This window comes from Ailuropoda melanoleuca, chromosome 1 (assembly GCF_002007445.2).
Source record: "Ailuropoda melanoleuca isolate Jingjing chromosome 1, ASM200744v2, whole genome shotgun sequence".
Taxonomy (NCBI): Eukaryota; Metazoa; Chordata; class Mammalia; order Carnivora; family Ursidae; genus Ailuropoda; species Ailuropoda melanoleuca.
The window spans coordinates 126,487,458-126,559,546 of NC_048218.1; the positions used below are offsets into that span (position 1 = coordinate 126,487,458).

Sequence of the window (72,089 nt, forward strand, 5' to 3'; positions counted from 1 at the left end):
CTTGGGGATGCCTTGACAATTGAGGGATCTGTCAAAAAGCATCCAGTACACTCATACCCAAAAGGGGACGGATAGACAGTGATTTTGTTCAAAAATCGTTAGGCAAGTAGCCAACAGTCTGTATATATTAACTTAGCAACTCCTTTTGTGTGTGTGTGTTGTTTTTTTTAAAGATTTTGTTTATCTGACAGAGCGCTAGTAGGGGGAGCAGCAGGCAGAGGGGGAGGGAGAAGCAGACTCCCCGCTGAGCAGGGGAACCTGACCTATGCGGGGCTGGATCCCAGGACCCTGGGATCATGACCTGAGCTGAAGGCAGAGGCTTAACTGACTGAGCTCCCCGGGGGCCCCCAACAACTTTTGCACATAACTTTTGGTAGAGGCTAGGGCGATACAAGTATTAATAAAACATAGCTTTTGCCCCCAAGTAGGAGACAGAAATTACAATCCAGCTAGTCTGTTGACTGTTTGCTCCTGACTCAGGTCCTTTACTCGTGTTGGTCCCACTGCCTGGAACTCTCCCCACACACATCTTTTTGTGTCTAGTTCTTCCATCAAGTCGTGGTTCAAAAGACACCTCCTTAAAGATGGTTCACTAAAGAGCACCTCCTTTCTCTCCTTCCCTTTAGTCTGCTTTATCTGTAGCTATTATGTGTGCATGTTCCTGAGATTATTATTTTATTCAATGATATATCCTTAAATAAATGTAAAATTAGTGAGGGCAAGAAATTGTCTGTTTTTCCTCAGTGCCTAGAGTAGTGCCAGACTCATAAGGGGTGCACAAATATTTGTGGAATTAATGAATCTAATGGACTTAATAATTTTGCATATTAGAGTGTTATGTGTGCTCTGCCCTGAGCAAAGGGCTGTTTATTGTGAGCTAGAGGGATTATTGATAGTTTGCAGAGGATGGATGCATTTAAAAAGTGGATGTTGTATTCCGAACGTAGGTAGGATTAAGACAACTATGGCTTTTTTAAAATGTTCCTTTTGCAGGAAATAATGTTAAGGGACTATCAGTGTTGTATTACAATTTTGAGAATGCAAACTTTTTTTGTTGTGTATGTAAAGAAAGCCTATTGGTGAATCTAATATCTTAATGAAGAAGCCTTTAAAATATTGTTAAAATTGTAATTGTCCTAATCTCATTTGGGTCATTTGAAGTAAAAAAGAGACAAAACCCCAGTATCTTAGTACTCCCTTCAAAAAATTGTGTAGGACTTTGAAGTTCATCAGAAAGGATCAGTAGATTTCTTTCTCTTCTCGGTGGTAGAATCAAGCTTCTGGTCTATATTACTTGACTGTCATTAGTATTCTGGATTACGTATTTGTGCAGCATAACATTTTTAAAAACATTTTTAAAAATAACATTAAAAAAACTCATGAAGCTGTACCCTCCACCCTTCCTCCCCTTTTTAAAAAGCCAGCCATTTTTTTTTTACAGCTGTGAGGTACAACACTTGAATATGTATATTTGGATTTTCCTGAATGCAAAACTGATTTCCTTAGGAAAATCATACTGGGGCAGTCAGGGTGGTTTTATCTTTCTGATTGAATTCTTCCCAGCCTCTTCCATATTCACGGGATCTGCTCCCTCCCTCTGCCCATTTAAAAATTACATTGCATTTTAGTCTTCCCTTCTATATAGTTCTTGCTTATGAAAATGTTACTAATTTGAGTTCTCTTTCTCCTAGTCCAGAAGTTTGCACACTGTTCTAGTTAAATATGTTTTCGTCTTCTAGGCCCACTGAAAGAACTTAGCAAAATATATATTAACAGATTTATAATCATTGGTGCTATGTATACTTTAATAATTAATGTCTGTGATAGGGCCATTGGCTAAAACAAATGAAAACTATAATTTAATTTGAAACACAATAGTGAGATTAGTTAATGAGCTTGTCTTTACAGTTGAATATAACAAGAAAAAGAGATTAGGCAAGTGTCCACAAGTATCAAGAAAAAGACTGCCAAAAAATATTAAAAGCCTGTTTATTTGGTGCTGTTGGCAGTGCTGTGAGGGTCTCTTAAAATTAAATGGTATTTGAAGGAGGAGACCATGTTTAATCATTAGCCCAGAGAACAAAAGAAGCATGAGAAGCTTTGTTTTTTCCCCAGACTCAGCAATACAGTTCTGCTGTGTAAACCATCCATTATAAATATTAATGACCAACAGTTGAATAGGAACAGCTATTACAGACCTCTGAGCAAGTCATCATTTTTCAGCTTTACAGAGAAAGAAACCTCAGCCTAGAGAGGACAAGTGATCCACATAGTAAACGGCAGAACCTAGATTGGGTTGAAACCAGCGGGTGATACTTCATATGCATGATCTGCCTATATTCTCATTCCAGGGATGGTAGGCATAACAATGCTATTCTAAACCTCACAGAATTGTATTCATGAAATCACTGACGTGGGCAGAGGGGAGAGCAAGGAGTTGGGGTGATGACCATATTCTGACTTAGGTGACAGCATCCCCTGAGATAAGAGGCACAGTTTAAACATGCACAAAAGATGTGTGTTGGTGGTGCGAAACGCAGGGATCAATTTAGGCCATGTTGAATTTGACCATTTGGTTCAGCTCTTCCGAGCTGGGTAAGGTGGAGCCAGATGCGTTATTTCGGGGGATGCTCATGACCCCCCTGAGCCATAGGGCCGAGGAGAGGCTTGAATGAGCTCATGTGCGCACTCCGCACTCCGCAGGTGCTTAGCTGTCATCATTGTTGCTTTGCACCCCCAAGCAAAGCAAGAAGTTGGAGATGGGTCTTGGCCTGAAAAATTGGAGAGTGAGCAGGGAACAAGACTCGGGTAGGAAGCTAGAGATGCCCACATTTAAGTGGCAGCAGAGAAGGAGGGGAAAAGAGCACCTTGAGAGGCAGGAGAAAGGTGAGGAGTAGAAGCAGACTTTCAAGGAAGTGAAGCGGTGAACCATGTCCAGTTGGGAAAAGATGTCAGTTAGAGCAAGGATGGAGTGGCTGTGGTTTGGGCACAAGGAAGCCATCACTGAACTTTAAAGAAGCAATTTGAGTGGTGTGTTGGAGGCAGAGGCTAGATCTTCCCCCCGAACGCTATTTCCACACGGTAGGGCATGAGTTGATTTGTTACAACGTCTTTCACGTGCCTGGAAGAATGCCTGGTGCAGGGTGCGGGGTGAGTGAGTGTTGAGGGGGATGAAGTGCGTGTTCAAATGACTACGGACTTCTTTTAAGAGGGTTGCCATCTTTAGGGAAATGGTTATGATAAGTGGTCTTGTGAAGATGCTGGAAAGAGGTGTGTTTGTCAGAGGATCCCCGTTTTCTTCGTGAATGGCCAGCAGGACTTGGAGAAGCCAGTCCTGACCAGGGATGGCTGTCGTAAGAGAGGAACTCTCCTGACCGGGTGTGGTTTTCTCCAGGAGCAACCAGGAGCACAGATGTGGACAGTAGGGTTGGTACTTGTTTGGGGTCTAGCAAGGATCATGGAGCAGGACCAGTGAGCAAGAGTGTTGAGTGGTGGCTCACAGATACTGAGGTTTGGGGCACTTGAAGAAGTGAGGGTGGAAGAGACGGTTTCTTGGGGCCTGTTTGAAGAATAGGTGATGGGAGAGGGCAGAACAGAAGAATGGAAAAAATCAGTGGTTTGATTGGAACAGAATAGTTTGTGTATCTTTATACTTTGTAGGTTTGAAAATTTTTATAATAAAAATAAAAACTCAGAGTGGATGTGATGTTCCCATCACTCAGTTTTTGGTAATTACCTACCTGGTTTCAAATTTATACCTGCTCCATTTCCATCCACCACTGGTAAATTATTCTAAAGCAAATTCCAGGCTTCATAATTTTCAACCATAAATATTTCAGTTTGTATCTCTAGAACATAAGGATTATATTTTTAAATGTAACCACAGTAACATAATCGCACCTTAAAAAGTTGACAGTACTGGGGTGCCTGGGTGGCGCAGTCTGTGAAGTGTCCAACTCTTCTCCGACTCTTGATTTCGGCTCAGGTCATGATTTCAGGGTGGTGGAATGGAGCCCTGTGTTGGGCTCCCAGGGCTCCAGCTGGGTGAGAGCCTGCTTGAGATTCTGTCTCTCCCTCTTCCTCTGCACACTCTTGCACGCTCCTGCTCTCCCTCTTAAAAAGAAAATTGACAATAATACCTTAATGTTATCATATATCCCCAGTATTTCTGTATCTCCGATTGTCCCAAACACTTTTTTAAATAGTTGACTTGTTTAAAGAAGGATCCACTCATTGCATTCTTTATAAGTTTACCTGTAAGATCCCCTCCCTCTTTTTCCCTTGTCGTTTATTAGTGAAGGAACTCTTTGTCCTTGTAGAGTTTCCCACATTCAGAATTTTGCTGGTTCCTTCCCTGTGATGGTGTTTAAAGCCTTCTGTCCCTGTATTCCATCTGACCTACCAATTAGGCATCGCCTTCCAGTCAGTAAGAATACTTCACAGAGGGGCACCTGGGTGGCTCAGTCATTAAGCATCTGCTTTCGGCTCAGGTTGTGATCTCAGGGTCCTGGGATTGAGCCCCGGGGCGGGCTCCCTGCTCAGCGGGGAGCCTGCTTCTCCCTCTCCCACTTCCCCAGCTTGTGTTCCCTCTCTGGGTGTTTCTGTCAAATAAATAAGTAAGATTAAAAAAAAAAAAAAGGAGTGCTTCACAGATAATAACATGTGCTTTCAGGGGCATGCAATGTGTCTGGTTGTCTATTTGTTGTGATGTTAGTGGCCATTCATGGTGGTTGGTTGTCCGGGTCCACTGTTTCCTTAGAGATTTATTGTTTAGTGTGTCTTTGATCTCTGTAGGTGGGGAACAGTTTCAGCACCAGCTCGAAGAAGTCTACAAAATATCCAGAGAGGGCTCATGAGCAGTCAGGCAGGAAACAGGCACCCACTGGGGCAGGGCCTGAGTTGTTGGAGGCGTGTGGGAGATCATGGTACGGGTTTCTAGATGATGGGCAGTGCCAATGCAGGACAGTGCGGACATTCTGCAGAGGAAATAATTGATGTTCCCGCCAAGGCTTATGACCATCAGTTGTGGAGAAGGAGCTTAATGAATCCTCTGCATTCTGGGAAGGAGGGAGACATCCTGTTGACCATAAAATCCCTGAGCCAGCCTGCTGATGTGGCTGTTACTGGCTGTGCTTCCTCCCCGCTGAGAGCTCTGGGCTGGGAGGTATGGGGATGTCCTGGTGGATCCTGGCATGCTAGCTAGGAACCTTTTATCGTCACTGGGAAGCCATTGCAGGTTGGGGTAAGAGTATGGGTAACGCACTGTAGCGCCTGGCTTCGGGATGTTCCAAGGTACCTGTGACACCACACGGCCGTAGGTGGGCTTGTCTTCTCCCACCACCTGCTTCTCTGCCTGGGGTTTCCGTGCCAGGAAGAGCTCCCCTGCCCTCCCAGGTCCCCAAGGCAGAAAACCTGAGTCATCTTGGAGTGTTTCTTCTTTCTGCCCACATTTGTCACCCAGTCCTGTTCCTATCACCTCCTAAATGTCCCTGAATCCAAACTTCCTTTCTTTCGCCCTTGCCTCAGCTTTAGATCATATTGTACTCATTTCTTGGCTCAATTTTGGCTGTACCCTCTTTTTTTTTAAAGTTTTATTTATTTAGTTTTTTTTTAGTAATCCGTACACCCAACATGAGGCTCATACTCACAAGCCGGAGATCAAGAGTCGCACTCTCTTCTGACTGAGCCAGCTAGGCGCCCTGCAAATGTGGATTCTTAAACTTTAGTTCATTGTTATTATTAATCTGCTGTAGATGCTTCTGTAGTTGGGTTTCTTGTTAACTAGGCCTTGGAGAACCTTAGAATATTAATTTTCTGCTCATTTATGTTCATTTTGAGTTTGTTTACGAAGTTCGTAGCATGTTAATTGTATCATCTCTCTATATAATTAACATAGGAAAACTTCTTCCATATTTCACCAAGAGCACCAAGTAAGATCAATTTAGATAAATGTATGTATTTTGATTGCCACATGTTATCCCTCTGGCAAGCTGCTCAGTACCGGGAAGTCTGTATGGCTTCTTAGACTTTCCCTCATTACATTGTGTGTGGGCTGGTTAAATGATAAACTGTGTTATTTAAATAGTGGCAAAATACAGAGAACATGTAACATCTTATTCATGTTTTTTTTTGGTAAGATTTTATTTATTTAATTGAGAGAGAGAGCATAAGCAGGGGGAGGGCAGAGGGAGAAGTAGACTCCTCCCTGAGCAGGGAGCCCAGCGCAGAGCTTGATCCCAGGACCCTGGGATCATGACCTGAGCCAAAGGCAGACGCTTAACTGACTGAGCCACCCAGGCACCCCCATCGTATCCATTTTTAAGCATACAATTGAGTAGTGTTACGTACATTCACAGTGTTGGGCAACCAGTATGCAGAACTCTTCCTAATCTTGCAGAACTGAAACTCTATACCCATTAAAGAACTCTGCATCCCCCTTGCCTTTTTAATATGGTATGAGTATGCGTTCATGTCAGTAAGTGTATTTATGCACTATTTTTATTTGATCGGTTTTTCGAAAGGATGGTAATTTTCGTGAAACAAAGTTCAAGTGACCTGACTATTGTATTCAGTAAAAACAGCAAGTCTCCCTATTGTGCCCAGCCTACCCATACCCTGTCCTAGAAGTAACCACCTTTCCCAGTTTCTATTCACATTGTTTCTACATATTGTTTAGTTTACATTCCCTGGCATTGTTGTTCTTAGTTTTTTGCTAATATAAAAGCACCGAGATGAGTATCCTTACAGCTAAAACTTGAAGCACTTAATAAAAAATTTAAGCATTTTAATTATTTTAAGATACTCCCTGCAAGTAGTATTTCTGGGTCAAAGGACATAATTTTTTTAAGGTTTTTGATGCACACTCTCACATTCTGTGCAGAAGTGTTGTGCTGTTTTTCTGTGCCACCAAAGGTATATGCCAGCATCAGGAAGGATTGTTTTAATAAATGAATTTTAGGACCCTAGGAACAAAGTTAACTGCCTCTTTGCTGTAACCCACCTCTTAACCGAAGTAATTGTTACTTCCTTCTCTTTCTTCCTAAAAGGTTCTCTTAAATGTTTTCTTGGAACCTTAAAAATGGAGATGACAGAAGTGACTGGTGTGTCGCTGAAACGTGGGTCTCATGCTGTCGAAGATAATGACAGTGTGGCCCCAGCTGAGGAGGCAAAAAGACAGAAGGTCTTGGACCACTGTCTGACCGCAGGTCAGGACGGGCTGGAGCACGTCTCTCCGCCTGGTGGCATGCACGTGCCTGGGCCACCCGCAGCTGTAAGCACCGGAGAGGGTGGAAAGAATTCTGATGTGCAGTTGGAAGAAGAGGAAGAGGAGGAAGAAGATGGCCTTTCTGAGGAGGGTGAGGAAGGGGAGGAAACTGAGAGTTTTGCAGACATGATGAAGCACGGCCTCACTGAACTTGACGTTGGTATCACCAAGTTTGTAAGTTCCCATCAGGGATTCTCAGGCATTTTGAAAGAAAGGTATGTTTCATTTACATGTCACATTATTTTCATTCTATTTGTTCTTTTCTCTAGAAAGAAATCAGCAATAGGTCTTCTAGTTAGCTTTCTGTTCCCAAAGATTGTTTACTGATGGTCACAAAGGACTAGGATGGAGGAGAGCTGCCTGAATAGGCACATGAAGCCATTTAAAGATAAAATGAGTAAATAAGAATAATTTTAGTGGCATGCCTTGCTCACATGTGAATGAGTGCTCTTCACTTCTTTAAATTATTTTAAATGGTTTTAAGTTTTCTCTTCAATTGGTCTTCAAATCTTAAACTCAACTCCTTCACCTAAATGTGCCACATCTACAGTAGAAAGCAGGTAGTCTTTGGAGCCAGACGGATCTGGGTGTGAATGTCACTGCATTTACTTAACTCAGAGCCTCAGTAGCCTTGTCCAAAAAACGGGCCCTAACGCCACCTTGGGGTTCTTGAGAGGATGTTAAATAATGTGTGTAGAATATTTAGCATAAAGGTAAGCTTCAGGTTGGTTCATGGTAGATTTATTGGGTTCTGATTTAATTAACCATGCCATAGTTTATGATTCACTTTAGTATGGACTGTCTCTGTAACGTTACTAAGCTTTAGTTTATGCATTTCTCTGAAAGAGTATTCTAGAAGTTCAGAGGGTCTTTTCTTTACATTCTAATACAAAGCCAACTGTGGCTTAGAATTCAATAAGAAATCGGAAGAAATAACTCCATATGAACTTTGTACTGAAGATTCTTTTTTTATTTTTTAATTTATTTAATTTTTTAAGATTTAAAAAAAAAAATCCCTGCTTTGTACAATAAGCAAGGCTTAATGTTGATAAACTTTCTCCTAAAATTAATAGGAAGCAAACTGTTAACACTTTGAAAGTTTGTACATTTTCTTTTCATCAGATACTCCGACTTCGTTGTTCATGAAATAGGGAAAGATGGAAAGATCAGCCATTTGGATGACTTGTCTGTCTCAGTGGATGAGGAGGTAAGAACAACTCTCCAGCAAAAGTCGCTTTCTGTATAAAATAGCATTTCCTAGAGATCCTAGAAATAGAGATCTCTGACAGCTTTGAATTCTTTATGTGACTCACTGGGAGTCTCATCATTATTTTCAAGGATCCTTCAGAAGACGTATTTACAGTTTTGACAGCCGAAGAAAAGCAGCGTTTAGAAGAGCTCCAGCTTTTTAAAAATAAGGAAACCAGTGTTGCCATTGAGGTAAATAGCACAAAAATATATGGAAAGGTTTTTTAGGGTTTTGATTGCTTCTTTTTGGGTGAACATATCTAAGGGTTTATTAGAAAAATTACAGTTGTTAACAAAAGGATGACCTTGCTCTATTTGATCTAAAAGAGCATGACACTGGGGCGCCTGGGTGGCACAGCGGTTAGGCGTCTGCCTTCAGCTCAGGGCGTGATCCCGGCGTTGTGGGATCGAGCCCCACATCAGGCTCTTCTGCTATGAGCCTGCTTCTTCCTCTCCCACTCCCCCTGCTTGTGTTCCCTCTCTCGCTGGCTGTCTCTATCTCTGTCGAATAAATAAATAAAATTAAAAATAAATAAATAAAATAAAAGAGCATGACACTAAAAATGTTTTTTTGGGGTGCCTGGGTGGCTCCGTTGGTTAAGCGTCTGCCTTGGGCTCAGGTCATGATTCCAGTGACCTGGTATCAAGCCCCTTATCAGGCTTCTTGCTCACCGGGGAGTCGCTTCTCACTCTCCCTCTGCCATTCCCCTCCTTGTGCTCTTTGGCGCTCTCTGTCAAATAAATAAATAAAATCTTTAAAAAAAAAAATAAAAATGTTTTTATCAGTGGCAGATAACCAGTATCTAGATAAACTATAGCCAAAAAAAGAAGCTATGTTTTTATTTTAAGAAAATTTTATATATGACCACAAATCAACAAAGAAATGTGTTGTTTGGGACCACAGAGTCACCTTTCTGTCACATGGTGTCTGTAGCCAGAGGGCTGGGACAGCCTGACAAGGAGATGTGTGGCCTGATAGGGAGACCGTGGCTCTGGCTGGGCCTCCTGCAGCCTCTGGCTCTCAGGTGGGTCTTTGAAGGGAGAGGAGTTGGGGAAAGAGAGAAGGGAAATTTTTTGCTCAACTTGAGTCTGCTTCTGCTGTTGAGGAAAAGGAGAGCTCAGCTACCAAATGGAATAGTGGGTACCTTTTCAAAAGCTTTCTTTACGAAAATTTTATTCTTCTCACTGCTGTCCAGTGGAATTATAATGTGAGCCATGTTTTTAATTTTAAACCTTCTAAGAACTTAAGAGACAGGTGAAATTAATTTTAACAGTGTGTTTTATTTACCCTAGTACATTTAAAATATCATTTCAGGACACCTATGTGGCTTAGTCAGTTAAGCATCCGACTCATGATTTCGGCTCAGGTCACGGTCTCAGGGTTGTTAGATCCAGCCCCAGACTGGGCTATGCACTCAACTGGGTGTCTGCTTGAGATTCTCCCTCTCCCTGTGCCCTTCCCCCGACACTTGGTCTCTCGCTCGCTGTCACACTTCCTCTGGAATAAATAAATCTTTAAAAAAATAAAAAAATATCATTTCAATTGGTAATATTTTTTTACAATTACAAATCAGATGTTTTACTTTTTTTTTTTCCCTACTTAATGGTCAGGATCCAGTGTTCTTTTATGCTGGTAACATAGCTCAGCACAGACTAGCCACATTTCAGGTGCTCGGTTGCCTCTGTGGCTCATGGCTGCCGTATGGGACAGAGCAGCTCTAGGTGATAAGATTTTAAGAATCTTGTAGCACAAGATTTTTAGAATGTTAAGTTTATGTTAAATTCATTTTGTACCATAGTTTAATGACCTACTTGATTTGGGGTTTTCTAAAATTCCCCCTTCCATCACTCCCAGTTAACCAGAGTTTACCATAACTTTTCAGAATCCATTATCTGCACCCAATCCTCATCTCTTCCTCTGCACCGAAGTGTCCCAAAAGTATGTTGTAATTTTGGGGTTCATCAATTGCTGAATTTACCTATGGACAAAATCTTCAGCAGTGCCAAAGGGAAAACTAAGAATTGTTCTCGAGAGCAGTCCGGGAGGATGCTTCCGGTTTCTCTCGCTTACGCAATGCAGTGGTAGATCTTAACCTCATAATGTGCGTTTTCCTGTGTGGATGACAAAATTTACAGTCATCTACTGAAAGTTTTTACCTTTAAAGATAAACCCTGGGCAAATTTCCTTGTTTGTAAAATGAGGATGGACTTGCCAATTTTTGAAGTCTAAATACGTATTCGGTCATATGCACAGTTTGATTCCAACTCAGTGTTCTCAGTAAATGCCAGATCTAGATTCACGTTTTGATATGAAAATGTCACGTGTCTGTAATTATAATGTAGTTTGTTTTCTTTTACGTTTTTAACTTTACAAAATATTATTAAGTTTAGCAAATAGTTTCGTGTATCTTGTGTTTTTCAGCTTGCAGGTTGCAGTCCTTAGTGGATCATGGAATCAATTTAGTACATCATAACCAATATTTGTGTAAATGCAGTACAATAAAATAGAAAATAACTGCATTGTACACATTAAGGATAAATACTGTTTTGTCAGATTTTTTTTAGATTTTTAGTAAGGCATATATACATACATATTTCTGGCTGGCGAATCCAGGTCCAAAGTGTACTTCTTAGTGTGAGACACATTCAGAAATTGAACAACAGTTTCGTTTCTTTTCTTTTCTTTTCTTTTCTTTTCTTTTCTTTTCTTTTCTTTTCGAGAGAGAATATGGGTGCAGCCGGTGGGGGTGGGGGATGGCAGAGGGAGAGAGAGAATCCTAAGCAGACTCCACCCTCAGTGCAGAGCTGGAGCCCAACGTGGGGCTCAGTCCCACAACCCTGAGATCATGATCTGAGCCGAAATCAAGAGTCAAGGTGTGTAACCGACTGAGCCATCTAGGCGCCCCTGAACAATAGTTCTGTAACTAATAAGTTTACATTTTCTAGATGTTGATTTTGTTTTGTATTGTGAACAAATGTGCTAGAACGTCATCAGTATAAAATAGGATTCATTGTGGGGCAGCTGTAGATTGGACTGTTCAAGGGAGTGGAGTTTCTGATCTCCCAAAAGGCCCAGCTTGCCGACATTGCTGTCTGTGAGCCCCGAGTCCCTGAGCAGGAGTGTCTGCGATGGGTGCCTCCGGAGTCACACCAGCCTGGATTTCACATGTGGCACCGCTGTCCTCCAGCTGTGTGACCTGGGACATGTTCCTTTACTTCTCTCAGCCTTGTTTTCCTTCTCTCCAAGTAGGTATAGGGGTGGCATGGTAAGGAGATGGTGGGGATTAAATAAGCCTAAGCCGATGACTGTGAAGTTCTAGGTACAGCACCTGGCAGATGGTCCTGCTCAGTAAATAGGCTCTGAAGATGTGTAGCATTGCGAAGCTCTGAAAGATCCTGAAATCCTACGTGTGGACTTCTGTTACTTTGCACAGTTGATCACATGACTCGTGTTTTTACTGACTCATTAGTATTATTTCCCGGTTTGATGTTTGTTAAATCAGTAGTCACATTATTTCTGCTTTTAATAGGTTATTGAGGACACCAAAGAGAAAAGAACCGTCATCCATCAAGCAATTAAATCTCTGTTTCCAGGATTAGAGACAAAAACGGAGGACAGGGAGGGGAAGAAATATATTGTAGCCTACCATGCAGCTGGGAAAAAGGCTCTGGCAAGTAAGTGTGCGAGTGACCTGGCACTACTTCTGTCCGGTGGTCATGGGTGGCATCCCACTCCTCCTGCTCTGTGCCCGTTCATGGCTAAGGGCTTCTTGGCTGTTAGGCAGGAAAGGATATTGATCGTGTCACTCCTTCAGAGAAGGTGGATAATAGCTTTCCCATTCACAGAGCAATCCTGCAGACTGCTTCTGGCAGGGGGCCCTAGGTCTCTTATGGGAGTCAAGATTTGCTGTAGTTACAGTGGTGCCTGGGAGGCAGTCCTAGGAATTTGGTATGTTCCCTGAAGAGCAGAATGGGCTCAGCGGCAATTCAAGAAGAAAATGGAAGGATATTGCTCATTCTGTGTCTTAATGGAGGAAAGAAAGCTTTCAGATGAACCCAAAATCCCAGTGGCATATTTTCTGCAAATTCCCTGTATTGGAAGAGCTGCAGTTTTCCAACCGTGAGTTTTTTCACTCATGCATTGAAAACATGGAATATACAGGAAAGCACCCTTTCGCCCATGTTCATCTTTCGTTGTATATCATTCATTTGAAATGAGTGTGTCGTCAGTGAATCTCTTTGATATTTATGCTCTAATATGTTTTCTACAGCCATGAAAATTTCTACTTGCATATAACCTTAAGAAAAATTATGTAATTTTTCTTCTTTTATCTGCCAAATCAGCAGGCAAAATTCTAATGAAAATGACAGTGGGAAAAAGATACTTCCTCACCCTCGTCCCCTACCCTTGATAGCTTTTATTAGGGAAGAGTTATTTCTAGATATATTTGTCAGAGCAAAACGCCCAAAACTGTGTAACAAAAGAACAATTCACGCTCTTCGTGCTTTGTCAGTATTCTCTTAGGTCATCCATTCTCTGTGAATGGATGAAAACTTAATTGTTTGTAACTATGATTCTAGTGAAATAAGGGCAGTATAAGAAAAATGGGAGCAGAAATAAGGTTTAGTGATGCCTGAAAAAAATAATATTGTCAGTTTAGTAAGTCTTCATAGTGACACAGAAATCTGAAATTTTGAGCAGGTGAGGAGGATAAGGTGGACATCGGAGGCCACTTCTCCGTGGATACTGCAAGGAAAATGAGATGATGTGTTCTGGAATGACTGAGGGCATGAGTTGTTAATTACTCCTCAAACCACACACTAATGGTTTGGTTGTTGTACATTTCTCTGATGTCTGAGTCACAGTATAAAATAGTACTCCTGCCGGGGTTGTTCAGGAGCAGTAATCCCAGTGGAAAGTGATTTGAGTGATTTTTTTTGCCTTCTCCCAAGATTGGCAGTTGGCTAGTAACTATCCGAGGTATAGAGAGGGTGTAGTGGTGCATTCAGTCTCAAGTCTCTCAAGGAGCCCAGGCTGAGGACGGCTGCTAGCAAGCTGTTCCTTATAGAGAGGCAGTCCACGATGGTCAGCCACCCTCTTTCAAGGGCAAGGTCTTAATTCTGCTGAGTGTGGCCATGAGGAAGCAGATTGGCAAAACCTGTATTGTTTGGACTGGCTGCAGCTTGGAGATGATCTTTCTTTCTTAGAGGATGCCAGCTTTTGTGATCTGCAGGGTCTTAGGGCATTTATTTGCACATCACGGTGGCCCTTAGAGTTTTCCCACACTTTCACCTTTTCCCGCCCTTTCACCTTTAAGCGAGTGGTACCAGATCTCTCACGTTCTGTCTTTATCCACATTTTCTATGCTTAAGCCTTACCCACCTTCCTTTTTTTCGAAATAAAAAATTTCTTTACGATTTTTCGGGTGAGATGCTGAGCTCTGTAGGACATGAACCACCCTCCCTGTTTCCCTTGCACAACTTCAGTAAAAGAGGAATTTCTCACTTTAGCAGGAAGCATGAGGGCAGGTCACATTGGATCGTTACTTGCATAGAGTTCTAAACCTCTTGGGCTTGAGGTGTTTTGGCATTTGGTCAAAGTGGACTAGAGGTCTGAGCCATTCTCTCCCACCTCCTCATAGACCCAGACAGACACTGGAGAGCCCGTGTTCATCTCTTGCAGATCCACTCCCACCACTGAGAGTGCCTTAGTTAAACGCCATTGGAAAAGCCGGGAGAGCCGGAATCCAGAGACTATTCTTCATGCCTGTGCACATAGAATCCAGTACCAATGACAGCTTATCCTTTTGGGCTACCTTGACTAGCATATGAATAAATTAGCTTTTAAAGCTTCATTACAAAACTAAGTTTATAGTGTTTTTAGAGCTACTTTCCTGCCATACCCTGATATAAATTGTTACATGGGTGATCTAGGAGACTTGCAATATTCTCACCTAAACTTTTCTCAGCTAGAGCCATGCATCCTAAAACACAGGCATGGTGGATTCTAAATCATGGTGCCCAAACACCACAAATTACCAGCTGTTTTAACTCCAATATTATGTTGTTAATCCAGTCTGATAGACAGGGCACCTTGATTGACCTACCAAACCATACTTAACGGTATTTTAATGAAAACAGCATATAATTATTCTAAGCCATGTAATCAGATAAACTAATTTATATTTTCAGATAGATAGTGTATATTCCAAATGCCTCTAAAAATACTTTTTAAAAAGACTTAAGTAAAAAAAAAAAATTTGACATGTAGAGGTTCCTCCATACTTTTTTTTTTTTTTTTAAATATGGAATGCTTCACGAATTTGCGTGTCATCCTTGCGCAGGGGCCATGCTAATCTTCTCTGTATCGTTCCAATTTTAGTGTATGTGCTGCCGAAGCGAGCACCCTCCATACTTTCTGAAATGAGTGGGTCCCAGCAGGGATACACAGATCAAGGAATCCACAGACTCCAGAGGAAGGGCCAGATAGATAAAAAGGAAACTCCCCAGGACAGACTGGTGTTGTGGAATCCACAGGAAGAGGGAATGCCGATAATCAAAGTGATTAGCGTGGAAAATATTATAGATGGGTCCAGCAAGATAAGAACTCTGAAATATACCCATCAGTTTTTAGCCACATAGATATCATTGGTGTGTTTGCCATAGCAGCTGTAGTGGAATAGGGTTTGAAACCACTTTACACCATAGGCTGAGAGGGAAGGCACTAATTACGGAATGCTATTCGAAGAAGGTGTAAAGGGGGGCGCCTGGCTGGCTCAGCCAGAGGAGCATGCGGCTCTTGGTCTCAGGGTTGTGAGTTTGAGCCCCACGTTGGGTGTAGAGATTACTTAAATAAATAAAGAAGCTTAAAAGAATTAAGCTGTAAAGAGAGTGAGAAAGGAAAGCAACATGGTTGAGAGGGATGCGTAAGTTTGACTTTTGAAGTGGAAGAGCCCCGGGCATATTGATACCCTAAAGGGAAGGAGCCAGAAGTTCTGGGAAGAGAATGATAGTGTATGCAGCAGGATCCCGAGGAAGCTGAAAGGTCGGTGTGCAGGGATGCAATCCTGGAAATGGCCTTGAATAAGAAGGAAAGAATGTTCTGCATGCTACCCCATCGTGTCCTCTTTCTTGGGCTACATTTTTCCTTCCTTATTCTTGACGATCTCTGTGCTCAGTACCTGAACCTTCCTGAATGTGGTTTCTTTTTCTCTCTGGTTTCTATTTCTACTGGACTGGTGCTGCCATATCAGACCATCAGAAGGTTGCTTCCTGTGATCTCAGCCTGAGAATTCTTTGCATTTGCATTTTAAATCAGTGTCTCAAAAAAGTCTGAAAGTTATTTTAAATTCTCTTAAATTATAAAGCTACATACATGCTATTTAGCATTTCAAGGATTTGGAGTTTTGGAAAGTCAAATCACCCAGAAGAAGTTGAGACTCGTTGATTTTCCGTTATTCAAAATATTCCCCGTTAACTAATGCAGATGCTTACTATTTTGTATACTTAGTGCACTTAGAAAAAGAATCCTCGTATCTGTTATTGACAGAGGAGATAATTGTATGCATGCTCAGTGCTTGGATTTGCTAATAAAAGATGCATGCCTGTGAGCCAAAACTCATACTCGGTTGTCATGGTTTCTCTTAAGGTATAATAGCATTTAGTTTCTTAGCACTGAGGCTTCATTTATTTCTCGCCATTATAGTTGATTGGGAATGTTCCTGAGGGGGGTCATTAAGGACAGATAAAGTTCCACTTCATCAATTCTGATCACAAGTTTTTTTAACTTTTCATTATGGACATTTTCAAACAGGCGCACAGAGTGTTAAGTATATATTGAACCACTGTGTACCCACCAACTACCTTCAAAATTATTAACATTCTGTTGTTTTTGTTTGATCTTTTCTACCCACTAATTTTTCTTGTGGAGTGTTTTAAAGAAAATTCTGCACAGCACTTCATTTCACTCATGAATACTTCAGTATGTATTTAGCAGCTAAGGGCTAAAACCCCAAACCATTATCACATCCTACATGACGAACAATAATTTCTTAATATCTAATACCCAGTGCACATTCAGTTTTTCCCTAGTTGTCTCAAAAATGTCTTTTACAATAGGTGACTTGTCAATGATACAAAAAAGGTCTGAACATTGCGTTAAATAGATAAGTTTCTTAAATCGCCTCAAATCCCTTGTAGTTTATCAGTTCAAGAACTGTTTTCTGTAATGATTTTTCAAATTTTTATTGAATAAAAAAATCTTTATAACTCAATTCAGGAAACTCACAAAATGTAGAAAAACACGAAACAAAACAATAATTACATGCAGTGTCACCACCAAAAGATAATCATAAGTAGCACTTTGTGAAAACAAATCTCCAGATGGGGAAGCATTTTTGTATTAGGTCTTTTTTTTTTTTTAAGCTTTTATTTAGATTCCTGTTAACATGCAGTGTAATATTAGTGTCAGGTAGACAGCATACTGTATTCAATCGTAAACCCTGTGCTGCGTCCCGTGGGTACGGACAGTGCGGCTTTGAGGATGAACTGACATGCCCTTGTGAGGGAGACAGGGAGGCTGGTACCTGTAGGTGAGTTCTCTCCTCATTCACTGTTTGCCTCTGCGACATTCCATTGTTAATGTCTGAATGGCTGTTAACCCACCACATGACTACCAGGTGCTGTAACAGTCCTTGGTAGAAACTTTCCATGCACTCATTTGCATGTTCACCTCTAAAGCACTTTAATATTATTATCAATTAAACATTGCTCTCTTGTGCTCTTTATGCTGTGCATTTGGACAGAGGTCAGAACTGCAGCAGGTAAGAGCGGTTGGTGTTTCATGTAGAGAAAATGAAATGCCAATGATTGTTCTCCCAAGTGCTAAGTAGAAGACGATTTTGCTTAACTGTGGTGAGCTGGAAGGAAAGCCAAAAATAATCCTCTTATTCACAATTTTCTGAGGATGCATTGCGAGGAATTCACACGAAGAGCCAAAGAAATCCTCGTAATATGTTTGTTCTCCAGGACAGAAGAGAGTCACATTCATATTTATCAGGAAGGAGAAGCAGCCAGCTGAGCATACATGCTATGGCAGTTTTCCAAGATGATTTACTGATTCATTTGTTCTTTACGTTGTAGCGTCAATCACTAACCTATCAAGAGTGCTTTTGTTTTGACAAAGCCAAGTGTACCAGCAGCTTCAGTACCGGACATTTCTTAATGTCTGAAGAGGACGGATTCATGAGTTCATGCTAAAGGATTATTTTTAGGGACAAAGACAAAGGAACATTTTTAAAAGAAGACGACTCTAAGAATTGTATGAAATCTTTTTTCACAGTTTTCCTTTGATGGAGTTACAGAAATCAAGTGAATTAGGTGTGTTCAGATAACAGTTGCAGCTGGAATATTATTGTACAGTGTCTGAAAATGGGGTTGTGGCTTACATATTTTTCCCAAAATATGTTGATTTTTCAAAATCAAAGTTTAAATCCTAATTTTTTTTTAAATATGTCTCTAGATGATAGTACAATTTAAATTTTCATTTAAGAGAACACTTTTAAAGGTTCTCCAAAGCCTGGACATGTTGGTCAGTTTTCAAAAAGTTAAACAGTCAAAGTAACTTGCAGGTCAGAAGTTCATGTTGAAAGTTAACATTTAACCTGGCTTAATTTTTAGAGTTTCTTTTTCCCCAAGGATAATGACCATTGCATTTTGAAAGCCAGCCGCTCTGTCAGGTAAACATTTGTAAACCACCTAGGATTAACTCAACTTTTGTGAAGGAAGCGGCCTTTGGAAAACTTGAACCTGTCACCGAGGCAACTCCTCACAAGCTTTATCCCCATCCTTTCTGAGGCATCCAGCCTGCATATGTGAACTCCCGGCTTGGGGTTGAGGCAAGGCTTATAGATGCCAACTGGAGTGCTCTTTCCCTTTGGACCGCGTGTGTTCTAGAAAGCCAGTACCCACCTAGAAGACACGTGCTTGTGAAGTCACCGCCACTGGAGAGCAGTGGACCCCTCTGTGTGAGGGTTGCTCTGTGTGAGGATTGCTGGTTAGTCTTACTCATTTGTCACACAGCCTGCCTTTCAGCTTTTGATTGTGACTATGGACAGATCATGTTGAGTCTCCAATCACAGGAAGTGTAATACCTGTAGCCCATACAGCTATAACCAGTTAACCTGTGTTTCTTGTCAGACTAGATCGGATTGCTCACTCAGAGGTTCTCTAGCAAAAAACGAGCTTGTAGGTTTCGTAAGCAAAAGCTTAGATCACTTTTGTTATGGTCTATATAACATTTAATTTTCTTGTTTTTAAGATCCAAGAAAGCATTCTTGGCCAAAATCTAGGGGAAGTTACTGCCACTTTGTACTGTACAAGGAAAACAAAGACACCATGGATGCTATTAATGTGCTGTCCAAATATTTACGGTTAGTATCTCATTCTTGTGCTGACACAAAATGACAACACGGGAATTTATTTTTCTCTTTCCATGCTAATGAAAAAGGGAAGATAGGTGAACAGATAGCAAATGTGCCCCCCAGTTATAGTTTCCTTAGACAATAGGTGAATTAAAATTTTTTTAACCTCTGTGCATATTTCTAGTGATTCAAGATGGAAATTTGGTAAGTTAATAGTTCACATACTGGTCCATCCAGCTGAAAATAAATATTAACTTGCTTCCTAGAAAGCCTACACTTTGGTGTGTTTGCAGGGATTTGCTTAACCAGACTGTGAACTCTTAATGCTTGGAGATTGAAAACTTGAGACCAGTCGGATTTCCTCCTAGGAATGCAGATAGAGCAGGTGTGAGTCTCTGAGGATGGGCCAGTGTCGAAGACTTGTTCTTCACTCATGTTTTTCACTCATGTTTTTCACTTATGTTTTTCAGTCGTGGGTATGGGCACCACTGCCAGTCTGTGTGCAACGGATGTTTACTTGATACAAACTTAACCCAGTTTAAACATGGTACACAGTGTGTCGGTTTGCTGTGGCCGCCATAAAAAAATATCACAGACTGGGTGGCTTCAATAACAGAAATGAATTTTCTCACAGCTCTGGAGACTAGAAGTCCCAGGATCAAGGTGTTGGTGGGTTTGGGTTTTTTTTCTGAGGCCTCTCCTTGGCTTATAGATGGCCACCTTCTCTCTATGTCCTCCCATGGTTTTCCCTCCGTGTGTGTGTGTCCCCAGAGTCCGTGTGTCCAGATTTTCTCTTCATAGGAACAGATTGAATAAGGGCCCACCCAGCAGGCTCATTCTAAATGAACCACCTCTTTAAAGGCCCTCTCCAAGTGCAGCTACATTCTGAGGTACTGGGGGTCAGGGCCGGTAGGGCCATATTTCAGCCAGTAGGGTGCGGTTACCCTCTAAGAGACATTTTATTTTACTCTAGGTGCTAGCTCTCTGGGAGAGAGTCAGTGGAGCCTGTCTGGACCTGGGCCTGGGCGGATAGACCCCTGTGGCGGACCTTCCTCTGAGATCTGCAGTTGGGGAATGCTCAGAGTTCAAGAAATTTGCCCTGTCCTTTTCCTTTTCATTTGGAGCAGTTTTCTTAGTTAACTAGCTTACTTCTTTTTTTTTTTTTTTTACTTCTTTTTTTTATTTACATCTTTATATCAAAAATATTCAGATCCCTATTTTTAGCATTTGGTCTTTTTTATGCAAACAAATAGCATGTATTTATGGAAACTTCACATTATTATTAACTTATTAAACACTGAAGATAATAAAATTTTCAGAGTGGTCCATGATGTATCTAGAAGAATTTCTCTTTACCTCCACTGTCGTGTCATCTAGTGAATGGCCAATGATCGACAGGAAGTGCATTCTTTCCTTTTTGGTTACTGGTTAGCCAAGTCTTCCAATGGCCGTTTTTCACTCATAGCCACAAACATCCTAAGCGCTGCTAAGAAGGGAGCTGTCCAGGCATCATTTACTTTCTTAGCTTGCACATTATGTTTTCCTGGGTACATTTGTAACTCAAGTTTCTCCTTACTCTTCTCCTATCCTATTATGATTTTATTTTCTTTGAACCTTAAATCATGAGAAATAGAATTTCCTAATGGTGTGCAACTTCATATCGTTTTGTTTTTGTCTTAACAGAGTCAAACCAAACATATTCTCCTACATGGGGACCAAAGATAAAAGGGCCATAACCGTTCAAGAGATTGCTGTTCTCAAGTAAGTACCGAGTACATATCGGAATTCGTTCTGCAGAAACCTTAGTACCACCTTCCACGGTTCTCACGTTTGTTGTGGGGTTTATCTCTTCCCTCTTTTTTTTCATTCTTCTTTTTTTTTTTTTTTAGATTTTCATTTATTTGAGAGAGAGCGTAGGGAGAGGGGAGCAGAGGGAAAGGGACAAGCAGGTTCCTCGTTGAGCACAAGCCTGAAGCAAGGCTTGACCTCACAACCCTGAGATCATGACCTGAACTGAAATCGAGTCGGACACTTAACCCTTCTTTTTTTTTTTTTTTTTAAAGATTTTATTTATTTATTTGACAGAGATAGAGACAGCCAGCTAGAGAGGGAACACAAGCAGGGGGAGTGGGAGAGGAAGAAGCAGGCTCATAGCAGAGGAGCCTGATGTGGGGCTCGATCCCATAATGCCGGGATCACGCCCTGAGCCGAAGGCAGACGCTTAACCGCTGTGCCACCCAGGCGCCCCAAGGACACTTAACCCTTCTGAGCCACCCAGGCGCCGCATCTCTTCCCCCCTTTAAATGGTGTCTCTGCCTATTTGAAAAATCACTTTTTATTTTTTTCTTCTTGCTTATCTGTATTTCCTAATGTTTTTAGGAGCAAACAGGTATTATTTGTGTGATTTTTAAATGACTTTTGTGGTAGAGCCAAGAGAATAAGTGCTTCTTCCTCTCCGTCCTTTTTTGTTCATTCATTATTAAATATAAGTTACTTAAAATTTAACTACAGAGCAGTGAATGAGCTCTTTTGTTACACAGTGGGGATATACAGATGAAAAGATGGTCTGTGCATTTGAAGCAATTATAATTTAATGGAGCAGACGGACAAGTAAATCAGGGCTTATCACACAGTGAGATAAATGCTAAAATACAGATACATTGCGGGCATTAGGGTAGGACAAGGAAGGCTTTCACAGAAAATGGGATGTTCGAGTTTTAATCTTTTTTTTTTTTTTAAGATTTTTATTTATTTATTTGACAGAGAGAGACAGCCAGCGAGAGAGGGAACACAAGCAGGGGGAGTGGGAGAGGAAGAAGCAGGCTCCCTGCGGAGGAGCCTGATGTGGGGCTCGATCCCAGAACGCTGGGATCACGCCCTGAGCCGAAGGCAGACGCTTAACGACTACGCCACCCACGCGCCGCCCCCCCCCCCCCCCGAGTTTTAATCTAATCAGGACCTCTCTGCCTTCACCAATGACATTTTGGAATGGATAATTCTTTGTTGTGGGGGCCATCCTGTGCATGGCAGGGCTTTTAGCAGCAGCCCTGGGCTCTACCCACTAGATAGCAGTAGCATCCCCCCCCAACCCCCCACCCTCCAGTTGTGACAACCAAAAATGTCTCTAGACTTTGCCAAATGTCCCTTGAAGGGCAGAATAGCCTGTGGTTGAGAACCACTGGTCTAGATTCTAGAAGGACAAGGAGGAGTTTCCTGGGGCCATTGAGGGTCTAGGGTTGCTTGTTTAAACCAAGAAAATACCTCATGAAAAGATGCTGGAAAGGAGTTAGGGAGCACCACACATTTGGTACCTGGCAGGTATTTGAGTCTTGTGGGAGCTCGCAAGAAATGAGGATCCTCAGGGGCCCTGTAGGTCGTGGTGTGGATCTTGGACTTGACCATGATCTAAACGGAGGGCATTGTGTTGAGAGGCAGGAGTAGGGGTTGTAACGGGAGCAAGTGGGTGACCCTGGAGTTCGGGGCTGTTGCCGTGTCCTGGGGGCTCTGAACCCAGCCAGTTGAGTGAAAGGAAGGGGAAAAGATGAATTTATAGCCACGTGAAGTCAGACAAATTCAGGCTTTCGTCTTATGCACACACACACAAACGCACACATCCCAAGGTAAGGAGTGGTGGGAGGAAGAAAAAGGGGCAGGAGGAAACTTCTGAGATGGTTATACGTATATTCATTATCTTGAATGTGGTGATGGGTTCATGGGCTTATTCACATGATAAATCTTGTACATTTGGAATATGTACAGTTTACCACATGTTAATTATACTGTAATGACAAAGGAAGTCATCTGCGCTTGCTGTCTCCACTTAAATATGTATATTGATTTGTAACTCCCTTATCCTTTAATTAAGAATTTGAGGTGGCCTTTCCTCTTCACCCCACGATCCCATCTAGTCTGCTTCTTTCCCATCACTTGAAATGGTGACGGGATTAAGCATCTGGTTGTATCCTAATGGATTTTCCAGCCCTTTTCCTCCTTGACCTTGGGATGGAGGCATGATGTAGTCGTGAAAGCAGAGTGAGAACATCTCTGTGACGTCACTGATGGTGTGTGCAAACGTTGACTGGTTTGAAAGAGAGCGGCAGGAGACAGCTGAAGATGTTCTGCATGGTGGCTTGTTCTTTTCTGTCCTGTTGATGCACAGACTGTGGAGTCATCTGCTGAATTTGAAACTGCCCCTGCAGGTAGTGGGGCCAGTGGCCTAGCCAGAAACTCTGAAGGGTTAGGGGGAACAGCGGGGACTCGGGCTCTGGTGTTTCCATCCTCAGTATCTAAAATATCGTTGTAGTCAACTCCTGTGCTTTCTGACTGTATCTGCAAATTTTTTTCATCTAAGTTAAAAAACAAGTTAAAAAAATAATAAGTTCGGTGCACCTGGCTGGCTCAGTCAGTAGAGCGTGCGACTCTTGATGTCCGGGTTGTGAGTTAGGGCATCATGCTGGGTGTGGAGATTACTTAAAAATAATATCTTTTTACTATGAAATAAATGAGTTAGTTGTTTTATTTTCCTCACAGAAGGAACGAGGTGGAAAATGAAAGTTTTGCCATAATTGTACTCCCTTAGAGATTGCCTTGTTCACAGCTTGGTATATTTTTGTGGGGGACTCTTTTTTTTCCTTGTGAACCAAAATATTTATATAAAATGTTTTCTTGTGAACAGTAAATGATATACCTCTTTCCCTTTTAGTACATAGCAAAAGATTTTTAAGATATGGTGAATCCTAATTTCTGAACTGTTACTCTGTTTTTGGATGTTGACATTGTTTCCCATTTCTTGCTATTATAAGCAATTCCATGACAGACATATTGGTAGCTAAATCTTGGCCCACATCTGTGAAAACTTCATTAAGATAAACTTAGCAGAGAGAGGGCCTGCGTGGCTCAGTCGGTTAAGCGTCTGCCTTTGTCTCAGGTCATGATCCCGGGGCCCTGGGATTGAGTCTCGTGTAGGGCTCCTAGCTCTGCGAGGAGTCTGCTTTTCCCTGTCCTCTGCCTGCTGCTCCCCCTGGTTGTGATTTCTCACTTTCAAATAAATAAATAAAATCTTTTTTTTTTGTTTAAAGATTTTATTTATTTATTTGACAGAGAGAGCCAGTGAGAGAGGGAACACAAGCTGGGGGAATGGGAGAGGGAGAAGCAGGCTTCCAGCAGAGCAGGGAGCCCAATGTGGGGCTGGATCCCAGGTCCCTGGGATAACGTCCTGAGCCGAAGGCAGACACTTAACGACTGAGCCACTCAGGTGCCCCAAAAAATAAAATCTTTTTAAAAAGATAAACTTAGCAGTGGAATTCTGATTTAAAGGAAATGTGAAACTCGAGGTTTTAGGGTTTTGTTAGGAAAGCCAAATTGCCCGACGGAAAGGTGGTACCAATTTATCACCTTTATTTTGCTTCCCTAGAATCCTCCCTAACAAGTGTTATGGTTTAAAAAAAAAAAATCGTTTGCTAATTTGAGGGTCAAAAATGGGCATCTCATTATTTTATCTTGCATTATATGATGTGAAATCTTTTGACTATTTGGAGTGAAGATATTTCTTTCTCTTCTTGATAGCCACCAGGTGTCATACTTCATCATAGTGCTGCTCTGTCTCCATAGCCCTTTGCTGCTTTTCTCATCTTCCTGTTGACTTAGTAAGAAACTATATTAGACACCTAAGCGTTGGCCTTTGGAAAGCACATAGCACTTATCTCGCGGATGCAGGCGGCACCCTTCGTTTGCTTAATGGATACACAGGTTGGCCTTTCCCGTGAGAACGGGTAGACAGGATAAACCCACTCTGCCACACGGGGGTTTTAATTATTGCTGAATTGCTCATTCCGAGGGATAAGCAGCATTTCTTTTCAGCTTCATTGTAACTCTCCAACCACTTCGTAATTTTAACAGGATCTCCAGCAGGAACAGCCTCGTTCGGAATGATTTGTTTCTTTTCCTGCCTCTTCCTGCCAGTCTCCTTTCTGAGCCTGGGCCAGTGTTTCGCTGGCTTTGTTAATAAAGGCTTTTTGTGCAACGTGTTGCTTAGGTTGGCTCCTGATGTTTAAAAGTGAGATTTTTAGTAGTCCCAAGTTAGTCACAGAATTCGCTCTGATTTTACAACCGTAGAGCTCTATCAAAGATCATCAGAATTAAAACTGTGAGCAGTATCATGAAGATACCACCAACACCATTCAACCTCTGCTCAGGGAGCACCCGTCCTGTAAGAATGAGTATACCTCTTGCTTTCTGCTGTGCCAGCGGGATTCAGAAATACGTGTCTGTTGTGTATTCGAGAAGAGGCAATAGAGTATGCGTCAGCCATAAAAAGGAATGAAGTACTGATACATATTATAATATGGATGAATCTTTTTTTTAAGATTTGATTTATTTATTTGAGAGAGAGAGCAAGCATGAGCCAGGGGAGGGGGCAGAGGGAGAAGCCGACTCCCTGCTGAACAGGTAGCCTGATGTGGGGCTCAATCCCAGGACCTTGGGATCATGATCTTAATGGCTGAGCCACCCAGGTGCCCAACATGGATGAATCTTTTTTTTTTTTTTTAAAGATTTTATTTATTTATTTGACAGAGAGAAACAGCCAGCAAGAGAGGGAACACAAGCAGGGGGAGTGGGAGAGGAAGAAGCAGGCTCCCAGCAGAGCAGGGAGCCCGATGCGGGGCTTGATCCCAGGACTCTGGGATCACGCCCTGAGCCAAAGACAGACGCTTAATGACTGAGCCATCCAGGCGCCTCCCAACATGGATGAATCTTAAAAGCATGATGCTAAGTAAAGGAAGTCAGACACAAAAGGCCACATACATGATTACATTTATATGAAATGTCCATAATAGGGAAATGTATAGAGACAGAGTACATAAGTGGTTGACGGGCTGCAGGGAGAGGGAATGGGGTTAATAGGTGTAGGGTTTTGTTTGGGGTGATGGAAATGTTCTGGGATTAGATAGTGGTAACAGTTGCACAACATTCTGAATATACTAAAAGCCACCGAACTGTATAGTGTATATCATAATGGTTAAAGTGATAAATTTTAGGTTATATTAATTTTATCTCAAAAAAAAAAAAACAAAAACCAACAGAGCTGTCAGGTACTTGCATGGCTATCAAGGAGTACTCTCCAGAGCCTCTCCAGAGCTGCCAAGTTGCCTGATCACTTTCTTCCTCTTGGCTTAACTATTGTTTGTTTCCGCAATAGCCCTAGTTCTCTCTCTGACCGAAGAGGGGCTCTGTTGTCCTCCTCCTCACTCTGGCCCTCCTGATCCTCTGCTTCCTGGACTCCTTGGGATATAATTCCTGGATGAATTTGTGCCACTGTCCGCATACATATGCAGATAAGGACCTGGTGCCTTTTCTCCTGGACCTGCTGCCTCTGAGCAGCTTGCCAGGGCTGAACAAGACCTGCTTTATAATGTTTGGTCCTTGGATTGGGTGTGGTGAGGGAGGATAATGGAGTAGGAGCTTTGCTTATTTCCCAGCTTCTCTGGCTAGCTTCCTACATTTTATATTAATCAATGGGGCAATGACAGATTTTTTTCCTCAAGAAATTTGGTCAGGCTGCTTTTGCACATACTGAGCTAGAAAACAAGTATACTGATTGATAACGCAGCAAAGGGATGATTGAGTGTCTTCAGAAAGTATAGGGAAATCTTCAGCAAGGAAAAAGAGAGTTTCATGAGATGAATTGGCTAGCTGGTCTTATATAGATGAATTTAAAACAATTGAACTCAGTGAACAGCATGTTTTTAACTAAGGACTAAGAAACTTTGCCATCAGTTTTTCCTGTAACATTGGGACCTCAGAGACTGCAGGGCAGAGACTCACACCTGTAGTGGGGCTGCTTCCGTGTTGAGCTACTTTGGGTGTATAGACAGGCACTTCGGGCAGAGCTCGGCCTTTCATGCCGTCCTCGGTTCCCTGGCTCCACATCCAGACACACACCCGCCCCCTGCGCCTGCATTTCCAGGCCAAAGCCGGAACATGGCTCCTGACAGTAGGAATGAGTTCAAGGACTAGTCCTGGAAAACAGTCCAGAGTGTGAAGTGTGTCATTCCACACAGCGAAGCACAAATATGTTTGTTGTAGTTCTCAGAGTAGATGTCTATTCGGAGGAAATCTGAATTTAGAGAAAGTTAAAACCATCTTATGCACAGTGATGTAACATGCAGCATTATTTGTGATTTTCAAAAATTGTGAACAACCCAAATAGCCCAAATCGGAGAATCTTAAATAAAATGAATGGTTAAATAAGTAAGTTTCAAGCATTGTTTTCAACCATGTTAGATTCTTTTTTTTTTTTTTTTAAGATTTTATTTATTTATTTGACAGAGAGCACAAGCAGGGGGAGGAGCAGACAGGGAGCCCGATGAGGGGCTTGATCCCAGGACCCTGAGATCATGATCTGAGCTGAAGGCAGACACTCAACCGACTGAGCCACCCAGGTGCACCATATTAGATTATTCCTTAAAAAAAAAAAAAAAACCTTTTCATTAAAGTAGAGATGTAAGTTGTCATAACAATATAAAAATATTCTAACATGACAAAATATGAAAATCTCTAATGAAAAGCCAGTGTTTTATTTATTGAGGAAATACCAGAAGGATTTCATTTAGAGCCAGAACAAAATAAATAAAGATGATCACACTATTACCACTCTTTTTTTGTTGTTCTGGACAGACTATAATGCAAACAAACAAAATTAAGAAGGGTCACCTGGCTGGCTCAATCAGTAGAATACGCGACTCTTGATCTTGAGGTTGTGAGTTCGAGCCCCTTCTCGGGTGTAGAGATTACTTCAAAAAAAATCTTTAAAAAAATTTTTTTATACATTTTTTTTAAAAGATTTTATTTATTTGTGAGAGAGAGAGAGCAAGAGCGCGAGCCCAAGCAGGGGGAGTGGCAGGCAGAGCAGGCAGAACAGGCAGAGGGAGAAGCAGGCTCCGAACTGAGCAGGGAGCCTGTTGTGGGACTCAATCCCAGGATCCTGGGATCATGACCTGAGCCAAAGGCAGTCGCTTAACCACCTGAGCCACCCAGGTGTCCCTAAAATTTTTTTTAAGAAATAGGTGTTGTAAAATTAAAAGGGAGATGGCCAAATCGCAATTTTTGTCGTTGATAATTATTTCTACTCCAAAGAGTTGACTGAAAGTTATACAAGATAAGAAAGATTAATGTACAAAACATAATATGAGACAATAGCTAGTTTGAAATTATAATGGAAAAGAAGTTTTTTTACACAAAAGGCAAAAAAAGAATGTACCTAGGAACATTTTTTTATATATATATAGGATTTTTATGAAGAAAATTTTGATATACTATTGAGAGATGTAAAAGGACTGAATGAATGAATGATACAACCTGTTCTTAGGTACATATAAATGTCTTTTCTTCTTGAATAAATGTATAAATTTATGCTACTACTAGAGAGAATAACAGTACAATGGTATTGTTTAAGTTAATCATAAAGTAAATGTAGGAAACTTAAGATGAAAACTGGCTATAGAAATTCTGGAAAAAGTCACTAACAAAGGGGAATTAACCTCAGTATATATTAGAGCATATTCTAGAAATACTACAGTTAAAGCAGTTTGATCTTGGCACATATATTGGTAGAATAATTAGAAACCCAGATCCATCCACATATTTAGTATGTATTTAAAGTTAGCAGAGCGGGGTGCAAGTGGCTTAGTCATTAAGCATCTGCCTTCTGCTCAGGTCATGATCCCAAGGTCCTGGGATCCAGCCTCACGTTGGGCTCCCTGGTCAGTGGGAAGCTTGCTTCTCCTCTCCCACTCCCCCTGCTTGTGTTCCCTCTCTCGCTGTTCTCTCTCTGTCAAATAAATAAAATCTTTTTTTTTTTTTAAGATTTTATTTATTTATTCGACAGAGAGAGAGACAGCCAGCGAGAGAGGGAACACAAGCAGGGGGAGTGGGAAGAGGAAGAAGCAGGCTCCCAGCGGAGGAGCCCGATGTGGGGCTTGATCCCACAACGCCAGGATCACGCCCTGAGCCGAAGGCAGACGCCTAACAACTGAGCCACCCAGGCGCCCCAAATAAATAAAATCTTTAAAAAATAAAGTAAAATCAGCAGACGGGGGTGCCTGGGTGGCTCAATCTGTTAAGCATCTGCCTTTGGCTCAGGTCATAATTCCAGGGTCCTGGGATTGAGTCCCGCATCTGGCTCTCTGCTCAGCTGGGGAGCCTGCTTCTCCCTCTGCCGCTCCCCCTGCTTGTGGTATCTCCATCTTTCTCTCTCTGTGTCAAATAAATAAAATTAAAAAAGATAATAAAATCAGCAGAGAAAAAAATGGTTGAGTCAATGAATGTTGTTGAGATAACTGACTAGCCATCTAGAAAAAAAAATTGGCTCCTTACCTCAGTTCCCTATTCTAAATAAATTCCAGGTGAATCAAAAATTTAAACATAAAAAGAAAAAATTGCACAAAAGAATCAGTGATGATGCTTTTGTATGTCTCCACTGAGTAGGTCACGTGGCAGTGCTTTGTCAGATTTTTTTTTTCTCGCGTAAAGAAAACTCTTATTTGAAGCAAAGAAGGAGATCACTGGGAATGGCTTGCAAAGCTGCGACTCCACTTTGCCAGATATTAACAAAGCCGGTTTAAAAGCAGCACCAGCCGCAGTATCACTGCACACAGATCCAGGCAAATAAATATGTATGTTTTTTGTAGCCAGTTCCTTGGTGCAGTTTTTATACTCCACAGTCTGCTTTTCTGAAAGGCCATAAAGCAGAAAGGCGTGTGTGTGATACTGTTAATTTAAAATGTGGAGCCCACGCCACTGAGCAGCTGCTGACATGGTTGCCAGTTTGCGTGTGAAAAACACTTCCCTGTTCTTTCCTTCACCTCGTTGTTGCTTAGGATGAGGAGACTCCATGATTTAAAGCCGGGGCGAGAGCAGGAAAACCTTCCCAAGTCAGCATGACCTCTCTCGTAGCCCCCTCCTTCGTAAGGGACCATACTTTTGGCATCAGAAGTGGACTGGGGAAGGAGGAACAGAAGCTTCCACTCAGCGCCCCTGGAACAGCAGTGCCCCGAGGTCTTTTATTTTCCCCGCAACCAGTGTAAACTTAGAACACCCCCATAGTGAAGATTAGTGTGCTGGTGAATGCGTGGAGGCCAGCACGGCTCTGAATGAGGTGTGATAGGAAGTAATCACTACCAGGAAGCCAAAAGGAAAAAAGGAAAGGTGCCCTTTTTACTGAAAACAAAACAAAACCAAAAACTGTTGAAGGACTCTATTTACTCTTGGGAAACTTTAAAAAAAATGATCACTGGCTAGGGATACCATGTCTTAAGCCTCGGAACTATTCTTTTTTTTCAAGATTTTTTTATTTGACAGAGCGAGCAGAGAGGGAGAGGCAGACTCCCCACTGAGCAGGGAGCCGGACATGGGGCTGGATCCCACGACCGACCGCAGTATCATGACCTGAGCTGAAGGCAGACGCTTAACTGACTGAGCCACCCAGGCACCCGAGCCTCAGAACTATTTAAAAAAAAGAGATTCATGAGCATAACTAAAATTTTACTCTTTCGTCCTTACTTATGAAAGAACGCCATCTGAGGAGGAATGGTAGATAGAGAAAAACACTTTCACATCAACACACTAGTTTTTGCTTCAGGAGGGAAGAATCCTGGGGTGCCTCAACAGATGGATGAAAGACTATGGGGAACAGGATAATCCACCTAGGAGGAAAGGCCCCTTTACACTGGAAAAAACTAGCACATACCATTCTAACCCAGTGATTAATTTATCACCATCGGTGATGGACAAACTGAACATTATTGCCTTCTGCTGGGATACACTGTAAAGGCCATAGCCTCCCCTAAGTAATGTGCTTATCTGAGTCTAATCACGAGGAAGCAATGAAATCCGCATGTAAAGGCATGGTGTGAAACAGCTGGCCTGGATTCTGCTAAAAGTCAGATACCAACAGAAAGCAAAAGGCTGGGCCGATCCAGACAGCTTAGTGGACACTAACTGGATGTCTCAATAGCAGTGTGTGGTCCCTTGGTTAGATCCTCAATTCAGGGAGCTTTAAAAAAAAAATCAGAAGGATGTTATCAGGTAATTGGGTGAGTGTGGATATACACTGCCTGTCAGTAGTGTCGAATTCATGTTAGGCTTCCTGAGTGTGACCTGCTTGGGGAGGTGTCTAGGAGACACACATAGGGGTCACTAGGGGTAAGGTGTGATATCTGCAACACATTCAAAATCTTTCAGTGAAGTATTTAGATCTTACATTTGTGTTTATGTTTGTGCATATGTGTGTAATGTGTGCAGTGTTCATAGATTAGAAAGAGATATATAAAGTTGGGGGGGAAGTTAGCAATTGGTAAATCTCCTGGGAAGTATAAGGTTACAGTGTTGCCATTTTTCTCCAGTTCTGAATTTTTTTTAATAAAACAAGTGGGAAATTTTTTAATGTATAAACTACTATAAATAAACTAAACTCAGAGCACCTGGGTGGCTCAGTCAGTTAAGTGTCTGCCTTTGGCTCAGGTCATGATCCCATGGTCCTGGGATTGAGCCCCACGTTGGGCTCCCTGCTCAGCTGTCTCCCCAGCTCATGCTCTCTCTCAAATAAATAGACTCCTTTAAAAAATAAACTCACAAAATGGGAGGTAATATTTGCAAACTATGTGGTAAAGGACAGATTTCCTTACTCTGTGAAAACAGTAAGAAAAATAGTAACAATCCAAAATAGGTAAAAAAATAGGTAACAGGACGAACAGGCAGTTCACAGCCAACATATACAGAAATGTTTAACCTCACAACAGGAAGTGTGCAAATAAAAACCAAGGAAATACCATTTTTAACGGTCTAGTAGACCTCAAAAATGTTTATAATTGGCTATGGGAGTGGACACAGGGACAAGGCAGTAGGCACTTACATGTTAATAGTGTGAGCATAAATTGATAAAACTTTTTTGGAGGGCAGTAGGGATTAAAATTTAAAATCCACACCTCCCACATCTAGGAATTAATTTCAAACATGAACTATGTATAGATGCACAGAGAAGTTTATGTAAGGATATTTACTGTAGGATTGTTTGTGATAGCAAAAGATAGGTAGCAATTTAAATGTCCATCAAAGGAGGTCAGATAAAGCATTGAATACGTAGGACAGCAGCCATCCTGTGCAACTGGACTAAGAATGCGGCAGCCTCAGAAGTACTGTGTGGACAAAGCAAATCTCGGAAATGCATTTTTAGGTGGAAAAAAGGCAAGGAGCTGGGGCGCCTGGGTGGCTCGATAAGCATCCAACTCCTGATTTCGGCTCAGGTCATGATCTCCGTTGGGAGATCAAGCCCTGCATCAGGTTCCCCGCTGAGCAGGAAGTGTGCTTTCCCTCTCCCTCTGCCCCTCACCCTGCTCATGCACTAAAAATAAATAAATCTTAAAAAAAAAAAAAAAACCCAGATGCTGAACAATTTATCATGTAACAAAATTTGTTTTTTAAAAGGGAGGCTCTGGGTGCTAAATACATGGTTGTGTTCACTTTGTGAAAATTCATTCCAGCAGAACACTTAGGAGTCATGTATTTTTCCATATATACAATGTATAAAGAGCTTACAAAAAATTTCCTGAAAGGGAGGAGTCTGTAGGTACACATATGCTTCTATATACAGAGTTTCAGGAAGGATGCACAAGAAACTGTTAACAGGGGCTGCTGGTGGGGAGAGGTGTTGAGGGATAGAGATAAGACATAGGTTTTTCAGTTCTGTATTTGTTTTTCTGCATAAATTACTACTAAAGAAGTTAAGGAATTTTTCATGAAAATTTCCATATACATTTTAAAGATTTTATTTTTTTAAGAGAGGGAGTGAGCAAGAGAGAACTTGGGCAGCAGGGAAGGGCAGAGGGAGAGGGAGAACTCCTTTTACGATTACACGGGGCTCGATCCCAGGACCTCAGGGTCATGACCTGAGCTGGAGGCAGATGCTTAACCAATTGAGCCACCCAGCCCCTCCATTCTTATACCTTTTAAATGATAGCAAGGTACGAATTTGTGGTAGAATGCCATCTCTATCCCTACTGTCTATATCTATCTATCTATCTATCTATCTATCTATCTATCTATCTATCTATCTATCTAATGTGTTTAAAAAATGGGAGGAAATGCAAAGTTAGATATTAACAGATTTTTTTTTCAGGTGATGAACTGCATTGTTTTTCTTATTCTCTGTACATTTTCAATCTTTCTTAGATTACAGTATTTTTCTGATAGATAAAAATAGGACTCTTCTTTAAATTGCAGTAACAGTCCTTACCGTTGTATGGGATTGCTCTATTATCCCCCTTCTCCCTCACAAAAAGTAGCAAATTGCACAGATACGATTGTTCCATTACTCATTATAAATCACATGAGACTTTATGAATATAAACGTGGCCCAGGTTAATCTATCCAGTGAAATCGAACCAGTATCGTTTTGCTGGAGAAACAATCCAGAGGGAAATGAAAAGTATGCTCAGCCCACCTGCCGTGGTGCCTGTGTTTTTGCTCCTCGTAGCTTGGCACGGTCTTGTTTCGAGCTGTCGTTTCGTGTAGTAGGGTATCCAGGACTATTTCAGTCAGGCAGTACTTCATGATCCTCTTGGTGGTCCTTTTTTATTTTATATTTTTTAGAATAACTGCTCAAAGGCTTGCCCACTTGAACAAGTGCTTGATGAACTTTAAGCTGGGGAATTTCAGCTATCAGAAAAACCCTCTGAAACTGGGAGAGCTTCAAGGGAATCACTTCACCGTTGTCCTCAGGTAAAGACCTACAGGTAGGAATGCAGACCAGAGAGGGTCTCCCTGGGCCACCTCACATCTGTTTGGAACCATTATTAATCCAAGTGAGCAGTTCTAGCAGGTGTGGCAGCGAGGGAAGGCCGAGCAGAGCCTGATAGGGCTGGAGAGCAAATACTGCTGGAGAATTGGTACCAACATCCCCTCACCTCTCAAAACTCAGCACTTCCTTTGGAAAGGAGCCATGTGCTTCAAGCACGGTGTTAAGAGACGAAGAGCCTATGGTTCCATTTATAGGCAGTAGCTAGGATGGGCAAATTCACGGACAGAGAAAAATAGAAGAAAGGTTACCTGGGGCAGGGGAGTCTAAGAGGGGGACATGGGAGCTACTGTTTATGGGTACAGAGTGGGAAGAGTGGAAAGTTCGGGAAGTAGATAGTGGGGAATGTTGCACAACATTGTTGGTGTACTTACAGCCACTATGTTGTGTACTTAAAAATGGCCAGAATGGTCAATTTAATGTCATGCATATTTTGCCACAGTTTTTTTTTTTTTTTTAAACACAAAGTCATCAGCAGGTAGAGAGAAAGCTGCAGGGGATAAGGACACGGCATGGAAGCCAAGCCTTATCATTGATGATACGCATCCCTGAATGTGTTTGACTCGGTTTTTCTCTGGCTAACTTGGGCCCTACAGAAATATAACAGGAACTGATGAGCAAGTTCAGCAAGCTATGAACTCTCTCAAGGAGATCGGATTTATTAACTACTATGGAATGCAAAGATTTGGAACTACAGCTGTCCCCACATATCAAGTTGGAAGGTGTGTATTTAATTTCTTTTGTCTGAATGAGCTCACTGAAAAAAAGCAGAAAGGTTTTTTGTTGATGTTGTTTTTAATTATTCATGTCTGGGCCGAATGAGCCAGTGTGTCTCATCAACAGATCCACAGCATTCTTCTAATTTTTGTTTTTTAAGATAATACAAATTAATACAAAAATAACAATAAAAAATTAAATCAGTATTGAAAAAGATATAACCTGAAAGGTAAGTTTTTCTCTCATCCCTGATAACCCATCCAGGGATTCTCTTTTTAGTTCCTTCTTTACAGGTAAATCTTGGCTCAGTTCGATAAGCTGTTGGGTAGCCTGACAGACGATGCAGTTGGAGATCTCCGTTAACAAGCGCTTTCCAGTTTATTAAATTTTCATCTTCACTTTCCCCCGCCCTTAAAGAAAGTGGTGTAGGATGGAAATAGCGTGGTAAAATTTATTTTAATAACTCTGTTTCACTTTCAGGCAATAGGGAATCCCTCTAGGGTAAGTTAGGGTGGGAATCCCATCAGCAAATACTTGGACTTTTGATCTTGGGGTCATTGGAGCACCACATTGGGTGTAGAGATTACTTAAATAAATAAACTTGAAAAAACTTTAAAAGGGGCGCCTGGCTAGCTCAGTTGGAAGAGTGTGCAGTTCTTGATCTCTTGATCTCAGGGTCGTGAGTTCAAGCCCCACACTGGGTGTAGAGATTACTTAAATAAATTTATTTTTTTTAAGATTTTATTTATTTATTCGAGGGAGAGAGAGAGCATGAGCAGAGGGAGGGGCAGAGGGAGAAGCAGACTCCCCGCTGAGCAGGGAGCCCGATGCAGGGCTCGATCTCAGGCCCCTGAGATCATGACCTGAGCTGAAGGCAGACACTTAACCAACTGAGCCACCCAGGGACCCAAATAAATAAACTTTAAATACATACATACATACTTACTTACTTGGATTTGGAAACCTAAATCTGTATATGCTGTCCTGCGTCCAGTAGATTGTTACATAAAGTAGTCATTCTCATGGGAGTTCGAATTATAGAAGTTACGAGTTGGAAGTGATCTGAGAGATTATGTAGTTCGTGTTCTTCCTTGTGTTTCAAACCCATATTCTAGCAAAGGTGAAATTCAGGCTTGGGGGTCTGCTGGAGCTCACTAGTTGTTCCCTAGTAGTCCTAGCAACAGAGGACTTTTCTTGACTTACTGTGTGGGGTTGCAGCAGCTGACTACACGAACTTGCATTTGCTAATGTATTTTTAAAAGCGCAAAATGGTTGGGGTGCCTGGGTGGCTCAGTTGGTTAGGTGTCTGACTTGGTTTTAGCTCAGGTCGTGATCTCAGGGTCGTAGGATCAAGCCCTGTGTAGGGCTTGACACTCAGTGCGGCTCTGCCTGAGATTCTCTCTCCCTCTGCCCCTCTACCTGCTCGCACACCTGCACATGCACTCAGTCTCTCTCAAATAAATAAAATCTTTAAAAAAAATAAAGTTTTAGGAAAGCACAGAATGATAAAAATCTGTCATGTAGTAGTTCCTCTACTTCTTTGATGCAGTGTTTTGAAGGTTAAAAGCTCAGGCAGTTCTGAACCTCAGATTACTCATCTATCAAATGGAGATCATAATGCTAACTTCACAAGGTGGTGAGAATGATGTGACATGATATTTATTGCAGCACCTGTTGCTATGTCTAGGATATAGTAGGTGCTCAATAAGCAGAAAGGAATATTTTAATACTAAAGCATACTAACCAGAGAAAGAATTTTTGCTGAAAAGAATACTAATGATCATTATCATTAGATAATAAATGATAACGTTTTCAGTCTTGCTAAATGGTAAGAGGACATTGATAAAGATAGTGAAGATGTTAACCGTATTACGGGACAGAATACTTAAGGGAAGCCTGTATCAACTTTTGGTTTCTTTAATTTTGTTTTGTTTTAAATAGGATTTTATTTATTTTTTAAGTAGACTCCATGCCCAACATGGTGCTTAAACTCATGACCCTGAGATCAAGAGTTGCATGCTCCACTGACGAGCCTGCCAGGCACCCCAAGCTGTATCAAATTTTTTTTTTTAAGATTTTATTTACTTATTTTAGAGAGAGAGAGCAAGCACAAGCGTGGGCGGTGGGGAGAGGGAGAGAATCTCATGCAGACTCTGCCCTGAGCACAGAGCCCAACATGGGGCTCAGTTTCATGACCTTGAGATCATGACCTGGGCCAAAACCAAGAGTCAGACACTCAACCAACTGAGACACCCAGGTGCCCCTGTATCAGATTTTGTATTTGGAATTAATTTGTCAGAAGAACAGCCATGGGACCCTGCAAATATTATACTCCAAAGATAATATAAAATGGCTAATGAAAATGAGATCAGATTTATCAGAAGTAAACAGAAAGGAACACAAATTGCATTGCAGGCCCTAAATATAGAGTCAGTATATAGCCCATTCAAAATTCCAAATCAACAGTTTCCATAATGTAAGAATATTTCCTAGCTTCAGAGCCACCCACTGTTACCATCATAGGACCTCCTAAGGAAAAAACAAAACAAACCTTAGTTTATAGATTAAAGATGGAAGAATGACATAGCCAGTTTTTAAAGAACTCTTACAACTCAAAGACAAAAGGGACAAATAACTGTCTAAAAATAAGCAAGTGATCTGAGGAGACATTTCTCCAAAGAACATTGACTAATGGCCAGTAAGCACACAAAAAGATGTTCCACATCATTAGGGAATCACTGATTGTTAGGGAAAAGCAGTTCAAAACCACAATGAGCTATCACTTCATATCCACTATGATAGCTAAAATCAAAAAGATAGACAATAGTAGGTGCTGGTGAGGATGTGGAGAAATTGGAACCCTCATGTGCTGCTGGTTGAAATGTAAAACGGATAACAGCCTGGCTAGTCCGCAAAATGTTAAATGTAGAGTTACCGTATGACTCAGCTGTTGTCCTCCTAGGTATATACTCAGGAATTGAAAACATGTGTTCACACAAAAATTTACACCGATGTTTATAGCAGCCAAAAAAAAAAAACAGCCCAGATGTCCATCGACTGATACATGGATAAATAAAATGTGATGTATCCATACAATGGAATATTATTCAACAATAAAAAGAGAATGGTACTGACACCTGCTACAATATGGATGGACCTTGAAAACATGCTAAGTGAAAGAAGCCAGTCAAAAAAGGGAGGGAGGATATTACAGGATTCATTTATATGAACTATTCAGAATAGACATATCCATAGAGACAGAAAGTTGGTTAGGAATTGCCTACCTCTGAGGGAAGGATAATGGAGAGAGACGACTGATGGGTGTAGGATTTCTTTTTGGGTGATAAAAATGTCCCAAAATGATTGTGTGATGTTAGCAATTCTGTGAGGATACCAAAAGCCATTGAATCGTGCACTTAAATGGATGAATTATATGAATATTTGAGTCATACCCCAGTAAAGCTGTTTTTTTTTTTTTAATGGAATAAATCCTTGCATATATGGTCAGATGATTGTCGACAAGGGCAACAAGACCATTCAATGGGGAGAGGACAGTCTTTTCAACAAATTGTGTTGGGGAAATTGGATATACATATTAAAAAATGAAGTTGGATCCTTCACATCATTACAAGTTGTCTCACACCATTTATAAGAATTAACTCAAAATAGATCCAAGACCTGAACCTACTACAAGTATAAAATTAGGGGAAAACCTCATGATATTTGATTGCCAATTTCTTGGATATAACAATAGGTTGGACTCCATAAATTAAAAATACTTATATACAAAGGACGCTATCAACAGAATGAAAAAGCAGTCCACAGAATGGGAGAAAATATTTGCAAATTATGTATCTGATGAGGGGTTAATATCCAAAACATATGGATTTCCTGCAACTCAACAATAAGAAAACAACTTGATTAAAAATGGGCAAGGAACTTGAATAGACCTTCCATCAAAGAAGAAATGACTAATAAATAATGAAAAGATGCTCAATATTAGTAATCTTTAAGGAAATTCAAATCAAAACCGCAATGAGATAATTTTTTATACCCGTTAAAAAGACCATTATTTAAAAAAAAAACAAGCATTGGTGAAGATGTGGAGAAATGGGAACCCTTGTGCATTGCTGGGGGGAATGTAAAATGGGCCAGCCTCTGTGGAAAATGATATGGTAATTCTTCAAAATATCAAATGTAGAATCACCATATGATCCATAAATTCCATTTTTGAGTATCTACCCAAAAGAAGTGAAAGCAAACACTCAACAAATATTTACACACTCATGGTTTTTAGAGTATTCATAACACCAAAAGGTGGAAGCAACCAAGTGTCCGTTAACAGATGAATGTTACATAGATACGATGGAGAATCCTTCAGCTTTGACAGGAAGGAAATTCTACACATGCTACAACATGAATAGACCTCGAGAACTTTTATGCTAAATGAAATAAGCCAGTCACAAAAGGACAGATACTGTGTAATTCCTCTTACACGAAGTACCTAGAATAGTTAGGTTCCCACATAAAGTAGAGCTGTGGTTGCCAGGAGATGGGAGGTCTTTAATGTGTACAGTTTCAGTTGAGGAAGATGTAAAGGTTCTGGGGTCAGGTCGTCCTGATGGTTACACACAGTACGAATGTACTAAGTGCCAGAGAACTGTACACTTTAAAAATGGCTAAAATTAAGAGTTTTATGTTATGCATATTTTATACAATTTTAAAAAGCTGTAAGAAGGAAAGATAATGTAAGAAAAGTAGAAAACATCTTAATGTGTAGAGGGCCTCTTGTAAAAGCTAATCTGCATATTTAATATGGCAATATATACTGAACTTTCATGTATATGGTAGCAACCTAAGAAACTTTGTAATATATTACACCTCGTGTCGGCAGATCTTTTCTGTGAAGGGCCAGATAGTAAATATCTTGGGCTTTGTGGGCCATGGAGTGTTCGTAGCAGGTAGTCAGCTCTGCTGTTACAACAGTGTGAAACCAGTCACATGCAGTGCGTCGTCAGTGCGTGAGCACCAGTGTTTTACAGTAAACCTATTTCCAAAATCAAGTGACCAGCCAGGTAACAGGTTTTTGAACACAGACGTCTTCTTCTATAATACCTGACAGACCAGTGCCCGGTCCTGAACTAGTTCTCCACTCTCTGGAGGTGTTGCGGCTAGCCTAACCAGCTCCATAATGTGTCACCCAGGAGAGTACTGGAAGACTGATACGGTATGGCTTCTTCCAGGACTGCAGGGATGGCCAGCAGTAAGAAATCTGTTGTGTAGTAAGTCACACTAGTAGATAAAAAAATCCATATGATCATATTGTTGGATACCAAACAGCATTTTATATAGTTTAATATGCAAAAATATCCCATAGAGGTTAACTTAAATATGAAAAATAAAAAACCCAGTTAACTAAAAGAAAGGATTTCTATATTCTTATAGTAGGGAAGGTCTGTCTTTTTTTAAAGATTTATTTATTTTAGAGAGCAGGACAGAGTGGGGGGGGGTGGAGGAGGAGAGAGAGATAATCTCAAGCAGACTCCCTGCTGAACGTGGAGCCTGACTTGGGGCTCCCTATAGAGCTCGATCCCTAGATCATGAGATAATGAGATCATGACCTGAGCCGAAACCAAGATTTGGACACTTACCCGAGTGAGCCACCCAGGTGCCCCTAGGGAAGGCGTTTCTAAACATGACTCTTACACCAGAAATCTTAACTGGAAAGAATTTCAGCTATGATACACAAAACAGAATTTTCGTATGGTAAAATGTAATAAAAGTTAAAGGAAAAATTGGATATGCTTATAGATGTATCAGAAAAGTCATGGGGGCACCTGGTTGGCTCGGTCAGTGGAGCATGTGACTCTTGATCTTGGGGTTGTGAGTTCTAGCCCCACATTGGGTATAGAGATTACTTAAAAATAAAATCTTTAAGGGAGCTCCTGGGTGGCTCAGTTGATTAAGCGTCTGCCTTTGGCTCAGGTCATGATCCCCGAGTCCTGGGATCATGGATTTTGGGTTCCCTACTCAGCGGGGAGTCTGCTTCTCCCTCTGCCCCCCCCATTCCCTCTCGCTCTTTGTCGCTTTCTCTCTCAAATAAATAAAATCTTAAAAAAAAATAAAATCTTTTTTTTCAAGCCATGAAAAATACTGTCAAGTGTTATAGTGTTAATTAGATAACAGGCGGCCTTTCTTATGTACTATTTAATTTTTGAGAAGCATATATTATAATCAGCAAGAATAATGGGGAAGGATAAAGTGTTATTTATTCTGTTTGTCTAGGCAAGAAGGTATTTAACAAGGGGGAGAAATTTCTTGAGAAGTTTCAAATAAGTTTTACTGCAGAAAGACTTAACTTTGATTTATACAGATAATACTATGTATAATAGCTTAATGAGTTGGTTACTGTTTATACTATCAGCATTTTAAAACTGTGACGTGATGCTAAATGTTAATGAGTGAACCTGCCCTTCATTTTTTTCTCTCTTGTTTTTAAGTTCTTCTGACATTTACATCGGAAACCTTTGTCGTTATATTAGTTTTTCAGCTTCCTTTTAGATTTAATAAAATATATACAGTTAACATGGTTTTTGACTGCACAGATTTTGGCATATAAAATTCATCTTACTGCAAAATTAAGTAAAATAAATAATGTTTGATTTTAGAGCTATCCTACAGAATTCCTGGACTGAAGTCATGGATTTAATATTGAAGCCCCGTTCTGGAGGTGAGAATAAAATTTGTTAATGAAAAAAAAGAAATAGAATATCTTGTTAGGTATTTGTGGAATTCCTTTGAATAAAAAGTATGTGTGCATATTGGGGGTGGTTATTTCAGAATTTTAAAGATTGTTTTTACAGTAAAATAAAAAGGATAGTTCATTTTTTCCCCACAAATTCTATGTATATATATATGTGAGATTAATAATTTATATTGTTTTCAGCTGTTTAGCTCATCTAATTTATTCATTCATAAACGAATACATTTATTTCCTTTTCCCCATGCACTACTAAATCTCCGAACATGCAGGAATCCAGACACATTGCACTTGTGGTGAATGTGTTAAAGCATAGTGTAATATAGAATGTAAAAACTGGGCAAAAAAATGTGGAGGATTTGTAGTTTGAAGAGTTTGTCAAAAACTTCCAGAAACTACCTCTACATTCATACCGTATGAAAAAAGATTTAAATACTACTGTACAAGGGCACCTGGGTGACTCAGTCAGTTAAGCGTTCGACTCTTGATTTCGGCTCAGGTGTTGATCACAGGGTCGTGAGTTTGAGCCTCACATTGGGCTCCATGCCCTTTAAAAAAAAACCCAAATAACACTACTGTACAAATTATCAAAACAATTATGCCCTTTGGGTAATAATTCATTTGCAAATTAAAAGAGATAAAGTTGTCTAATTTTAAGGACAGTGACCTATTAAATTTGCCAACACTGTAGAAAAAGAGAAGGAAGAGAGGACTACCAGGGTTTTGTCTTGTGTTTGATCAGCTGTGATCATGGAACAGTAATAGTCTTTAAATCCTGGGGTGGTGGTAGGTGGACAAAGCCGGCTCATTCAGTACACTGTACCTGTCCCGCCTTTTCACATTCTCATGGGTTCTCATGTGAGCAGAAGCTTTTTCCAATTTTGTGTTCCTTAGGAAACACATTAAGTTACGGAAATCTGTCTTTTCAATAAATTGTTTTAATCACAGCTTTTTATTCCCTCAGCCGAAAAGGGCTACTTGGTTAAGTGCAGGGAAGAGTGGGCGAAGACCAAAGACCCAGCCGCTGCCCTCAGAAAACTTCCTGTCAAAAGGTGTGTGGAAGGGCAGCTGCTTCGAGGACTTTCAAAATATGGAATGAAGAATATAGTCTCTGCATTTGGCATAGTGAGTGCTATTTGTGAAGTCAGGCAAATGACTTGAGGTGGCTTAATGCTTTTTAAATTTTATCTTTAAATATTTTACTAAATTTTGAAAGAGCATAAGGGAAATAAGGATCCTTCGGTGATCTCTGAGTGCCGTGTTACCTGAGTGATCCTTGTTTGTTCCCTGAACGGTGATGGGGGTAGAGGGTGGGTGTGGGAATGTTGGCAATAATTATTAATGTTGAGGGCATGAGAAAAGCATTAAAGTGGAAAATATTATCTACAAGGAAATTTAAATTAAGCATCGTGGTACTTCAGAAATTCAGTCTGTCTGAGAGTTCCTTTCTTGATCATTCTCCAGCATCAGCACTGTAACCTACCTAAGAGATTGCACGAGAAATGGTTTACATGATTGCATTTCAGTTTGGTTTCTTAGTGGTGGTCCAGCAGTGGGTGCCATCTTGGCACGTGTGGCCCATGCTAGTATTCAGATATCTATAACCCAGAATAGACTGAAGGTTAACTCTTCAACTTCAGTCTTATTTAATCTTCCCCGGGCAAACAAAAAAAGCAGAATTTTAAATTAGTTGTCCATTCAGTCATTTAGGTTTTTTCCTTCTATGGAATTATCAGGAAGAAGGTACTGTTTGCTCTGTAAGTGGTGTGTAAATTTCTACAGTTGAAGCACTGTGTCTTTGATTCAGGATATAGTTCCCCCGCAGTTGCTTTATTTGCACAAATGCATGGCAACCAGTGCAGTTGGAGCCGACTGTGAACACCTTGTAGTTAGAGGGGTTCTGTGTCTAACACTGGTTGCTATGTGTCAGTCACTATGACATTCAGGGTATGAGTTTCTTGTCCTAGGGTCACCACTAAACAAGTGATATGTCTTGGAAATTACAGTACTTTTAATATTCAGAATATGTATTTTTTTCCCTGCCCGTTTTTTTATTCCTTCCAGATACCAAGAAATAATCGCTTAATGTATATTCATAGCTATCAAAGCTATGTATGGAATAACATGGTAAGCAAGAGAATAGAAGAGTACGGACTGAAGCCTGTTCCAGGGGACCTTGTTCTCAAAGGAGGTAAAAAGGCAAATATCCTCATTTTTCCACCCAACTAGGGTTAGTTATTTGACACTAGTGCTTAAAATCTGGCCCAGCCACTACTTAAGAGATAAGAGAGATGTCTAGTAAGGTTGAAATGGAAAGACACTGTAAACTCAGATTGAGCAGTTTGGATCTGTGTCTTTAATGAAAATATATATCCAATTTGGGGCTCCTCGGTGGCTCAGTCGGTTAAGTGTCTGCCTTTGGTTCAGGTCATGATCCCGGGGTCCTGGGATTGAGCCCTGCATCGGGCTCCCTGATCAGCAGGGAGTCTGCTTCTCCCCTTCCCTCTGTCTGCTGCTCCCTCTTCCCTCTGCCTTTGCTCTCTGTCTCTCTGTGTCAAATGAATAAATAAAATCTTAAAAGAAAAGAAAAAAGTATATATCCAATTTGATTAAGTGCCTAACTCGCTCTGGGTCTCTGGGCCTCCATTTTCTCAGCTAGAATAAGATTTGGACTTAATGTTGCCTTACATCTTTTTCCAAACTGTAACCTGGGTCTAGCAAATACTCCCCTCTGCTTCTGGATGTACCTCAGCCTCTCAGCTGTTGTCTGCCAGTTTTAAAGAGTCTCTTTAAGTCAACACTTGACTGGAGCTCGCTTTACATGCGGGCCATGATATAACAGACATTTAGTGCATACCCTGTGCCCGCAGCATTCAGAAAACACACAAATGATCCCATCTGATGCTGAGCCCTCACCATGGACCAGGCCTTGTGCTGAGCCCTTTGTCGACAGCTTCTGGTGTAAAGCTCACAGTATTCTGTCAAGTATTGTCTCTCTTCTTCAGACGAGGTTCACAAGGTTCCACAGCTGATTAAAAAAAGAAAAGGCAGGAATTCAGAATCAAGGTCTGCCTGTTTCCACAGTCCCCATTCTTCCGGTGTACCCGGCTGTCCTGCTCTCTGAACACATAGCCTGCTCGTCTTCATGTATCCCTGATAACTCCACGAAGGTGTCTGTTGAGAAATTTTGGTTATCCTGAATTAATAGTTTTTAACCTATCCAATGTTGATTATATCTAGGTATTTTAATGTCCCATGTGCCATCACATTTCATCCTCTAAATGCAGACTGATTTTTTAAATTATTCTCTTAGCAAAATGCATCCATTGGTGATAGCGTTCTAGATAGTATTTTGTAATGTTGCTTAAAAAGGAGCTGATTTTTTTAAAGCAAACATTCTAAAAAATTGAGAAATAGTTTTTTTTTTTTTACTTTCCACTTGTTCTCAGTCCATGATTTGTATTTCTTGGGTAGAGCAGAAAGGACAAAAAGATCTCTAACTTCATTTCTTTAAGCTTTGTAGGCCACTCAGCCTGTGTCAACTTGCACATCTGACTTCTTAGATGTGTATAATTTTAGAAGATCAGGCTCATGAAAATATTACCTATTTTCACATTTTTTCTTAATTTCTCTATTTGTGATTTTGCAGCTACAGCCACCTACATTGATGAAGACGATGTTAATAATTACTCAATCCATGATGTGGTAATGCCCTTGCCAGGTTTTGATGTTATCTACCCAAAGCATAAAAGTAAGTTCCTTGTCTGGGGAAAATAGTTAAAACAAAGTCTGACATATTTAAGCCATTGACCACCAAGAGTAGAGAGATGGGGGGAAAAAATCAGTATTTGAAATATAATTTTAGAACTTTGATTTCCATCAGACTTGAAAATGTTTCGATTTTAAGCATTTATAAACCACGTTTACATATAAAGTCCCCCAGGAAGGGATGTATTCAGATGATAATTTAAAATTTAAAAAAAAAATTTTTTTTTTAAGTCATCTCTACACCCAATATGGGACTCGAACTTATAACCCCAGGATCAAGAGTCACATGATTCACCGGCTAAGCCAGCCAGGCGCCCCCGGATAATTAAATTAAACAGAAAGGTGGTGGTGGTGGTGGCAGTAGTAGGAGTAGTTATAGTAGTATTGGTATTATTGTTACTAGTGTTGCTGTTATTATTGGCATTATTTAAATTTCTGAAATCCACTAATTCTTATTAAGGATAAGAAGGCTTTGGAAAAAGTCACTGAGAAAGTGAATGGATAGTCCTAGTTTAACATTGCTTCTTTTAGCCTTTTTTGTTTGACACCATGTAAGTAATACCTGCTTACTGTGTTTTAAAAGTCAACAAGCACAGAAGTTTATAGAGTGAAAAGTTAGAATTCACTCCCCTTATTTCCCGTTCTCCGTCGGCTGTTATGAATTACTTCCCTTACCTTCATGGATTAGGGTTGGGGGGTGGGTGGACTTGAACTTTCATTGTTCAAGGATTCAGAAATTTGAAAAAAGAAAGCAGCTCTGAGCATGAGATCAGCTTGGTGGATCTGACCCTGGAAGTTTACTCCTAGCCAGAACTGATCTGTGGGAGGTTATTGTAAAAAAATCTTTTTTTGGGGGGCGCCTGTGTGGCTAAATTGGTTAAGCATGCAACTCTTGATTGCAGCTCAGGTCTTGATCCCAGGGTGATGAGTTCAGGCCCCACATTGGGCTCCCAGCCTACTTCAAACAAACAAACAAACAAAAACCATCTTTTCTGTCAAGGGACCAGAATGTCCCTTATCAATGTTATATTCCTTGAAATTGTGCAAGTTATAGAATGATTAGGTATTAACACCCTTCTTTGATAATGCAAATACTTAAAAAATTCATCTGCTACTTACATGTTGATTAACACAATCAGATTGCTGTGTTCCTAATACTTTTGTGACATTGACTTCACTGAGGGACAGGAGTAGAGACAAGGAGGAGAGAATGACTGGGGAGATGAGGGATGGGCTGGGCAGGGTCTGCCTAGCCTAATGGCTCAGTGGGGCCCTGAGGAGACACTGATACTGGAACTAGTGAGAAGGAAGGCACTTCAGATGCTCAGAGCCACCCTTGCTCTCTTTCCAAGATAGAAAAAGTAAACATTCTTTTCTTCTTTCGTGTACCTCTCAGGAACAGAAATGTGGGTTAATACCAGATAAGACATAAATTCAGCACAGCCTCTGACCAAGCCGTTCATGAAAATCTTGTGGGTAAAACGGGCTGACAGACTGGATGGGTGGTGGTTTGGGCCCGTGGGTTGGTAACATACACACACACTCAGCGTCCAGTAGTGCACAATTTTGGGATCCCTGTTGTCTTATAGGTGTGTTGTGAGGGGGTCTTTCCTTCACCCTGGTCTACCCAATATTTTTTATGAATAACTTGAATAAAGAAATCTGTTTATCATGTTTGCAAATTATGTTACCCAGAATGGCTAATACTAATTATATGAAAAGTAAGTTTTTTAAAAGAACTGCAGAAGGCATTGAATATAGGGTTAAGTGTAAATTGTTACTTTTGTAAAGGCCTAGTTTGATAGTAGTCTACATAAAGTATCTGGAGTTATTACTAAACATCAGGCTGCTACCCTGAGGCCAGTGAAGGGTTTTGTGGGGAATACAGAAATGGCAGAGGAGGGACAGGTGGAGGACCGGTTGTGTGACTTAGAGAAAATACGGCTTAAAGGGCCAGTACTCATGAGTGCGTGTGGAAGAGGGCAGTGAAACTGCTGTGTTCCAAAGCAGTCAGCAGAAGTTCTAAAAAGACAGATTTCAGCTTGGAATAAGAACTTTCTGACAATTGTGTTCCTCACAAAGAAGTGGTTACCCCTAACTGGCCTCATGCAAACAAAGGCCTGTATGACTGTCTCTCTTGGGTGTTATAAAAAAGATTCCACATCAGGTGTGAGGCTGAGCCCAGATGGTTTTCCAGGTCTCTTATTTTTATGTATATTTATTATTTATACCTGCCTTCTTCCAGAAAGAATTTGAGGCCTCTGTACATGGTCTCTTCCAACTCTGAGCATGTATAAGTTGTATTAATAACTTCTGATGAAATGTTTTTTGTAGTTAGCTTAAAAACCTTACGCCCCAGATACTGGGGCTGCTTGCAAGAGATAACTTACAAGTTGGTCCAATCTAAGCTGAAGACACCTAGCCCTGGGAGTAAGTCCCTAAATTTTGATTCCAGAGAACGGGCTGGATGATAAATTAGAGGGACTGGTTTTGTTAGGGTGATCTAACTGAATTTACATCTTACTCTCTTTGTAGTCTAGCTGAAGGTAGCTTCCTGGCATCTGCATTCCAACTAACGTTTTGTGTTTTATAGTTAGTGAAGCCTACAGGGAAATGCTCACAGCGGACAATCTGGATATTGACAACATGAGACACAAAATTCGAGATTATTCCTTATCAGGGGCCTACCGAAAGATCATTATTCGTCCTCAGAATGTCAGTTGGTGAGTGATAATGAAAGAGAACTAAATTATGATGTGTGATTGAAAGTTTTTGCACCACTTGTGTATTTTCCAGTATTTACAACCTGGTGTACAAGTGCTACTTGCTATTGTCACTATTATTATTGGTACTACTTGAAATTTTTCAAATCATCAGGAAACAAATGAGTGAAAGTGGTTAAGTTTACATTTTATTGACCTTGCTAAATTATTGAAGAAATGTGCAAAGAATAAAATTTTTCCCCATTAATAAAAAATTGAGATTTGTTGGGGCACCTGAGTGGCTCAGGTAAGCATCCAGCTTGGTTTTGGCTCAGGTCATGATCTCAGGGTGGTGAGATTGAGCCCCGCATCTGTCTCCAGAGTCTGCTTGAACCTCTCCCCCCTCCTATAAAATAAATAGAAAGAAATCTTCTAAAGATTGAGATTTGCTTACAGAGCTATCCCTGAGCAAGCTACCTTTATTCGGAATTAGCTGAGAGTTCCAAACACTGATCTGTTTGTTTTAATATCATGTTTCTAAAGAGAAAAATATACATGTATTGACTCATTTAAAATATTTCAGTACCTAAAGTAAACTAAAGGTTTATTTGATAATTTTTAAAACTAAGTATTGAATTAGTTGTTCATTGCCAGGAAGTTCTCTCTCTTCCCTCTCTCCATCTCTTTCTCTCTTTCTGTCTTCCCTCCTCTTCTCTGGGTTGTGGGATGAGGTTGGCAGTGTTGGACTTGGTCCTCCCCACTCCAGAGAGCAGTTCCTTGTGACTAACGCTGTGTTGTTAGTAGTGAAAACCACTCTGGAGAAAACATAAACGCCATTATTAATTCATTCACATCTGTGCAAAGTTAAGTTTACTACTTATCAACTACGTATAAAGAGAAGTTCTGTCCTAAGGAAACATTTTATATTTTTTTACATACGCTGGCATCCTTTGTCACCTTGCTGTGTAATAATATAAAGGCAATACTCATGCGTAAGATCTGGTCCTATCCTGTTATCGAATAGTCCCACCCAGAATTATTTCCAACAGACATATGTGTTCTCCTTTCTAAGCAAATGACAGTGAGCTGCTTAGTACCTTTTATGGCAGTTCACATTCACACTTTTCTTTCTTTATGTGTTTTGAAGGGAAGTCGTTGCATACGATGATCCTAAAATTCCACTCTTCAACACAGATGTGGACAACCTGGAAGGGAAACCACCACCGGTGTTTGCTTCTGGTAAGTTTACTCAGCCATCAGTTCTGTGTCAACTGTGAAATGTTTTCTTAATCAAAAACATAAATTAAAGAAAAACTCCTGGGGCACCTAGGTGGCTCAGTTGGTTAAGCATCTGCCTTCGGCTCAGGTCATGATCCCAGGGTCCTGGGATCGAGCCTCGCGTTGGTCTCCCTGCTCAGTGGGGAGTCTGCTTCTCCTACTCTGTCTGCCCTTCCCCCTGCTCATGCTTTGTCTCTGTCCCACTCTCTCAAATAAATGAACAAAGTCTTCTAAAAGAAAGAAAGAAAAAACTCTTATAATCACCACCACCTTCCACCAGCTCAGTGATTTCTATTTTGTGTTTTGTTATCTTAGTTTCATGGCTATAGCTTGATAATTAAGATGGTAGATTTTGCTGAAAATGAAGGAACGTTACAGAAGGTTGTAGTGTTAGTTGATTATTTCCTCCACGACCACCCCTCTCCCCCGAGTTAACACAGGTGAGTGAAAATCCAGGAACGGAGTCCAACACATGAAATTTGCATTGTCATTGTCAAATTCTTGCCGCTATTCCTTTGTCTGTTTTCACCCTATTGCTTTTGTGTCGTCTGCCTTTTTTATGAAGGTTCCAAGTAGAATTACCATAGGGATTCAGCTGGATCATATACTCCCAGCTCTCACTTCCACGTTTCACTCTCGGAGGCCCCACGGGGAGTAGCGCCTGAGGAAAGGAGCACGGTTGTTTCCTTTCTGTAGAGATGATATGACTCTCCCCAGTCTGTCTGCTGCTGCCTGCCTTTTCTGACCATTCTCTTCTCTCTTGCCTGGCAGAAGGCAAATACAGAGCTCTGAAGATGGATTTTTCTCTCCCTCCTTCTACCTACGCTACCATGGCCATTCGAGAAGTGCTAAAAATGGATACCAGCATCAAGAACCAGACCCAGCTGAACACCACCTGGCTCCGCTGAGTCCTTTCCCCCAGGTTTAGAAGATGCACACAAGTGTTTGCTGGCTTCCTGCTCATTTTTCTCATAGTACAGACCCATAGGTGTATTTTAGATCTTTGTAGCTAAAGATTATTCGTATTTTTCCAGGTTTTTTTTAGCTTAATTTGCAATATTTGTACACATATACAAATCCTGAGGATCCTAATTCTAGCTCAGAGGATATAAATTGATCAGAATATATTTCAGGTGCTTAAATCATAGTAAAATGTCAGCTTTCCTGGCTTTATAATAATTTAAAAGGACTTTGGTTTGAAGTTGCAGTTTTAAGTTTTGCTACATTCTTAAAGGACAACATGAATTTTTAATGTATCCATGAGTGGAGTATGCAAGGATGCATTTTAAGAGAAAATGCAACAAAACAAATCTTAACTATGAATAAATAAAATACCCCACCCACTGCTATTAATACAAATACAGTACTCATGCTTATTTAAATGATAAGACATTTACAGGTTTATAAACAAAAAAGTGATTGTATCATCATCTAACTCCTATACCAGGTTTAGGTAAGTGTTGATAGATCTTTTAGTTGCAATAGCTTTGCATTTATATTCTCATTGCCTTCCAGGACAGTTGCATTGATAGGGCCTTTTTTTCTCGATGTAAACACGTGCAGCTATTTTTGTTAGTCAAGGTCTGATTTTTACTCTAGGTGCCTTTTATGTTCAGAACTCCTTCCATTGGACTGGTTATTTGCCCCAAAATAAACGACAGCAGAGAAGAAAACTTTAAACCTTTCCAAGGGCTCCTCCAATCAGCAGCATCCACCTTTGTCACCTTCTGCGTAGGTGTTTCGGTTTCTGGCCTTGTGTAAAACTTGTCTCTGGCGTGAAAGGCTTAGTAGACCTTTCCAAGGGTGTGTGTGACATAAGTGCACCGATTTTTATTTTCTACCATTTCTAGAACAAAATATAATAAATATTTTTTAAAACTCCTTTCTTCTAGTTATATGTTAATCAAACAAATTATCTAAAACTGAGTGCGAATGAGAACCTTGGCCCAGACTGAGGGCAAGGAACGGAGTGAGTGAGGGATCCTCAGAGATGGTGTTGACGCAAAGATGTGTCCTGCTCAGGTGTGAGGTGTCATGAGAATAATACAGTTGAGTTCAGGCTCTACGGCTGTTGGACCAAGTTGGACTGGATTCAAGGTTATTCTTCCAGTAGCACCCCTCACTTGCTTTCCAGCATGCTTTCTGGAGAGAAGAACAGAGAAAAGCTTCCCTACCAGGAACATCCCACCATGGCAGTGTGAGTGCCATTTGTCTCGTGTCTGGCAGTGGAAGACTGAGAACTGATTTTCAGCCCTTGTATTTTAATGGCGTCCATCCCACTGCTGAGGTGAAAAAGGATTAGAAATCTCATTGGAAAGAACCCTTTCAGCTGGCTGGTTTCTAAAGACTCTTCAGTCCTACAAAAGCCGAATTTGTTGAATGTATACGGGCCTGTTCGTACTTTGCAGTGCTAGTGAGTGACTTTCCTTCATCAGACTGATGAGTGAAGACGTGCTTGTGAAAGGGACCTAACTGCCTCGTGCAGGTGCATTCGGTAGCTCTGCATTTATAAATTTACATTACTGGGGGGAAAAGTGAGCTTAAACTTAGAAATGCTGTCTTCATCTGGGAAATACTTAGGGCCCGATGGGATGAGTTTGTTTTCCTGCCACATTAGCCAACTGCCAGTTTGTGCATGTTTCCTCTCAAACACCACTGGGAAAATAACGATTCAAGGCAGAGTCTTAGAGCCGTTTTGGGACTTGGGGACCCCCCATCTAACACCAGGGACTTGTCAGCTTGGAATAAATCATTGCCTTAGCATCGATGTCAGGACATTTTGTTGATGTTAACAAAGGGGAGACATTTCTCTGAGGTGAATTTATAAGCCTGAAGGCAGCCTCTTTCTCAACATAAATATACCTTGTGTTCTCAGTTTTTGCCTAAAAAAAAATAAAAGACCATTGTTTTTTATTATGATGTAAACCCAGCACTATTAACTAAGAAGCTAAGCAGTCACACTCATACTATCAACTGTTTTATTCATGGTTTTATGTTGCAGATAGGAACTAGACAGCCATTAATGACGCTAATAAAAAAATATTTCCTTGGGGCGCCTCGGTGACACAGCGGTTAAGCGTCTGCCTTCGGCTCAGGGCATGATGCCGGCGTTATGGGATCGAGCCCCACATCAGGCTCCTCCACCATGAGCCTGCTTCTTCCTCTCCCACTCCGCCTGCCTGTGTTCCCTCTCTCGCTGGTTGTCTCTCTGTCAAATAAATAAATAAAATCTTTAAAAAAAAAAATATTTCCTGGATGTTTCCAACCAAAAAATTGGTAGCACCTGCAAGAGCACGTGAGTACGTACAACTTGACCAGCTGTGCCACACAGTACAAATGAGCACACACTGCTCTTTGTACCAAATGCTTTTGTGGCCAATTTTGCACTAAAAACATAAAGATCGGTGTGTGTGATACACAATAGGATATAGGCAGGTGCATGTGTGTGTGTGTTCTAGTCTGCACTGACATGTGGATACATGGTATTCTGAAGCAGAAACAGTGTACCATGTCATTACCACACGTGAAGAAGTGAAAGTACAATGGAAGAACTCAGAGCTGTGAATGGCCAGGTTCCGCCCTCCATAAATTGAAGAGTAGGCTTGCAGAGCCAAGGGTCACTTCACGGTTCTCTGTTCAGCGAAATCTGCTTTCTTAATTTCTAGGGCCATATTCCTATAGGCTCAGTTTTGGATCATGAACTTGAAAAATTGGAGGAGAAAGTATGGATGTTACCTCCACAGGAAGGAAGGGGGCAAGTGTGTACACACACACACACACACCTACACATACAAAGATATGCTCACTTCTAACACAATTTCAAAAAAGACGCCCTTCTCTAAGTAAGGGCTTTCCAAACTTGAGTGTGCATAGGACTCAGCCGGCAATCTTGTACGCTGTGGGATGTACCTCAGGAACTCCAGGTGGAGTCAGAAATTCTTGGCATTTCTAACACTCCCAGAGGGACCTGCTGCTAGTCCGCACACCGCACTTGGGGAAGCAAGGCTCTAGACCTGCAGTGGCCAGTGCAGCAGCCACCAGCCACAGAAGCTTAATTTAAATTTAAGTTAACTTTGAAAAAAGAAGATTTATTATTTATTTGACAGGGAGAGCACAAGCAAGGGGAGAGGCAGGCTCCGATGAGCAGGGAGCCCGATATGGGGCTTGATCCCAGGACCCTGGGATTGTGACCTGAGCCAAAGGCAGGTGCATAATTGACTGAGCCACCCAGGCTTCCCCCCTCCCAGAAAAACTTTTTTTTAAGTTAAATAAAATTTACAATTGAGCTTTTCAGTGGTAGCAGCCACTGTCCCACTGCTCCATTGCTGTGTATGGGTGGCGGCTGCTGTCCTGGATGGCACTACTCTAGATATCACACATCAGTCGTGAGATTCACAGGAGTCTGTTGATCAGGTGTGACACCCACAGGTCCTAATGATTAAAGGCACGTAGTACATGTTCAGCATGTGCAGGTGGGATGACTGCAGTTGGATCCAGGGCTCACATTGATAATTTCAGAGTTCCCTCTTGAAATAGATCACCTTAAGAGTATTCCTTAAACTTGCTTCCATTTTCTGGTCTTCTCTAGGACCACCTGTGATCCTGTTTTCCTTCTCTTCTGCCCTTGCTTTGATCTAGATACCTTTTCCAAAGATTTAGTAAACCCTGTCTTGGGAAAATCGTCCCCCAAAACGTCTTAACTGCTGCAATTAATAATGTTCCTTCTTGGGGCGCCGGGGTGACTCAGTCGGTTAAGTGTCTGCCTTCGGCCCAGGTCATGATCCCAGAGTCCTGGGATCGAGCCCCGGCATCAGGCTTCCTGTTTAGCAGGGAGTCTGCACCCTCTCCCTCTCCCTGTGTGATCTCTCTTGAGCTCTCTCTCGAATAAATAAGATCTTAAAAAAAAAAAAAATATTCCCCCTTGGCTGGCACACACTGTAGCTTCTAATGAAAGCGCAACTATAAAAAACAAGGATGGTTAGAGTCCACATGGTTTTGATGTCTAGCAGGAGTACAATTTTGTGCTGCAGTTTTTCCACCTGTGTTGAAGACTCCAGGAGAGTGACCAGTATGTAGAAGAGAGCAATAGGGAACTGTAATGGGAGACGTTATTCAAGACCCTTATCTTCTAATGTATACTTCCTATCGTGTCAAGAGCTTCAAATGTTGCTTTAGAACAGTGCTGTCCGGGGCGCTTGGGTGGCACAGCGGTTAAGCGTTTGCCTTTGGCTCAGGGCGTGATCCCGATGTTATGGGATCGAGTCCCACATCAGGCCTCCGCTATGAGCCTGCTTCTTCCTCTCCCACTCCCCCTGCTTGTGTTCCCTCTCTCGCTGGCTGTCTCTATCTCTGTCGAATAAATAAATAAAATCTTTAAAAAAAAAAAAAGAACAGTGCTGTCCAAGAGAAATACAATGTGTACTCATATGTAATTTAAAATTTTCTAGTAGCTGTATTAAGATAGTAAAAAGATCCATTGATAGGTGAAGGGATAAAGACAATGGAATATTGCTCAGCTATGAAAAAGGATGAGATCTTAGCATTTACAACAACATGGATGGATTTAGAGGGTATAATGCTAAATGAAAGAAGTCAGAGAAATACTGTATGATTTCATTTATGTGTAGCATCTGAAAAAAAAGACCCATAAATTCAGAGAATAAACTGATAGCTGTCAGAGGAAGGGGGGGTAAGGGATAGATAATGGGTGAAGGGGTGTGGGAGATACAGACTTCCAGTTGTATGGAAGGAATAAGTCATGGGAATAAAAGGCACAGCTTAGGGAGTAGAGTCAATAATGTCATAGCATTGTTACATTGTATGGTAACAGATGGTAGCTATACTTATGAGCACGGCATAAAGTATAGACTTGTCAAAGTACTATGATGTATGCCTGAAACTAATGTAACATTGTGTGTCATCTATACCTCAAAAAAGTAAAAAGAGCACTGGGCTGGCTTAGTTGGTAAGAGTGTGTGACTCTTAATCTCAAGGTTGGGCGTGGAGATTACTTAAAAAAATAAAAAATATTGAAATTTTTTTAAAGTAAAAAGAGACAAAGTGAGATTACCTTTATGTACTTTACTTAAACCAATATATCCCAAATATCACTTCAACATGTAATTGATATTAAAAGCTGAAAACAGGGGCATCTGGTTGGCTCAGTCCGTAGAGCATGTGACTCTTGATCTCAGGATTGTGAGTTCTAGCCCCACATTTGGGTATAGAGATTACTTAAAAGTAAAAAATCTTTAAAAATATATAAAAGGTAAATACACTCTCCTTTTTATACTAAGTCTTTAACATCCAGTGTGTATTTTATACTTACAACAGATCTCACTTGGACTAGCCACATTTCCAGTGCACAATAGCCACATGTGACCAATGACTACCATATTGGATAAAGTTTTAGAAAGCTCCCTCCTTTATTGCATGTCACCGATATGATGGTAAATTTGTCTTGAATGTTACAGCTTAATATGTAAAATTGGGAATATGTAGGTTGGGAGTAAAGTTAATTAAATATTATTTTGAAATGCTTAGTAGATTATTAAGTTTTACAGTGATTGGAGTAAATATTTTTGCTATGGGAGCACATAAATATCATTAGTAGATTTTGAAATATTTCAGAATGCCTGAAGTTTTCCTTGAGCAGTTCCAATGACACTTTGGAATTTTCTCTCTTTAAATAATGCAGAAGCTAATCCTTAGTTTAACCTCTATCTAGATTTTAAATTCCAAATCTAGGGAATATAAATAGAGGTTTCAGGGCATGAGAATGAGGATTATGCGACTGGTTAGCATAAACTGGGAATTCAGGTTGTGTGGGGGTGGTAAGCCAATTGAGTCAGGGCTGAGATTTTTGTCTTACTTGTGTTTTGTTTTTATTTACAGCTTTGTTGCTGGGCCATCCTGACCTCTTAGGGCAGGGCCTCTGTGCATTAATTAGGAGGAAGTCAGAATGTGGGTAACTCCAAACAGTGAAAATCCAAAATTAGGTATAATCTATTTTTTTAAATTGAAGTAGCTGACATACAGTATTAGTTTCATGTTAAAATACAGTGATTCAACGTTGGTATACATGACAAAGTGATCACCTTGATACATCTAGCTACCCTCTGTCACCATACAAAGTGGTTTTACATATTGTTAACTCTGTTCCCTGTGCTGTACATTGTACCCCCAAGTCTTATTTATTTAATAACTGAAGTTTGTACTTTTAATCCTCTTCCCTTATTTTGCCCATCCCCCAGAAGATAAAGTTTACTGTAAATACAGAACAGTTTATTGGTATCCCTAGCTTGTTTGTAGGAAAAACATGCCTAATTCATTCCACAAATGTTTGTTGCATTCCTCCTATATGGAAAGCACTGTGTTGCTGTCTTTAAGTACACCCTGCCTTGAAGGAGCTCCTGAGGTCAGTTTGCCCAGTACTTCCTTCCTGTGCATGTGCAAACTGAAGGCCAGGGAAAAACAGTCCAGAAGTATGGTGGCAAAGGGAAACCCAGCAGGTTAATACAGCTGTGGAAAGTAATCAGAAAATGGAAGTGTTGTTAGGTGGATAGTTGACAGAGTGGAGATAGTTGTTTTTCACAGAACTGTGAAGAGTTTGTAACACTGAAGACATTAAGGATGTATTTGTTCTTAGATGTGTAATGTCCTAATTTTAGGCTCAGCAAAGGCAGATAATTACAAAGACCTAACTGATACTGTAATAGTGCTGTATGGTGACAGAGTGGCTAACACTTGTGAGCACAGCATAACATGCAGAGAAGTTGAAATCACTGTGTTGTGTACCTGAAATGAATATAACATTGTCAACTATACTCAAGTTAAACAAAATAAATAAAAAAACATAACTATACTGACCGAGCCATACTTCTGAAACCAGAGAGGGGCCCCTGGCTGGCTCAGTCAGTGGAGCGTGTCGGGGTCATGAGTTCAAGCTCCACATTGGGTGTAGAGCTTACTTAAAAAAAGAAAAAATAATAAAAAATAAAACCTGAGAATACCCATTTATGGTCCACTAAAATATTAATGGCAAGACTAAATGTTAAAGCAAAAAAAAGATGATTTTCTCTTATAGCTCATGTTAACTTTTTTAAAAAGATTTGATTGATTGATCGATTGATTGATCATGACCTGAGTCGAAGACAGATGCTTAACCGACTGAGCCACCCCAGGCACCCCTCATATTACTTTCTAAAGGAGTTTCTGATACGTATTTTTAGTCAAAATCACCAAAGCTAATGTTTAAGAATTCACAATGTTTTTTATCTTTTCAAAGAACCAGCTTTTGATTTCACTGCTTTTTCTCGATTGTTTTCTTGTTTTAAATTTCACTGATTTCTACGCAAATTATTTTTTTCTTTGCTTGCTTTAGGCATAAATTGCCGTTCTTTCTCTAGTTGCCTAAGAGGGAAGCTTAGATCATTGACTTTAGGTCATTCTTCTTTTCTAGAATGTGCATTTAATTACAAATGTCCTGTTAAGCACAGATTTTACTACATTCCCAAATTTTGATAAGTTGTATTTTCATTTTCATTTAGTTCAAAATATGTTCAAGTTTTTCTTGTAGCCTCTTTTTTGACCAGTATGTTTTTAAAGAGTCTTGTGTAATCTCCAGATATTTGGGGTTTTCAAGCTTTCCGTAATTGGTTTCTAGTTTAAATTCATGTGATCTGGGGCACCTGGGTGGCTCAGTTGGTTAAGCATCTGCCTTTGGCTCAAGTCATGATCCCAGGGTTCTGGGATTGATCCCTGCATCAGGCTTCTTGCTCAGCAGGGAGTCTGCTTTTCCCTCTCCCTCCGCCCTCCTCCCCTCCCCCGGCTCATGCTTGCTCGCTCACTCTCTCGTGTTCTCTTTCTCAAATAAATAAAATCTTTAAAAAATAAATAAATCAGGGCACCTGGGGGGCTCAGTTAGTTGGGCGTCTGCCTTCGGCTCGGGTCATGAACCCAGGGTCCTGGGATCAAGCCCTGCGTTGGGCTCCTGCTCAGTGGGGAGTCTGCTTCTCCTTCTTCCTCTGCCCTTCATCCCACTCATGTGCACTCTCTCTCACTCTCTCTTTCTCTCTAATAAATAAAATCTTAAAAAAATTTTACACAGGAGGGGCGCCTGCGTGGCACAGCGGTTAGGCATCTGCCTTCGGCTCAGGGCGTGATCCCGGCTATGGGATCGAGCCCCACATCAGGCTCCTCTGCTATGAGCCTGCTTCTTTCCTCTCCTACTCCTCCTGCTTGTGTTCCCTCTCTCGCTGGCTGTCTCTATCTCTGTCGAATAAATAAATAAAATCTTTAAAAAAAAAATTTACACAGGAAGAGGAAAAATTATACAGGTCAAGAACTTGTATATGTACAAAGAGCATTGCAAATAGAATAAATTAAAGTAAAATATAACTTTTTACATTGCTTATTTTTTATAAGCTATTTCTTTTTTTAAATTATTTTTTATTTTTATTTTTTTAGTGAGAGAGTGTGTGGACAAGTGGGAGTAGGGGCAGAGGGAGAGAGAGAATCCTAAGCAGACTCCTCACTGAGCCTGACATGGGGTTCGATCTCATGACCCTGAGATCATGACCTGAGCTGAAATCAAGAGCTGGACACTTGGGCGCCTGGGTAGCGAAGTCATTAAGTGTCTGCCTTCGGCTCAGGGCGTGATCCTGGCGTTCCGGGATCGAGTCCCACATCGGGCTCCTCCTCTGGGAGCCTGCTTCTTCCTCTCCCACTCCCCCTGCTTGTGTTCCCTCTCTCGCTGGCTGTCTCTCTCTGTCAAATAAATAAATAAAATCTTTAAAAAAAAAAAAAAAAATCTTTAAAAAAAAAAAAAAGAGCTGGACACTTAACCGACTGAGCCACCCAGGCATCGCTTCATTCTTTTTTTTTTTTTTTTAAGATTTTTTATTTTTAAGTAATCTCTACACCCAACGTGGGGCTCTGAGATCAAGAGTTGCATGTTCTACCAGTTGAGCCAGCCAGGTAGGTGCCCCTCTATTTCTTATTCTTAAGCAAATAGGTAACTCTTTGTTCAAAATAATAATAGTAATAGTGAATTGGGTGATTATGGCATATGGAAAAGTGAAATGAATAAAAGCAGTATAAGGGACAGCACAAAGTAATTGGGAGTACTCTATTGTATGGTACCTGTACGATCCACAAAGTACCTGTATGACCCATGAATCAGTATAGTGTTGAGAGTGGATTATATTAGTTATAAATATATATTGTAAATTTTAGGATAATCACTAAAAATTTTGAAAAATAAAAAATTGTTACACTGAGAAGTGAGAAAATGGAATCATATACAATGTTCATTTAAAACCACAGGAGGCATGAGATGCCTGGGTGGTTTCAGTCAGTTAAGCATCCGACTTTTGGTTTCAGTTCAGGTCATGATCTCAGGGTCAAGAGATCAAGCCCCATGTCAGGCTGTGTGCTCCGTGTGGAGTCTGTTTAGGACTCTCTGTACCTCTGCCCCTCCCACCTGCTTTCTCTTTCTCTCTAAAATAAATAAATATATAAATAAATCTTTAAAAATAAAATCAGAGGAGGCAGAAAAAGAATTGAGGAAAAAAGGTACAAAGAACTAATGCAACAAACAGAAAACAAATAGATATTAACCCTGCTAAAACAATAATCAAATGAAGTGTAAATGATACCAATTAAAAAACAGATATTATCACAGTGGATCAAAAAAACAAGACCCAACTGTATGTTGTTTAAAAGAAGTCCACTAAAAATATAAAGATATAAGTTAAAAGTAAAGTGATAGAGAAAGATATACCCTACAAACACTAATAAAAAGAAATCTGGAGTACCTGTATTAATTTCAGATTTCAGAAGAAGGAAAACGATCAGAGATAAAGAGGGCCATTATATAAAGATAAAGGGTTAATTCTTCAAGAAGACTTAACAGTCTTAAACATCTATGCACCTAACAACAGTGCATCAAAATATGTGAGGCAAAAACTGACAAATTCAAGGAGAAACAGATAAACCCACTATTGTGGCAAAAGACTCCAACACTCCTCTTTCAGTAATGAATAGATCCAGGAGGCAGAAAAGCAGTAAGGATCTAGTTGACCGGAACAGCACCATCAATCATCTTGGTCTGCTTGACATTTATGGAAGATTTAATCCGGCAACAGCAAAATACACATTCTTCTCAAGCTCGCGTGCAACACTCACCAAGATAAACCGTATTCTGGGCCATGAAACGTGATTGAAGAAATTTTTAAAAATAAATATATACAAAGTAATATTCTCAGATCACATGAATTAATTAATTTGTTTATTTTAAAGATTCTATTTACTTATTTGAGATGATTGCAGATGCTTACCCGACTGAGCCACCCAGGTGCCCCCCTGTGTAACTTCCTTTAACATTTCGACAAGGTTTCTAGGGACACCTGGGTGGCTCAGTCATTAACTGTCTGCCTTTGGCTCAGGTCATGATCCCAGGGTCCTGGGATTGCTCAGTGGGGAGCCTGCTTCTCCCTCTGCCCTCTGCTGCTCCCCCTGCTTGTGCGCTCTCTCTCTCTGACAAATTAATAAATAAAATCTTTAAAAAAAGAAAGAAAGACAAGGCTTCTGGTGAAGGATTCTCTCAGTTTTTGTTTGTCTGAGAAAGTCTATTTCTCCTTCACTTTTGCAGGATGGTTTCACTAGGTATGAATTCTAAGTTGGTGTTTTTTAATTTTAACACTTTAAATATTTCACTCCACCTCTCTTCTTGCTCTCGTGGATTCTGATGAAAAGGCCAAATAATTCCTATCCTTATTCCTCTATAGGGAAGGCATTTTCCCCTCTGCCTTCTTTGATGATTTTCTCTTTGTCTTTAGTTTTCTGCAGTTTGAATATGATATGTTTAGTTGTAGTTTTTATGGTTTTTATCCTACTTGGTGTTCTCTGATTCTCCTGGATCTGTCGTTTGGTGTCTGTCGTTAATTTTGGAAAATTCTTGGCTCTTACTACTTCAAATTATTTATTTTGCTCTGTTCTTGCTTTCTTCTCGTATTTGAATTACATATATGTTGCACCTTTTGAAATTATCCCACAATTCTTGTATATTCTATTGTGTGAAAGGGGGGGGCTTGTTTTGTTTGACCTTTCATTTTTTCTCTGCATTTCAGTTTGGGAAGTTTCAAATAACACATCTTTCAGCTCACTGCTTCTTTCCTTGACTGCGGCCAGTCTGTTGATGAGCCCATCACAGGCATTCTTCATTTCTGTTATTCCCACCAGAATTTAGTGGGGTTTTTTAAACATTTCTTTTTTTATTCTTACCATTTCCATCTCTCTGCTTATATTACCCATCTGTTCATCAGTGTTATCTACTGTTTCCATTAGAACCTTTTATAGTAATTGTAGTGCTTTTAAACTCAAAAATCTGTACCATATCTGAATCTGGTTTTGATACTTAGTTTCCCTCTTTGGACTGTGTTTTTTCTTGCCTTGAAACTTAGTATGCCTTATAATTTTTGTTGAAAGCCAGACATCATGTATCGGGTAATAGGAGATAAGCAGGTGTTCAGTGTGTGGTTTCGTGTTAATCTGGCTAGGAGTTGGACTGTTTTTCGTGTTTGCTCTAGCTGTAGGTGTCAGAGGCTTTCATTGCCTCTCAGGTCCTTGTTTGTCTCCTCTGTTGTCTTTCTGATTCCCTCCAAACTCCTTCTTAAATAGAATCTGCACCTTTGCATCTCTTTCAGCTGGAGTCCACTGTTATTATTCTATAGCCCTGTTGACATGGTAAAGGAGAGAGAAAGTGTTCTATAATCCTATACCGAACTTCAGTCTTTCAGGAGGTCTGTGTCCCTGGGCGTGACTTTCACAAGTGTCTCTCAGCATTTTCCCTCGCAGGTGTGACAGGAAGGCTAGAGGGGGCTGGATTTGGGTAATTTCCCTCCCCGGAGTCAGATAAAGCTCTGTGAAAGTCTATTTACCCTGCTGAAGAGGACTTCGTTTTCGAGAACACACTGTGCGTATATCAAAATAGTTACTTTCCCCTCCCCCTGCCAGAAACACAAGTGTTTCTTGGCTCTTCATAATGAGAACCGAGTGGGGTTTCTAGAAGTAAAATCTACTAGAATGTGGAGGCCTCTCTAAGACCACAACCAGTCAGAGTTTCCTGCCCTAATGCTCGTCCACACTCAGCCCCTAGCAATTCATCAGTTACCATTTTAGTCTTCTACCAGTTAATGGCTCCAGCAGCTTCTGTCCCAGGTAAGCTGGTCTCAACTGTGATTCTCTGTGTTTTCCTGTCTCCAGATTCTGAGGTGACAGTTTGCCCTGCAGCCTGAATTCTCTGATAGCTCCAAAAAGAACTTGTTCAAGACATTGATTTTCAGTTTGTTCAGGTTTTTTCTTATAAGGACATTAGTGACAACTTCCAGACTGTTTATATATGAGAACTGAAACTGGAAGTCCCCCAGTATGTATTTTTTCAAATGAAACATGTACATAATTATATATAAATAGTACCTCTTGGAGTACCTGAGTGGCTCAATCGATTGAGCATCTGAGGCTTGATTTTGGCTTAGGTCATTTCACAGGGTCATGAGATCAAGCCCTGCATTGGCTCTGTGCTGGGCATGGAGCCTGCTTAAGATTCTCTTAGGGCACCTGGGTGGCTCAGTCCATTGAGCCTCCAGCTCTTGATTTCGGCTCAGGTCATGGGACTGAGCCCTGAGTCAGGCTCTGCACTCAGCGTGGGGTCTGCTTATCCCTCTCCCCTTTCTCTCTCAAATAAGTAAAAATAAAAATCTAAAAAAAGATTCTCTCCTCCCCTGCCCCTCCCCCCCAACTCCTGCTCTATCTCTCTAAAAAAATAATTAATTAAAAAATAAATAGTNGCTCTTGATTTCGGCTCAGGTCATGGGACTGAGCCCTGAGTCAGGCTCTGCACTCAGCGTGGGGTCTGCTTATCCCTCTCCCCTTTCTCTCTCAAATAAGTAAAAATAAAAATCTAAAAAAAAGATTCTCTCCTCCCCTGCCCCTCCCCCCCAACTCCTGCTCTCTCTCTCAAAAAAAAATAATTAATTAAAAAATAAATAGTTCCTCTTACTTGGAATAAATGTCATGATTCTAGTGCTTCTCAATCACCATTGTATTAATTCTAAACCTCTTAACATAACTGTTAACAGTTTGCTGTTATTTCTGATTTCTTCTCTCTGTTTATATATGTGTATATATCCATATCTGTGTGTGTGTGTGTGTATACACAATATACATAGACATACACACATATATACACACATTTTTAATCTGGGTATGTGTGTATACTAACTTTTTTTCCATGCAATACTCTGTATTTCTTTTTTCTTTAAAAGCTGAATTTATTTTAAATGAGGTTTATATTCAACTGACAAAAACGTATTTTTCTTGAAATTTCATCTATTCGTAATCACTCATTTTATCCAATAAAAATGTCTTAAGGGGCACCTGGCTAGCTCAGTCAAAGGAATGTATGACTCTTGATCTCAGGGTTGTGAGTTAGAGCCCCATGTGCGGTCTAGAGATTACTTAAAGAAGTGAAACTTTTAAAAAAATGTACCAAGTAGGTGCTATGTTAAAATTTGGAATTCTATTAAAAACATAGGGAAAAACTCTTAACTCATTTCCCACTAATTTTTGCGCAGGTATTCAATTAACTTGTATTGTTATTTTCCTAATTTCCTAGTTTCCAAATAAAATATCAACCTAATAAATAGAAAAGCCTCTATTTTCTCCACTTTCCATCTTGTGAAGGTTCAACAGGTGTTCTAAAATACAATTTTTTTAGTAGCTATACTTTCAGATATATTTCTGGTTTAATATGGTAGACTTGAACGGCATGGATCTTACTATCATTTAACTATGAAATTCTAGGAGAGTGAGCAGGTGGGATCACCATTGGTAAAGAAAAAGAGGAAATTGCGCTTAGCCCAACATACCATCTGTAATGAAGGATTCCTGGCAATTGGCAAGCTTGAGGTCAACAAATACAAAGAGCAGGGCTGGGCCAGGAAGCCATATTTAGAGTAATTCATTAAAGCATGCTTGGAATTACAAGGAGAGTTGGTTACCTCCCCTCTCTTTTCCATCATTTATTTGTTCAACAAATATTTGTTGGGCACTTTGTAAAGGGCTAGGCTCTGTTCCAAGTACTGTTGCCCTTGGGATGAAGCCCGTGAACAGTTCTCTAAAGAAAGTGGGCAGGTGGCCGAAGGAGGGCGAAGGAGAGCGACACCTGAGCGGACTTCAGAACTCCACCGCGGGTGTGCGTGGGGAGGAGGGAAAGGCAGCCCTGTCTAGGAGGAAAACACACTTAACCTGTTCCATCTAAAGTACAACCCTTTTCAATTTGGCGATTGTGGGGTTCCCCAGCCTGCTTGCTGGCTCCTCACCCACACATCTTTTAGTGAGGCATGCTGGAAGGCGGGTTCTGCCACTTCCTCAGAAGCAGCTCTCTCTCCCCGTAGCGAGAGGCCAGCTGGAGCCAGAGAACACCCCTCCTTAAGGTACTGCCCACCATGGCCTGGGCTAACCCACGGAGGCCTTTGTGCGAACATCTGAGTGAATGGCCAAGCTCGCTAGACAGGAAGAAACGTGGCGGCAGCGTGGAAGGGAAGGACCAAGATGAAAAAACTGAATCACGGACCCCACAGGAGACATAAATAACTCTAGAAACAAGAGAATTTCAAATTGTCCTAATTGGTATCCTCAGAGGGTGGGGCATCAATCCAGCAAACAGTCTGCAAGGAAAGGGGATTGATTGGACAACTGGCAAGCGATTGCCAAAGTACTGTCATGGATCGGAAGAATGATAGAATGGGCTGGCGCCAGGCTGCATAATTGGGAGGACAAAGGAGCGGGAGCCTCTCAGAACCGAAATCAGAAAGACAGCAGATGGAGGCAACATCGCTGCAAAGGAGGAGAACAAAGACATGCGTGGAGGAATAAATCATAGAAAATCTCCTCTCACTGAAGAAAAATGCCAAGTGTCAAGCAGAACTAATGGGAAAGGCCCACACATTCTGATGAGATTTCAGAACGAAAAATCTTCCAGAGACGGGGCTGGAAAGCCATGGCACCTGTGGAGTATCCGCATTAGACCGACTTCGGATTTCTCATCACCAAATGCTGGAGGATATGGGAGCAATGGCTCCAGAGATGGAGGAGAGAAGTGTTAGAACCTCAAATTCTATACTTAGCTCCGGCATCAATCAGATGTGAAGGCAAAATGAAGATACCTTCAGACATAGAGATTCCTTGCATGGGAAATTTTTAAAAGAGATTCTCCAACATTTTAAAAAATCCAGAAGGAGCGCCTGACTGGCTCAGTCAGTAGGGCATGTGACTCTTGATCTCGGGGTCATGAGTTCAAACCCCAGGTCAGGTGTAGAGACTGCTAAAAAATAATAATAATAATAATCCAAAAAAGGAAGATGATGCGAGAGTAGCAGTTAGAAACTAAAGTACAAAACAGTTCATATTAGAAATAAAAGACAAAATATGTGGAAGATTCTTTGATTTCCAAAATGTTAATGACATAGGGTTACATTTTCGTTTTTTTATTAGTTCCAATACACTAGTTGGTTCTGTAATAATATTTACACATTCACAGCTTTTATGACACTACTTCTTTCGTCTTCTTTTAAGATTTATTCATTCAGTAAATGTTTATTGAGGGGCATCTGGGTGGTTCAGTCAGTTAAGCGTCTGCCTTCAGCTCGGGTCATGATCTCAGGGTCCTGGGATCAAGCCCTGTGTCGGGCTCCCTGCTCAGTGGGGAGTCTGCTTCTCTCTCTCTCTCTGCCTCCCCCCCCACTCGTTCTCTCTCTGTCAAATAAATAAATGTTTATTGAGCACCTGTTAACCAGGAACTGTTCCTGGCACTGGGAACAGCGTACACAACAAAACTCCCTGCGTGGACTTATTCTCTTCCAAGTGGGGAGACTCACCTCTGGGGAGGTGGCCGAGATCTGAATCCAGTGAGGGAGTGAGCCATGAAGATCAAATACAAAGCCTCCAAGGCAAAAATACATGGCCCGCTATAGCCAAGAGGAAATTCAACTTTATATTTAAGCGGATAAACAGTGTATAAATATTTGTCTTGACAAGTAAGATAATTAGGAGATTAAAAGAATAAATACATTAATTTACTCATTTTTATAGAGGGAAAGCAGTAGATACAATGTGACATTTATAATTTAAGAAGTAGATGACTTCCTGTAATATCTAAAGAGAGAAAGATAGCCTGTAGGAGAAATAGCAGTAAAAGCCAAAACTGGAACTGTTGGAAGTAAATGAGAAGAGTCAGTGTAATAAATCACTTATATAATAGGAAGGAGAAAATACAGCCTCAAATCAGGATACAAACAGAAAAGGATTTTATTTCATGTTATGAGGATAATGAACTAAAGAATGAAAACCAGAGACTATGAACAGTGGTCGTGTTTGTGTACGTGGACCTGGAAATGAGGAAGGGGTGACTTTGATTTTTCATTACCTACCTTCTATTCTACTTTAGTTTTTTCTGCCCTTTCTTTCCTTTTACTTTGCCTGCATAGCTATATTTTTATTTTTTATTTTTTTGCATAGCTGTATTTTTTAAAACAGCTTTAAAATAATATAGCACCTGTTTTGTTCCCAAAAGCATTTCAAGTAACTTATAAAAATACAAACAATAATAATTGTAACAATGAGATGAATTCAAGAAGGAGGGAAAATCATTATAGGAAGTTTGAAGCTTGAGTAATGTTAGTATTTAAAAATTATTTAAGAGCTATGTGACAGAGTTTCCATGGCTTAGCCATTCAAAAAATAATGCTCTGTTGAACGTTTCTCAAAATTCTGCTGACTCCAACAGAAAATTCTCTCTTTGGAGATCATGATCAACTGGAGACGTGTGAGAGAATGAGCCAAATCATTCCAGCCAAGAGTCCTTGACCAACACAATATGTCAGTTTCACCCGCAATCTGACCTCTCTTCTAAATGTAATTTAGATGTTGAGAAAATGGATACTTTGCTGTAACATACTGGTAAAGGGCCTGTAAAAATGAACATGGTAACCAAGATTTGAAACACAGGCTACTTCTTTTAATTGGTCAACATTTTGCATGTGGTTTATTATAAATTCCAGAAGATGACAGGGGCACCTGGCTGGCTTGGCCGGTAGAGCATGTGGCCCTTGATCTCTGGGTCATGAGTTCGAGCCCCACATTGGGTGTAGAGATTACTTACATAAGTAAACTTGAAAACATTTTTTAAAAAATGAGAACTTCTACACTGGAAGGATTAAAATCTTTTGTTGACATTTACGACACGCTAATCAGCCAGCGGAGGGGGACACGGCCATCCAGCTGTTAGCAACTATGCTTTTTTTTTTTTTTTAAAGATTTTATTTATCTGACAGAGAGAGACAGCCAGCCAGAGAGGGAACACAAGCAGGGGGAGTGGAAGAGGAAGAAACAGGCTCCCAGTGGAGGACTCTAATGTGGGGCTTGATCCCAGAATGCCAGGATCACGCCCTGAGCCAAAGGCAGACGCTTAACGACTGCACCACCCAGGCGCCCCTATGCTTTCTTTTTTTTTAACTAGCAGTAAGAAAGATGCCGTCAACAGGTCTTCAAGATCATGCAGACCATTTTTCAGATGAGGAAAATGGGACCCAGAGCAGCAAACTGACTTGGGCCAGAGTGAGCACCCATCATCTCTGACTCCTAGTACAGTGCTCTTTCCCCTCTATACCTAATAGGGGCAGTTCTGGATGCTCAGTGTTTAGAAAATGTAAGAGGTCATTGTCGACTGTCACAATGGTTGGGCAGCATTACTTGCAAATTAATGAATGGAAACCAAAGATCCAAGATTTCTGCAATAAAGGGACATTCCTGCCTATTGAAGTCTTATCCCTCACTCACACAACTTCTTTTTGTTTTTTTTTAATAATCTCTATGCCCAACATGGGACTTGACCTCATGACCCTGAGATCAAATGCCACACGCTCTACAGAATGAGCCAGCCAGGCACCCCAGCCCCATACAACTTTCAAATGTCCTATCAGATGTGAGTACAAAACTTGTTTCTTATTATCTGAACCTAGAAAAAAACAAAAAAACCTTCTTTTACAAATAAACGAGTATTTTTTACATGTTAATAAACCTGAATTTTCCAAGAGTACAGTTATTATGAATATGACCGAAAGATTTGACTCTGTTATATTCTGAACGTTTGCAAGAGGTTTCACCATTTCTGAAAAACGTATTTCCTATGTCAATGCTATGCAGGATATTGGGCTTACCATACAATTCCCATATTACTCAGCATTTATAGCTGTCACATTCACTGTGATTCTGCCTTAGGTTTCAAGTATCTGATTATTTCATTCAGCCTTCCTATACGGTAATGTCTGGACATGTACATAGTGAAATACCTATTTCCTTTATTTCTGCTCTATAATATAGTTGGAGCATTATATTGATCTTTTATGAAACTTTATTTTAGGAGAAATGATATGATCAATGAATTTCCTTTATAGATAAATTTTTAAATAAAATTATTATAATATTTTTAATAATAACTTTTGGAAATAATCCCCCAGTAAATCTACGGATTCAGTGTAGTTCCTGTCAAAATTTCAACTGATTGTTTTGCAAGATGGACAAAGTGTTCCTAAAGTTCATAAAGAAATGCAAGAGACCCTAAATGGCCAGTCTTGAAAAAGAAAAGTTGGAGAACTCCCACTTCAGATTTCAGAAACTACTGCAAAGCTAATATAAAATGGCGCACTAACAGTGTGTTATCGGCATAAGGACAGACGTATAGATCAGTGAAACAGAATTAAGAGCCCAGAAACAAATCCATACCAAACATCTGTGGTCAGTTGCTTTTTGGCAAGGTTCCAAGCTCATTTAATAAGGAAAGACGAATCTTCCAACAGATGGTTTTGAGACAACTGAATATTGGCAAAGACTCCCTCCTTGACCTAACTCTGGCCAGGCTCCTCTAATCCCTCTAGGCTTTGACTTTCTGTGTTTATCCTTGGGCCTGCATCATCCAGGTTAGCAAGAATCTTTTAATTCAGGTTACAAAGAGCCCCCACACTCGATATATATTCAAATTCGCCTTCCCCCACCAACCCCTAGGTGATATCTGATCACTCTAGCCTGGCTTCAGCAAGAATCCTGTCAAGTCCTTAGGCAGAGTCACCCCTTACCCTGATGTTTCCTTTAGTCATTTTCCATACACTAACACCCCCCACCCTGCTCCTTGGCTGTCTATCCCCACTTTTCCTTATCGTATTTGGAGTTGAACCCAATCTTTCTCTCCTGTTGCAAAACCCCACTGCAGTTATCTCTTGAGAAGAGTTTTTCTTATCATCTTTAATAAGAATTAGAATAATTTTTTGTTTAAAGTAGACTCCACGTCCAGCATAGAGCCCAGTGTGGGGCTTGAACTCATGACCCTGAGATCAAGACCTGAACAGAGATCAAGAGTCAGATGCTTAACTGACTGAGCCACCCAGGCACCCCTAGAATAATTTTTTAATATAATATTCACATACAGAAGCATGAATTTGGATCCCTGCATGACACCATGTATAGAAATTAACTCAAAATGTATTAAAGATATAAATCTAAGAGTTAAAGCTATAATATTCTTAGAAGAAAGCATAGGTGTAGATCTTCATTTCCTTGGATTAGGCAACAGTTTCTTAGATCCGATGCTGAAAGCACAAGAACAAAAGAAAAAGTTAACGAAGTGCACTCCATCAAAATGAAAATCTTTTTAAAGATTTATTTATTTTAGAGAGAGCATGTGCGTGAGTTGGGGGGTGGGGGGGAGAGGGAGAGAGAATCCTCAAGGAGACTGCCCACTGAGCACGGAGCCTGATGTGGGGCTCAAACCCAGGATCCTGAGATCATGACCTGAGCCAAAATCAAGAGTCAGACACTCAACCAGCTGAGCCACCCAGGTGCCCCCAAATTTTAAAACTTTTCTGCATCATAGGACACTACCAAGAAAGTGAGAAGACAACTCACAGAATGGAAGAAAATATTTATAAATCATATCTGATAAGGGCCTAGTACCTAGGACATATAAAGAACTCTTACAACTCAACAACAAAAAAGAAACAAACCAGTTTAAAAATGGGTAAAAGATTGGGGCACCTTGCTGGCTCAGTGGAACATGTGACTCTTGATCTTGGGGTTCTGAGTTCAAGTCCCACATTGGATATAGAGATTACTTTAAAATCTTTTTTTTAATGATTTTATTTTATTTTATTTGAGAGAGAGCATGAGCAGGGGGAGAGGGAGAAGCAGACTCCCCACTGAGCAGGGAGCCCGATGTTAACCAACTGAGCCACCCAGGCACCCCTTAAAATAAAATCTTTTTTTTTTTTTAAATATTTTATTTATTTATTTAACACAGATAGAGACAGCCACTGAGAGAGGGAACACAAGCAGGGGGAGTGGGAAAGGAAGAAGCAGGCTCCCAGCGGAGGAGCCCGATGTGGAGCTCGATGTGGAGCTCGATCCCATAATGCCGGGATCACGCCCTGAGCCGAAGGCAGACGCTTAACTGCTGTGCCACCCAGGTGCCCCTAAAAATAAAATCTTAAAAACAAATGGCAAAAGATTTAAACAGACATTTGTCCAAAGATGTATAAACAGCCAATATGCGCATGAAACAATGCTCAACATCGTCAGCCATCAGGAAATGCAAAATAAAACCACAATGTGATACCACTTTACACCCACTAAGATGTCTATAATTTTAAAAAATAGTAATAATTACAAGTGTTGGCACAGAGGTGAAAAAATTGGAACCCTCATGCATTGCTGGGGGGTGGGATGTAAGATGGTACAGCTGCTGTGGAAAATAGTTTGGCAGTTCCTCAAACAGTTAAACACAGAGTTACCATGGGACCCAGCAATTCCTCTCCTAGCTATCCACCCAATAGAAGTGAAAACATGTTTGCACAAAAACTTGTACATGAGGGGCGCCTGGGTGGCTCAGTCGGTTAGGTGTCTGCCTTCAGCTCAGGTCATGATCCCGGGGTCCTGGGATCGAGACGCGAGTCAGGCTCACTGCTCAGCGGAGAGTCTGCTTCTCCCTCACTCTCTGCCCCTCCAGCCCCTGCTCACGCTCTCTTTCTCTCAAATAAATAAATAAAATCTTAAAAACAAAAACCAAAAAACTTGCACATGAGTGTTAATGGAAGCACTACTTATAATAACCAAAAATTATCAATTGATGAATGGATAAACAAAATATGGTATATTCATACATGGACAATTGTTCAGCCATAAAAAGTCACGAAGTACGTGCCGCAATATGCGTGAGCTTCAAAAACGTAGTGGTAAGTGAAACACACACACACACACACACACACAACAAACACACACACACACACGGAAGGCCACGTGTTGTATGATTCCATTTCAATATGTCCAGAATAGGCAAATCCACAGGGACAGAAAGTACATCAGTGGTTGCCAGGGGATAGGGAAGGGGAATTGGAAGTTAAGGGGTTTCTCTTTGAGCTGATAGAAATATTCTGAGAATTAATAGTTGTCATAGCTGCACAATGTTGTGAGTATAATAAAAACCACTGAATTGTGCATTTGAAATAATTAAAATGGTGAATTTTTTTACCTGAATTTTAGAATTTTATCTTTATTTTTTTCAACTGTAAATTAAAAGCTTTATTGAATAAAAATGTTTCAGACTAAGCAAAACTATAAGAAAGCAGAATATTTTACATGTCTAAAATAATATTAGAGCTAAATCTCTAAAAATGCAGTACAAAGAAGTCTATAGCTTAAAATACCCCCACATACAATTTGGAATATCAATTATGTACAACAAATGTACTCAAGTTTATAATGTTCCAAAGCCTTAACTACTAGAAAACCATCTCCCCCAAAAAAGACCTATAATTGGTTTAATTGCACCCTGGGAATACTGTCTGCCATAAAAATCAATACATTTCAGAGCTGGTAAGTATTAAAAACGACAACAACATCAAAAACTAGTGTCCCAGAGAGGGGATATCAGAAATGGAATATATAGGACTTGGGGTCTGGGCTCAAGTGG

General features: G+C 40.6%; 1 protein-coding gene and 1 non-coding gene across 2 annotated transcripts; one reads left to right on the forward strand and one right to left on the reverse strand.

Moving 5' to 3' along the window:
* The first annotated feature begins 7,051 nt into the window (after positions 1–7,051).
* On the forward strand, positions 7,052–52,160 carry PUS7 (pseudouridine synthase 7). The gene is made up of 15 exons (XM_002913628.4): positions 7,052–7,479; positions 8,387–8,471; positions 8,603–8,704; positions 12,043–12,187; positions 18,831–18,942; positions 20,617–20,694; positions 33,580–33,708; positions 34,381–34,506; positions 41,170–41,231; positions 42,226–42,386; positions 43,326–43,452; positions 44,911–45,012; positions 47,623–47,752; positions 48,879–48,970; positions 49,781–52,160. Exons 1-15 carry the CDS (start codon positions 7,079–7,081, stop codon positions 49,915–49,917), a joined length of 1,989 nt encoding a protein of 662 aa, XP_002913674.1. The 5' UTR covers positions 7,052–7,078; the 3' UTR covers positions 49,918–52,160.
* Positions 14,812–14,918, reverse strand: LOC117795631. The gene has a single exon (XR_004619705.1). It is a non-coding gene; the product is annotated as a U6 spliceosomal RNA (small nuclear RNA).
* Positions 52,161–72,089: the final 19,929 nt, after the last annotated feature.

Bases quoted from the DNA above. Each gene is read 5' to 3' on its own strand.
- PUS7 (XM_002913628.4), top strand. From the start codon at position 7,079: ATGGAGATGACAGAAGTGACTGGTGTGTCGCTGAAACGTGGGTCTCAT. The intron at 20,695-33,579 runs GTAAGTACCGAG...TATATTTTTTAG, and splicing joins CAAGAGATTGCTGTTCTCAA to AATAACTGCTCAAAGGCTTG. The intron at 48,971-49,780 runs GTAAGTTTACTC...CTTGCCTGGCAG, and splicing joins ACCACCGGTGTTTGCTTCTG to AAGGCAAATACAGAGCTCTG.